The sequence below is a fragment of the Nicotiana tabacum genome, chromosome 22, assembly GCF_000715075.1.
Source record: "Nicotiana tabacum cultivar K326 chromosome 22, ASM71507v2, whole genome shotgun sequence".
In the NCBI taxonomy this organism is placed as follows: Eukaryota; Viridiplantae; Streptophyta; class Magnoliopsida; order Solanales; family Solanaceae; genus Nicotiana; species Nicotiana tabacum.
The window spans coordinates 154,629,178-154,701,266 of record NC_134101.1 but is presented as its reverse complement, the minus strand read 5'-3'; the positions used below and the strand labels follow the sequence as shown (position 1 = coordinate 154,701,266).

Here is a 72,089-nt window from a genome sequence, read left to right as displayed (position 1 = left end):
TAAGAATTACCAGACATAATTGCGAATTAGATCCTTATAGACATGATATCCAGGCGTATTATTGGTTTTAGGCAATTTGCAGTAACATGTGAAAAACTTACTGAATCGAAATTATATCCTATAGGCATGATATCTATATTTGAGTTGATTAAAAACATGTTGACTTGGAACCTAACGTGACAAATGCAGGATTTATGATCATGGTTTGTATCTAATGCAAGTGACATTAAAAGTGAAGTCCTTATAGGCATGATTTCTATTATGAAATCTGATTCAACAGGAATAAAAGATCCTATAGGCATGTTTTCTATTATGCAAAAGCAATCAGATTCAATAGGAATAAAACCCTATAGGCATGTCTTCTATCGAGTGAGGCATACAGATCAGAAAATAAGTCCTAAGGCAGGATTTCTACCCAAGTTACCCCACAAAGTATACATCTACCCACCCTTTCACTAAATACCCCAAATATCTATTTACAAATTATTACAGGACAACAAATGAATTACATAAGTGAAATGGAAAATTAAGAAGCTATTCTATAGAAAGCCGGCTATCAGGCCACAGTTATCCAAATCCTCCAATGGTCTTTCCAGCCTCATTTCCATAGACAAATCAAAGTCTAGGTGCATCGAAGTTCCCTAAGGGTCTCAAGGACCCCGTGCAATGCTTACACCTAGACTTAATAGCCAAGCATTGAACCAATACAGTGTGGAAAGCCAGCCTCAGTATGCCAGAGTTCCAAGGGTTCTCAAGAGGATCCCAATGCAGTACACATACTAAAGGGGGTAGAACTTATTAAGTAGGAGTAGAGTGAAAGTGTAGGACTCATGTTTAAAAGAAGTTTATTAAGGGATGGACTCAAAAGGTCTGTTTTGAAAGCAATTAGTAACAAAGATTGTTAAAAAGAAGTTGGACTGGTAAACAAAGTTCAGACACTTCAGGATAAGACCACATACAACAAGTGAATGAATTCAGTAATTACACAGGGGTTAAGGGGGTTTGGGGATACATAAACATTGACTGCAGACACATGACCCTAGTAGGAGTATTAGGACTGGTATGGACATGCTCAGAGATAGTTTGACATTGGCATAATCACAAACCAGTCATAAACACATAGAGGGAATAGGGGTTTGGGATTCACAAAATGGTAAGTACACAGTAGGTGAAAGAATACAATTGTCCAGGCATGCTTGCATTACACAAATGGGGTAGATGAATTCAAAAGAGGGAAGGGGGTCACATTAGCATGCTTAACTACAAACTTCACAACAAAACCATAAGTAAAAGCATGCTAGAAATAATAGAAAATGAAACAAGAAGAGAAACATGTTGTTGTTGAGACTTTAAATTAACTAGGACATACCAGTGAAGATAAAAGTAAGCACAATGAAAGAACCAGAGAGTATAAATGATTATCCTTGGCTTGCATCCGGTAGTAGAATAACATAGAATTTTTTTAAGTACGAGAGGGGTTTTTTAGAAATCCAAGTGTGTGTGTCCTTTGTGAAAGACTTAGAGTATTTATAGTTGAAAGTAGGTAGTAAAATAAGGTAAAAATCATAGTAGTGTACTAATTTAAGAACTCAGAATCAATCACTTCAGAGAATCAAGGAGGTAATTCCTTGAGTTAAAGGAGTCAGGGCCAAACGGGAAGATTCAGTACCATATAAGGGAGGAAGGGAAATCAGTGCATGATTAAATAAGGAAAGTGTCAAGATTCAGTAGGCATAAAGTAGTCAATTAGGACCAAATTCAAAAGGACCTAATTAAGGAAAGACTAAGTAAAATAAAGTATCATAGTAAATAAGGTAATGCAATCAGTTAATTCAAACAGACGAGTAGAATTCCACGACTTTGAAGGAAAATCTTTCAATTACCAAAAGTTAAGGAAAATCATAATCAATTATGGGGAGTCATGATTCTGCATACCTCAACATATAAATAGAGACGATTGAAATGAAGTAGCAAACAAACAAAGTCGATTGTATAGGAAGAAAGAAACAAAAGATGAGAAAACACAGTCATGTAGAGGTGATGTAAGTAGGCTAGAGATTCAACAGAACATATTCGAAGCATGGTGGCCACAAGAGATTAACAAGGACCAGGTAAACAGGCTAACACACAGAAACGAAGTAAAGGAGAGTCATGCTAACACATAGAAGTAGAGTAATGAAAATTAAGCTAACACACAGAGACAAGTAAAGAAAATCATGCTAACTCATAGAAACAAGTAAAGAAAATCTTTAAGAAATTAGGGCTTTTTAACAGAGTTGAGTTAAAAAGCAGTAAGAACTTAGAATCGGTCGAGATAAACAAGGAAAAAGGTTTAATCATAAAGAAATCAGTCGAAACATGTATAGAAAGAACTCTGAAAACCCTAGTTTTTTAAAAGGAGTAAAAATGGTCTAGAGTAGAAAATCTTTCAGAAGAAAGCTCGAGAATAAGCAAATCACAGAAGGAAATTGGCTTAAATCATAAATATAACACAGATGAGAGATTCAGAAGAGAGCCAGGGTTTCAAAAAGAAACCCAAGTAAAATAAAAAAGAAACTGTTGAAACTTCATCGATCTTTCAAAAAGAAACCCAAGTAAAATAAAAAAGAACCTATTGAAACTTCATCGATCGTGACATATAAGGTGTGATTTTTCCCAAAATCACACCGGAGAACCCATAAGTAACAAAAATAGAAACCCTAGGTCCAAATCGACATGACCTAGGATCCTTGAAAGCCTTTTAGATGATGAGCAGAGTGATGAGAGACCTATTGGAAGCTTGGGTTGAAAAGGATAGTCGCTGGAGATAACCGTAGACGGAGGGGAGTGGAGGAGTCTAGGGTTAGGTTTGAGAGAAGAGTGGAGATGAGAGAGCATCTGAAGGCGGCGCCTTTGGAGAAATGAATTAGGGTTGGGGGTCGTTTGAAAATTAAAAAGGAAAGGAATTATTTGGACCGTTGATTTGGGAGATCAACGGTTAGGATTAGAATAGGTAGGTGGGTTCCGGGTTTGGGCAATGGTTAATAGGGTGTGGGTCGGGTTTTTAATTGTAAAATTGAGCAGGGAATTGGGGTCCGATTTGGCTATAATTGAAAGCAATTTGGCTATAATTTAAATAGCCAGTTTTCCCTATTTTAATTTATAAAAATAATAGATAATTTCTGAAAAATAATTTAAGGTGCCAAAATGTTTTGAAATACATAATTAACAATAAAAATCCACTTTTATGCATATAAAACATAATTAAATCTTAAAATGGGCTAACATTGCAATTATATGCAATTTTGCTTTAAAAATACCAAATATAATTGTAAAAATACATAAAAATTACATTAGCAATGGCATAAATATAGAAATCAAGTAGATGAATTATCAAAACAATAATTTTGGAAATAATTTTGGGGGAGTTTATGGGCAAAAAGGAAGAAAATAAACCAATTTAAACCCTTAAAATTATGGGAAAATAATAAAGCCTTGTGCATGCTTATATATGTATATATATATATATATATATGCTATTTTGAAGGTATTTATGCTTATTTAAAATATATAGGGAAAAATTGGGTATCAACAACTGCCCCTCTTTACCCGGGAAGGATGAAAAAGTTTTCGGGTAAAGACATGATGGCCATTTTTGACCGGACGAGATGTTTTGAAAGACAGAGGCCAAGCTCCGATTTCCGAGTTGCCTATATATTCATGGTTTTATAGGAGTCAGGCCATGTGTAGTTCTAGACTCACATGCGGAGTATGCCGATGAAATTTTGTAAGAACGGACACGAGATGTGGAAGCGGCTACAATGAGCGTTTAAGGCTCGGGATGGTTGGAGGGAACTGGAGTGAGATCACTCTTGCTAGGATAGCGGTTGCTTACTGGTTACCTATAGATAAAAGATGCTACAATCGTATTTGCTAAAATTTAAACATGATGCAAATTCTCTTTGGACCATGAAGGTTGTCTTCGGACGGTTAAAGATGACGTCCTTACACCATAACGTCCTGGGCCATGAATTGTTTAATGAGGGATTCGCAGGTCATGAGATGATGTTCTCGGGCCATGAAAATGGTGCCTCCGAACCATGATGCCTTTGAATAATGGTATGCAAATTTGAGAGATCCTCAGGCCATGGCATGATGTCTTCAGGGTATAAAGATGGTGCCTTTAGACTATGACACCCTCAGACAGATTGGCGATGTTTCAGCCCATGATATGCAATAACATGATGTAACAAGACAAGGCTTAGTCATGCAAAATGGAGGACATAGCTTAGCCCGATTAAAAAGCATGTAAATAGTAGTAGAAAATAGAGCAACATTGGTGCAAAGAGGGACAATGTTTAGTCCCGCGCAAGTGGGGAAGGCAAGAGTTATTATGATGCAAATGAGGAGGCAAGGATTAGCCTCATACAAAAATGGAGTCAGGGATTAGACTCATGCAGGAATGGAGACAGAGCTTAGTCTCATGCAAAGAGAAGGCGAATATGGAGGTAGAGCTTAACCTTATGCAAAAATGGAGGCATGACTTAGCCTCATGCAAAATGCGGGACAAGGCTTAGTCCCCATGCAAATATGGACTCAAGGATTAGACTCAGGCAAATATAGAGTTAGGACTTAGACTTATGCAAATATGGAGTCAAGGGTTGGACTCATGCAAAATGTGGAGTCAGGGCTTAGACTCATGCAAATATGGAGTCAGAGATTAGACTCATGCAAATGTGGAGTTAAGGCTTAGACTCATGCAAGAAGAAGGAAAATATGGAGGTAGAGCTTAACCTCATGCAATATTGGGGACAAGGCTTAGTCCCATGCAAATATGGAGTCAGATATTAGACTCATACAAATTGTCACGACCCAAAATCCACTAAGGGTCGTGATGGCTCCCAACACCGTTATCAGGCAAGCCAACACAGAAGTATTAGTAAAATTCTTATTTTACTTACCAAAATCGGTTACAACATTTCTTAATTTGCAATTAAAATAGGTGATGATAAGCAATATTTAATAATAATTATACAATCCAAAAGAACTGTCTACTAATGTGTGTGCCAAGACTTGATGTCACAAGTAGTAGGCAACTAGTAGAATGGACAAAAGAATAATACTATCCTACTGTTCGGGATAGAATAGACATCAAAAGTAAAGAAAGACCCCATCAAGCTGCTGAACGACACCGGAAGGGAGCAACTTACCGTGGAAGTCTCGGTCTATGAATTAGGGGCACACACCAGTCTGATAGCCAGATATACCTGCCTCAGATCCTGTACAATTAAGTAGAGAAGTGTAGTATGAGTACATAAACAATATATACCCCGTAAGTATCCTGTATAATCTCAAAGAAGTAGAGACGAGAGGTCTACTTGATACTTACTACGATCAAATAATACAATGAAGTGTTACACTAAACATGGAAATCACAAATAATCAATAGTTTGTAGTAAGAGGTAATATGTCATGTTCTTAACAATTTTACAATTAGCCATTTACATTTCAAATATTTAGCCGATCAAGTCATGAATAAGATTTCACATAGATATCATGCGCACACTATGCCGAGGTCGACGACCCGATCCAATAGAAAATAAACTGTGCACTGCTAGAGGGTCGAATGGCGCGAACCATAGATGCATCTATTTCTACCGAAGCAATTGGCCCGATCCACAAATAACAATTAATATCAAGAAAACACATTAATGCGCATTTAATTCCAAGTAAATTCATACAAGTGTCCCACAAGTGTATACATTTGCTTATATTCCTTTCCAAGTCTCTAGCATGCCCTAAGTGGTCACATTAGCAAGAAAATATAGAGACATTCACAAATATAACATGATACGGGTCCTAGACTACCTGGAAAATTATCATAATAGTAGCTACGCACGAACTCTCGTCACCTAGTGCGTACGTAGCCCCCGCATTTAGCAGCAAATTACTCAATTATTGCACCTATGGGGACAATTCCCTCTTACAAGGTTAGAAAGGAGACTCACCTCGCTCCAAAGTGCACTTCCAATACCACGAATGATCCCAAACCCTCAATTCGGAGCCGGACGATCCAAAACTAGTTAAATGAGGTAGGAACTAGTCAATATAAGATCACAAGATCGAATTCTAGCTATTTAAGCCATTTTTCAACCATTAATACAAGTTTCCTAAAATCCGACCCCGGGCCCACGTGCCCGAATTCTGAAATTTCTCGAAGGAAGTTGTTCTCTATAACCTAAGGATCAATAATATATGATTTCTAATTCATTCCATAACAAATTTCGTGGTTAAATCTAACTTTTATTAAAACCCTAGGTTTTGCTCTAACCCCTTGTTTTTACCTAAATTCTAGTGTTTAATCTACCTAAGACACAAGTATTAAACTAAGAATTAGTGGGATAAACTTACCTCAAGATGCTAGGTGGAAGTCTTCTTTCAAAAGCTCCCAAAATTGCCAATGGAAGAGTAAAAAGTGGAAAAAATGACTTAGAACTCGTATTAAATGAAGCTCACTACTTCAGCGATTTCCGCATCTGTGGTCAGGGGAACGCATCTATGGTCTCGCTTCTGCGAGGAAGAGACCGCATCTGCGAAAATGGGCCAAGCGGGCTGGGACCGCTTCTGCGGTCTTGAAGCCGCTTCTGCGGCTTGGGAGCCGCTTCAGCGGTTCCTGGCCTGGCCTACCTTGGCCGCATCTGTGATAGAAGGACTGCTTCTGCGATCTTGCACCTGCAGTCAACCAACCGCATGTGCGGTTATGACAAAAGCATATGCTTCAGCACTTCTCAAAAATTCCAACTTCACTTGAGCCTCGTCGAATTGACGCTCGGGGATGCCGGGCCCCGTCCGAACATACCGACAAGTCTAAAATCATGAAACGGACCTACTCGAACCTTCAGAATGCCCGAAACAACGCTAAATCTAAGAATCACCCCTTAAAACCAATTGAATCAAAATTATGAACTTCAAGTTCTTAATTTTTCCTCCAACGAGCCGAAACGCCCTTAAATTATTTGGATTGACACCAAATTTTGCGGGCAAGTTTTAAATAACATATCAGACCTGTACCGGGCTTCGGAACCAATATACGACCCCGATACCCATGTAATCAATCATTAATTAGTTTTTTTAAATCTTTAAAACTTCAGATTAACAATTTCTAATAAAAATTCATTACTCGGGCTAGGGACCTTGGAATTCGATTCCGGGCATACTCCCAGGTGCCATATTTTCCTATGGACCCTCAGGGACCGTCAAATCATGAATCCGGGTCCGTTCGCTCACAATGTTTACCAAAGTCAAATTTAGCCTTTTAAGAAAATTCTAAGGAATCAAATGAACATATTTCACTCCAAACTCTTCCAAATCCCAAACCCACTATCCCCGCAAGTCGTAAATTAGTTAAAGAAAGCGTGGGAAGTTTTATTTAAGGGAACAGGGTTCTAAAAGGCAAAACGACCAGTCGAGTTGTTACACAAATATGGAGTCAAGGCTTAGACTCATGCAAATGTGGAGTCAAGGCTTAGACTCATGCAAGAAGAAGGCAAATATGGAGGTAGAGCTTAACCTCATGCAAGATTTGGGACAAGGCTTAGTCCCATGCAAATATGGAGTTAGAGATTAGATTCATGCAAATGTGGAGTCAAGGTTTAGACTCATGCAAGGATAAGGCAAATATGGAGGTAGAGCTTAACCTCATGCAAGATTCAGGACAAGGCTTAGTCCCATGCAAATATGGAGTCAAAGATTAGACTCATGCAAGGTGCGAGACAAGGCTTAGTCCCATGCAAAGGTGGAGTCAGAGATTAGACTCGTGCAAATATGGAGTTAAGGATTAGACTCATGCGAATGTGGAGTTAGAGATTAGACTCATGCAAAGAGAAAATAGCCGATAATGGTAGAGTATATCTTATCTGGGATAGGTTCAGCGTCTAACGACCAAATGGATGGTGAAAGTGCTTTGTGTACGGATGCTATCGTCAAAGGTGCCTGCGTTCAAAGAAAAATCATAAGTTTCATGGGGGGGGGTTGGTTCTTGCTTCGTCTGCCGGACTTGATCTACTCCGCTATGGAATCCCTCTTCGAGTTCCCCTAGGTAGCACCTGACTGTTATAAAAATAAAATTTTCGAAAAATATGCATTTTTTGATAAAAAGAAAATAAAATTGTTTTGGGAGCATATTGATATATTAAATAATTTTGATGAACTAGCGACTGTGACACATTCCAAAGGCATTGCAGGTTTCTCATATTGGAATTTTGAGGGTCCTCCTCAATATTCTGCCCCAGTTTGGTAGATGATTTTTAACTATTTGCGGATGGAGGACCTTGCTCAAAATTCTGCCCCAGTTCTTGACTAATGACTGACTTCCTGGCATGTGATGGCGTTGGCTGGACTTGCTCCGGAATTTTGAGGACCCTCCTCAAAATTCTGCACCAATTTCTGATCTTGGGGAAATAAAAATTTTATTATGATATGACTGAACCCATAAGGCTACCTACGTATCCCCTCTTAAACGGGAATCAGGTCAAGCGTAGTTCAATTACATCAGGAAAGAAGATGTGAAGTAATCTAGGCATAATATCTTTTGACTGCGTCTGAATTAATTGATTTTGGCCAGATCTCTCCATCCATATCTGCAAGTATGAGAGCTCCTCCTGTTAGCACTCTGTAAACCATATACGGACCTTGCCAGTTGGGAGAGAATTTTCCTTTGGCTTCATCTTGGTGTGGAAAAATCTTCTTCAATACCAGCTGTCCTGGTGCGAACTGTCTTGGTTTGACCCTTTTGTTGAAAGCTCTAGACATCCTGTTCTGATATAGTTGACTGTGGCATACTGTGTTTATTCTTTTTCCATCGATAAGGGCCAACTGTTCATAGTGGCTTTTTACCCACTCCGCAACGCTGAGTTCAGCTTCCTGTATGACTCTTAGAGAAGGAATCTCTACCTCGGCTGGGATGACAACCTCGGTACCATAAACCAACATGTAGGGGGTTTCCCCGGTTGACATACGAATTGTGGTGCGGTACCCTAAAAGAGCAAAGGGTAACTTTTCATGCCACTGCTTGTGATTTTCTACCATTTTCCTTAGTATCTTCTTAATATTTTTGTCGGCGGCTTCCACGGCTCCATTCATCTGAGGTCTGTAGGCGGTGGAATTTTTGTGCTTGATTTTGAAGGTTTCACATATAGCTTTCATCAAGTCACTATTGAGGTTGACGACATTGTCGGTGATAATAGACTCAGGAATCTCGAATCAACAGATGATACGATCCTTGATAAAATCTGTGACGACCTTCTTGGTTACAACTTTGTAGGATGCAGCTTCTACCCATTTTGTGAAGTAATCAATGGCTACCAGAATAAATCGGCATCCGTTCGAAGCAGTGGGATCGATCGGACCAATAACATCCATTCCCCAGACAGCGAATAGCTAAGGTGAGATTGTTGCATTGAGCTCATTTGGGGGCACTTTTATCATGTCAGCATGTACTTGACATTGAAATCATTTGCGGACATACTGAATACAATCCGTCTCTATGGTCATCTAAAAGTAATTTGCCCTAAGTATTTTCTTGGCCAGAACAAAGCCATTCATGTGCGGACTGCAGGTCCCAGCATGCACATCCTCAAGTAGCTTAGAAGCTTCCTTTGCGTCGATGCATCTTAGCAAACCCAAATCTAGGGTTCTTCTATATAAGTTCCCTCCACTGTGGAAGAAGTGATTTGACAATCTCTGGAGCGTGCATTTCTGAATGTGATTTGCATGCTCCGGGTATTTTCCTTTTGATAGGTACTCCTTGATGTCATGGAACCAAGGCTTTCTGTCTGCTTCCTCCCCGACATGAGCATAATATGCCGGCTGATTATGGATCCTCACTGGAATGGGATCAATATAGTTCTTATCTGGATGTTGTATCATTGATGACAAAGTGGCTAGTGTGTCGGCGAACTCATTCTGAATTCTGGGCACATGTCGGAATTCTATATTTGTAAACCTCCTTTTCAATTCCTGCACATGGTGCAGATATGGCAATATCTTGGAATTCTTAGTAGTCCATTCTCCTTTCACCTGGTGCACAAGTAAATCTGAATTGCCAATCACCAACAACTCCTGAATATTCATGTCGACTGCCATGTTGAGCCCTAGTATGCAATCCTCATATTTTGCCATGTTGTTGGTGTAGGAAAATCTAAGTTTGGTAGATATCGGATAGTGCTGACCCATTTCGGATACCAAAACTACTCCAATGCCTACTGCTTTGAAATTTGTGGCTCCGTCAAAGAACTTCCTCCAACCGTCATATGCTTCCGTAATGTCTTCTCCTACAAATGAGACTTCTTCGTCAGGAAAATATGTTTTCAAGGGTTCGTATTCTCCTCCCACTGGATTTTTAGCGAGTTGATATGCCAACGCTTGTCCCTTGACTGTTTTTGAGTTACATAGACGATGTCGAACTCACTCAGTAGTATCTTCCATTTAGCTAACTTCCCAGTAGGCATGGGCTTCTGAAATATGTACTTTAGAGGATCCATCCTGGATATGAGGTATGTAATGTAGGCACAGAAATAATGCCTCAACTTCTGGGCTGTCCAGGTCAAAGCACAGCAAGTGCGTTCGAGTAGGGAATACCGCGCTTCATAAAGTGTGAATTTCTTACTCAGGTAATATATGGCTTTCTCCTTTCTTCCTGTCTCATCATGTTGCCTCAAAACACATCCAAAGGCTCCATCTAACACAGATAGATAAAGCAGCAACGGTCGTCCTGGTTCTGGCAGGACTAGAACTGGCGGCGTGGACAGGTATTCCTTGATCTTGTCAAACGCATTCTGACAATCCTCGCTCCAACTTGTCTCGACATCTTTCCTCAGCATCTAGAAGATGGGTTCACATATGATTGTGGACTGTGCTATGAATCAGCTGATGTAGTTAACTCGCCCTAGGAAGCTCATCACGTCCTTCTTGCTTTTGGGTGGTGGTAATTCCTGAATAGCTTTGACTTTAGTCGCATCTAGCTCGATCCCTCGGCGACTGACAATGAATCCCAGTAATTTTCCTGCCGGAACCCCGAATGCACACTTTGCATGGTTCAACTTCAAATTGTACCTCCAAAGCCTGTCGAAGAATTTCCTCAAGTCTGATATGTGACCCGTGCCCCTTTTGGATTTGATAATGATGTCGTCCACATAAACCTCTATTTCTTTGTATATCATATCATGAAAAATGGTTGTCATGACCCTCATGTAAGTGGCCATTGCGTTCTTTAGACCGAATGACATCATCTTGTAACAGTATACACCCCAAGGCATAATAAAAACTGTCTTCTCGGCATCTTCTTCATCCATCCAGATCTGATGATAACCAGCGAAGAAATCTACAAAGGATTGGAGTTCATGCTTGGCACAATTATCGATCAGGATGTGTATATTTGGCAGTGAGAAATCGTCTTTGGGACTTGCTCTGTTTAAATCCCGATAATCGACACATACCCTAACCTTCCCGTCCTTCTTTAGAACTGACACAATATTAGCTAACCATGTTGGGTACTCAACCGCCCTGAGAATATTTGGCTTTGATCTGTTTGGTAACTTCCTCCTTGATCTTCAAACTCATGTCTGGTTTGAATTTTCTGAGTTTCTGCTTGACTAGTAGACACAGAGGATTGGTAGGCAACTTATGAGCTACTATGATGTGCTTAAACCAGACATGAGTTTAGAAAAAAGATGTACTCTTCCTTTTTTGTTGGTGACAAATGAATGCTGATGCGGGTCTCTTTGACGGCCTCGGCGTCTCCCAAATTTACCGCTTCTATTTCTTCCAAGTTGGATTTAGGCTTGTTCTCAAAATTCTCAACTTCCCTGACAATTTCCTTGGGTATCTCATCTTCTTCCTTTGAGTCACTATTCTCATGTTGCGTTGCCTGATTACATGTCACAGTCACTGGTTCATCAGGAAAAGTAATAATAACACTGTAGAAGGGAAAAGTATAAAATAGTAATGAATAATGATAAAGGATAAATGCATTTGATTAAAACTGAGAAAATTGTTCAAACAAAGCTTGGCTCGGTGGATCGAGCATTTATTTTGAAACAAAGAAATCTTAAACAAAATTGCTGAAAAATTTAAATGCCTAGAACAGATATAAATTCTGCCAAGCTACCTAGGGACTCGACGGACTTGAGATGGTGTAACGGTCCAGTTCCTGAGAACGACTCCCTTTGCAACAGTCTGAATGGAGAGGCCTTCTTCCTCCTCCTCCTCCTTAATTATGGCACTGCAGTCTATATCCTCATCTTCCAAGAGTAGGTCCTTCAGCCCATCTAGTGCTTCTTCTTCAGCGGTTCCCCATATTGTGTCTGCCTGGTGGAAAGCTTGTTCCAAACGAGGTATCGGTTGCTCAAGAGGGTAATACGGTCCACGCTATGGAGGCGACCGTTCCTGTACTCTTGCCATGTATACTGGTATCCGAGCTCAAAGGTAGTACCATGATTTTTCAGCCATATTGGCTTGGTGATACCTTGAAGGTTCTTTCCTAACCCTTTGTCGGGTTCATATCCGGACCATGCTAGTATGCTTTCTATTTTGTTACTCCGCCACTTATCCTTCTTGACGACATTAACCCATTCAATGTGATGATAGGTTTCCTTTACCAGCCTTCTTTTATGTCCAATGGCCGGAATGGTCTGACTGGTGTAGATGGGATTACTCCCATCTCCATGAATGATTACCTCCTGGTGGTTCCATTCAAATTTCACAACTTGGTGTAGTGTGGATGGCACGGCTCCAGCAGCATGGATCCATGGGTGGCCCAACAAAAGATTATATGAGGAGGGTATGTCAAGCACTTGGAATTCGATGTCGAACCAAGTTGGTCCCATCTGCAAGAAAAGGTTGATCTCCCCGATCGTGGCCCTCTGGGACCCATCGAAAGCCTTCACATTCATGCTTCTGGTCCGTATTTCATGGAAACCTTTGTCCAACCTTTTCAGGGTATCCAGTGGACAAATATTCAGACTCGAACCTCCATCAACCAGGACCCTGGCAATGAATTTATCTTCAAACTGTACCGTAATATGCAATGCTCGATTGTGATTCAGACCTTCAGGCGGTAGCTCATCTTCGTGAAAGATAATCTTGTGGCTCTCCAACACCTGTCCGACTATATTGGCCATTTCTCCACCAATGATATTACTGGGTACATAAGCTCGCTCAATACCTTCATCAGAGCGTTCTTGTGCGCCTCTGAATTTTGTAGCAGTGACCGGATAAATATCTGAGCAGGGACTTTGTTCAGATGATCAACAACAGAATACTCTTTCGCTTGTACTTTCCTCCACAAGTCATTCGGTCCGGTTTCAATGACAGGCTGCCTAGTAGTGGCATCCTTACTTGAACCTCCCAAGTGTTCAGGGGTGTAGACTCTTCCAGTTCTAGTTATCCCTTGTGCGGTATCAGATTCCTCTATCTTAGCCTTCCCGTTTCGCCAAGCCTCGGTGACATAATCCCAGGGTATTTCCATTGAGTTGAATAGGGGTGTGGTTGACGCCGTCACAATAAAAGGTGTGACCGTTTCTACTTCAAATAGAGTGGGGCTGGCTGCGGGCAGAGCCACTTCCACCTTGAATGGAACTGATGTTGTTACCTCAACGTCAATAGGTTCCTGAGTCTAAACCATAATGGGAGTAAGCGTAACTGCAACCTTTAAATCATCGCCTTCTCGGATAAGCCCGATTGACCCCTCAGGGTCCCATTCCTCATTTATTTCTATGACATGTACACTGTCACCTCTGTGACCAGGGAGGGGATTATTGCGAACATTAGTTGCGACTTCCTTCGCTTGTATGACTTTGTTGTCACTGAGTGTCTGAATCTTATCCTTCAATGTTCGGCACTCAGCAGTGGTGTGCCATTCCATACCGGAGTGGTATGCACAGGTTTTGTTTGGATTTACCCATTGGGATGGATTTTCTAGTGCCACATCAGGAATAGGAGTGACATAACCTGCGGCCTTTAACCTTTCATACAATTGGTCGATGGGCTCAGAAATGGCGGTGTATTGTCTGGGTGACTTGCGGTTGAAATTGGGTCTTGATCTTGGATAATTTTGGCGAGTTGGTGGTGATTTGAAGTGGGATGGTTGGGAATTATAGGTGTGATGAACAATGGCTGGTTGGGAATATCTGGGAGATGAATGTTGATATGTAGGTAGTGATGCTTGGTATGTGGGTGGAGGTGTTTGATAGGTGGGTGGAGGTGTTTGATATGTGGGCGGAGGTGTTTGATAGGTAGGTGGAGGTGTTTGATATGTGAGTGGAGTTTTTGGGCCCTGGGCCACCATTACTTCCCCGACATCTCTCTTCTTCGATATGCCGCCTGATTGGAGTGCCTTATTCGTGGCTTATAGTGCCTCAAAATTTGTTACCATCCCGCTCTTGATTCCTTCCTCGATTCTTTCCCCGAGCTTGATGATATCTGAGAATTTTTTATTTTTGATGACCATTAATCTTTCATAATATTGCGGATCCTGTGCTTTGACGAAGAACTTATTAATCTGTTCTTCATCCAAAGCAGGCTTGACCTTGGAGTCTTCTGACCTCCAACGAGTAGCATATTCACGGGAGGTCTTAGTGGGCTTCTTCTTGAGATTTTGGATGTAGAAGACATCAGGTGCATTTTCTGTGTTGAACCTAAACCGGTCCATGAAATCTGATGCCATGCTTACCCAACTAGACCATTTCTTGGGGTTCTGGCTAATATACCAAGACAATGCATCCCTAGTAAGACTCCTCATAAAGAGCTTCATTCGAATTTTTTCATATTTTCTGACCCCTACAAGCTTGTCACAATAAGTCCTTAAGTGAACCCTGGGATCACCCGTACCATCGAACATTTCAAACTTGGGAGGTTTGTACCCCTCTGGAAATTCCATATCGGGTTGTTTGCACAGACCTTCATAGTTTAAACCTTCTATTCCCCTATCGCCTTCGACACTTTGAACCCGGCTTGTTAATTTCTTGAGTTCTTCAGCCATGTTCTTAATGAGCAGGTCCTTTTCGGAGGGTTCCGTTGCACATGAGATTTGCTGGGTAGAGTGTGGTATAGTTTCCACGTATATGGGGTTGCTCTGATGGGTTCCAGGAACCTAGGTATAGTGATGGTCATTGGTGGAGTTTTGTGGATATGGAATGAGTGGTGGTGTATTTTGGGGAGTGTGGTAAGTGGTGGTTGGTGGGCATGGAATTGGTTGATGCTGTTGTGGTAGAGTTGATATCGGCAATGGATTGATATTTTATGGTGGAGTTGCATATTGATTTGGTATGGTAGGATTTTACGGCTGTTGGTTTTGTGTGTTTTGAGAAGGTGTTGGGTTCTTTGCGTTCTATTGGTGGATATCAGGGACATTGAGGGTGAGTGACAAGTTTGCCAAATTGCGGACCTGCTCAAGTTCTCTTTGCAGTTCTAGTATCTTTTTTTCTATTCTCAAAACTAGGTCATTCGGGGCTGGAGTACTATGACCATCAGAAGTTTCTGCGTTCTCAATGTTTTCCTTTCGAATTCCACTTAGGTCGTCCATCTTTGCTTTTCCTCTGATTTTGTCTTGCTTGGAGGAGGAGGAGGTGGAAGTCCTCTAGATCTGGTATGATATGATGACGAGGCCAGTATGGATGAACCAACCTAAGGGGATGAGAATAACAACAAGAAATAATCAAAAACAAAAGGTAACAAGTCAGTGAGGATTCTAAAATATTTGCAATATTTAAACACATAGTGCGAGATATAAACTCGTATCCTAATTTGGGAGCCTCGTTGTGCCCGAGGTAGGCCTAGCGACAAATATATTTGGAGAACTTTAAAAATGACAATAAATGCTTCATTTCATAATATAAAATAGACGAATCCAAAATGACACTAACATAATGAAAAAAAAAGACAAGTCACTACTAGCACTTGACCTTATTACATTTAAGGAAAACAAGTAAATCTGATCTATTTGGTCCCAGAAGGACCTTCCCCAAATTTTATCTTCCGGACTACATCAAACAGATCTCCCAGCTCGCGCAGTCCAAGCAGTAAGTAGGCTCGGGCAAGATGTCCTCCCTAGGCTCTTTTAGCATTCTGATAGTTTTCGATCCTTTTTATGACTTTGCCCTCCAGCTCCACTATTCCTCTCTCCAGGTATTCCAGCTTCCAGTTGGAAATGACTGCCATATCTTTCTGTTCCTCGATCAACCTCATATTCCTCTCATGTATCTCCCGATGCTCATTCTCAAAGTCGTGGACTCTCTTGCGCAACCTGTTGTATTTGACTTGGGCTTCAACTTCCTCGTCTATGATTCTGTTCCCTCGACCAGTACCCGATATCACCACTCCTTTCAGATTGTCGTCCAACCATGTAGGGTAGAGAGGATCGCACCCTACGCAATATCTGTCTGGATCAACCGTGTTTTTCTCCACAATGATTTTGCAGTGCCACAAGTGCTGAGCTTGACACTTGTAAGGTATGTCATCATCTTAGAAATCTACCCTGAAATGGCTTATCTTGACGACCCTTGGTACAACCTGCTTTCTACCTTCTTGACTTATAACTCGTATAGGAATATATGGATATATCCCTCTCAACCCAATCAACACCAAATGCGGAGCATCCCTAGACCTGATAATGAACTCGTCCGTTGGAAACCACTCAACCATCCACTGCACCTGTTCCTCGGTCAGATTGTCGAAGAACTCTACCCATTTGTTGGGACTTTCTGGCTGAGCAAATCTGTCCTGAATGTAGGTCATCTACTTAGGGTGGTGGAAAGCAATGTGGTCGCAGAAATTCTTGGCGATAGCAACCCTTTTGGAGATGCTTCAACAACCATAATTGCAGCAATAAGTTGCAGCCCTTGAAATGTTGGACCCCTCTCTGACAACATTCCACGACCCTATAGATATCAACTATGATCATGGGGACCATGGTATATGTTTGACCATTAATCCCTTCCATCAGAGTTTTGGTGACCATGGCCAACCTGGTGTGGATTCTTCCCTTTTTTCATTGGGAATACTATCATCCCCAGAAAGCACACGATGAACACGAACACTCTATGGTGGATGTGACCTAATGAAGTAAGGGCGATCTCATCATGATAAGTGCGAAAAGACTTGTTGTGGCCATACCACTCATAAAGATATTCGAAAGGTATGTAGGAGTCCTTCCGGCACACTAAGTCGACATTCTTTTTCAGCCCCATCATCTTCAAAAATCCCCTGCCTGTACGGTTTTCCGGCACCAAAAGCCCAGGCCTGTCCCAAGTCAACCCTGCAAGTCCTCCTATTTCCTCTAGGAGCGGTGTCATTTCTATGTCGCCAAAACGGAACACGACTCTTTCACTATCCCAAAATAGGGTGGCAGCCTCGATCAGTTTCTTGTTAGTTTCAATGTCTATCAGGGAGGGCAAGTTACCCAGGTACTTCTTCACATGTTTCTTGTCACTTGAGGAAAGATCTTCCAACCAATTTAGCAACAATGGAGGGATATTGCTAACCATACCGAATCTGGGGACTTCGTGCCTCATTTTCTGCAAAACAAAAAGGGTTAGACCTTACCCCCCACCAGACTCGACTATTTATACACTTATGTAATACATATCGATATTTAGTTCTCCAAATTAATACAATACAATCATACAGATTCAAGAAGAAGGAAATGAAGAATGGGGAACAAAACGAAATAAAGCATTTCTAGCTCTAGTTTCAGATGAGCTTCTCCCAATTACAACTGCTTCTTCTTGCTGCAAGGGCCTTAAAACCAAACCACCCGGGAAGCTCATTCTCGGTCGGGCTCGAAGTAGAAGGTAGAACATAATATCTCTTGTTGGTTCAGCTCATTAAGCTATTACAAAATAGTCCAGCGGAGACAAAGAAAGAAACCATTTTTACGGTATTTTTGCTTCCAGTCCGGATCCATCCTTTTTTGTTTATTGGGAGACTGAATGAAAAAGGCTTTGTCAAGCAGGCATGATTGTCACGTCAATCGACAGTTGAGAAATATTATCTCCGGGGCCCTCACTTTCCCCTTGGAGAGAAGAGGAGTCCTCTTATCTGATTTCTCTTTGCAAGAAGAGAACTAATGGTGATCCCCAAGGTTCAATGAAAGAATGAAGCTATTATCGTACCCGGATAGAGATGATGCTCTTTCTATGATGTCTCCATGCTGGCCATAATAGAATAGATAGGCAAAGCAGTCAATAGTAGTCTGGTCTTTCTTTGATCGGCCTTCCCAGACTAGAACTGAAAGGATATACCAACCCCCAAAGGATTATTGGGCATTCCTTCATGTCAGGAGGAGGTAGCGGTTAGAGGGACTGTAAGGAGAGGAGCTCTAAGTTAGAATTCAATAGCCTAAAAAATGGTCATTTGTGCATAACAGCTACTGGTGTCATCACCCTGCAAAGAGGTGAGGCAAAAAGTGGTGCGCCAACTGAACTTGCCTTGTTGTGATAGGGGTACCGCCTTTTCATTCCCACCTTTCTGATCTAACACTATAGGCGATGGCCGGGGATCATCCTCTCAATAGGACAGAAAGAAGGAATCTTCCTAGGAAGAACCTAGACGGTTTCTGGAAGCATCCTTTACTTTGTTGTTCACAGTAGCAGCTTGCCAAGTGGGAGAAAAACAGTCACACCAAAAGAAAGACTTAGGGGGAGCCTGCGGCAAGGGTCAGATTAACCCTAGGCTTAATTCCCCAACAAAGGGGAACCAGAGCAGCAAGCATCACAACTAGTGACATTCCCCGCCACAACAGTTCCACTTCAAGGTAGCTTGAGTAAGTCCAATTTCAGAGGTTCAGAAGCCAAAGGCAACTCTTAGACCATTTGAGTTTACAGACTCTTAAGATGTACGACGAAGATGAGACTACTTTCAAGCAGAATCTGAATAAAGAAAAAGGCAGGGTAAAACCCGATGGACTTTGGATAAGGCTTATCTTAATGGATCATTATGGGGACAACATAACTGATCCGACTAAGTTTGACCATGATGCATGCACAATTTAAACAGAGTAAGGTTTTTATGGGGTTTTAGACTGGTACCCTCAAGTAGACAACTTGAGGGGGAAGTCACGAAATTGTCGACTGCACTGCTGTCGACTGGCTTTACCGCAAATAAGCCTTTCCGAATTTAAGGGTAATAAATAGGAAGAGCGCAACCAATCATTAAAGCGTTGCTATAGGATTTGAGACGCACGAGTGGAATATGATGTGGAACATGATTTATGCAGCAGTTATAACATGTAGGCAAGTATTTTCACGTAGGAAAATAAATACAACATTTAAATAATTGAAAAGTCAGTTACAAGAAAAAGGAAAACAAAGAGACAAGTCAGTTTTCAAAGATAAAGAATCATAAATGCTTAAGAGAAATAAATAGTTAAATTCAAATAAGGGAGAAGGGCACGGGATAAGCATGCGTGTACTAATTTGTAAAAACAAGTTCGTTATGGTAAAAGCCTAAGGGGTTTCCCCAGCAGAGTCACCATGCTATCGCCCCTTTTTTTCCCATCCTCGCGGAGGGAGGTCCGGGTTTCGACATTCCATGGGGTGCAATGATTCATTTCCTTTTTGGGAATTGGGTATTTGAAGTGTCGCCACCTAACGGATTATGGTGCGTTAGGGCACCTAGAGTGATTAACTCTTGGGTTGGTCTGTATTACTAGAGATTAGGGTAAGGGCTCGAGGTAACCTCGAGGGAAAGGTGTTAGGCACCCCTCTTGGTCCATAACTATGGGTCCCAACCGAACTCATATTTAAAATTAGTCCATAGTTGACTCAAAGAAGTACAACATTTTTAAACAAGTCAAGTAGTGAAATAAAGGTTGAACAAATTATAAAGAAAGCTTTAAACAAGGAGAAGGTTTGGGGTAAAGAGGGGTCCTAGGTTGTTTATCCTATAGGATCGCCCCACACAATGTCCGGTAAACACTCCTCATCGAGGAACTACACTTGACATTAACACGTAGTCATCATATCCCATATATACTCTTCCCATTCCCTTATTGGTCATGCAAAATGAGTGTTGGTCACTGATTCCTATTGCGTGCTGCTACCCGTCCCTTCTTAATAGTACCGGAGGGAGTTAGGACCTCTACCTATAGGTAGTTCTAGACATACCCCTAAGGTTTTAAAGGCAAAAATCTAAGGCGACAGTGAAAGAAAAGCATTTAGGACTTTCACATAAATGGAGCAATTAAAGGCTCATAGTTTCCTCCACAAACGAGCATACATGCAACACGATTCAACCACAAGTAAGGTCTTTAGTAATCATAGTCCTAAGGCAGGATTTCTAAATAATTATGTAGGAATAAACCACTTTTAGATACAGAAGTCACAACCTATTAGTTGCCTAGGATCTCTTAAAAAAGGCTCATTAGAATTCAAAACGTTGAGTGACAGAAGCAGCTTCAGAGAAATGCAAGTTTTGAAAATGTCCTAAGGCTTGCCTATATGCAGAACTGATATTTATGTTAATGCAGAAACAAACAAGTTTTGAAATAGTCCCTTTTAATCCTATAGGCAGGATATCTAAAGAGATTAGAGCAATGTTGAAAGAACCATTTTCAGGAAATGTTGCTGCTTACCAAAAGCCAGTTTTGAGAAATAAACTAGGCGAGACACAATTGATCTATTAGGCTAATTAGAATTACCAGAAAAAATTGTGAATTAGATCCTTATATACATGATATCTAGGCATATTATTGGTTTTAGTCAATTTACAGTAACATGTGAAAAACTTACTGAATCGGAATTATATCCTATAGGTATGATATCTATATTTAAGTTGATTAAAAACACGTTGACTTGGAACCTAATGTGACAAATGCAAGATTTATGAACATGGTTTGTATCTAATGCAAGTGACATTAAAAGTGAAGTCCTTATTGACATGATTTCTATTATGAAATCTGATTCAACATGAATTAAAGGCCCTATAGGCATGTTTTCTATTATACAAAAGCAATCAGATTTAACAGGAATAAAACTCTATAGGCACGTCTTCTATTGAGTGAGACATGCAGATTTGAAAATAAGTCTTAAGGCAGGATTTCTACCCAAGTTACCCCACAAAGCATACATCTACTCACCCTTTCACTAAATACCCCAAATATCTGTTTACAAATTATTACAGGCCAACAAATGAATTACATAAGTGAAATGGAAAATTAAGAAGCTATTCTATACAGAGCCTGCTATCAGGCCACAGTTACCCAAAGCCTCTAATGGTCTTTCCAGCCTCATTTCCATATACAAATTAAAGTCTAGGTGCATTAAAGTTCCCTAAGGCCTCAAGGACCCCGGGCAATGGTTACACCTAGACTTAATAGTCAAGCATTGAACCAGGGCAGTGTGGAAAGCCAGCCTCAGTATGCTAGAGTTTCTAGGGATCTCAAGAGGATCCCAAGGCAGTACACATACTAGAGGGGGAAAAATTTATTAACTAGGAGTAGAGTGAAAGTGCAGGACTCATATTTAAAAGAAGTTTATTAAGGGATGAACTCAAAAGATCTGTTTTGAAAGCAATTAGAAACATAGATTGTTGAAAAGAAGTTGGATTGGTAAACAAAGTTCAAACACTTCAGGATAAGACCACACACAACAAGTGAATGAATTCAGTAATCACACAGGGGTTAAGGGGGTTTGGGGATACATAGACATTGACTACAGATACATGACCCCAGTAGGAGTATTAGGACTGGTATGGACATGCTCAGAGATAGTTTGACACTGGCATAATGACAAACCAGTCATGAACACATAGAGGGAATAAAGGTTTGGGATTCACAAAGTGGTAAGTGCACAATAGGTGAAAGAATACAATTTTCCAGGCGTGCTTGCATTACACAAAGGGGGTACATGAATTCAAAAGAGGGAAGGGGGTCATATTAGCATGCTACTACAAACTCACAACAAAACCATAAGTAAAAGCAAGTTACAAATAACAGAAACTGAAACAAGAAGTGAAACATGTTATTGTTGAGATTTTAAATTACCTAGGACTATATAAGCATGCACAAGACTTTATTATTTTTTCCATAATTTTAAGGGTTTAAATTGGTTTATTTTCTCCCTTTTTACCCATAAAATCCCCAAAAATTATTTCCAAAATTATTGTTTTGATAATTCATCTATTTGATTTCTTTATTTATGCCAAAATATGGCTAATGTAATTTTTATGTATTTTTACAATTACATTTGGTATTTTTAAGACTAACATTGCAATTAGCTAAATTGCATATAATTGCAATGTTAGCCCATTTTAAGATTTAATTATGTGTTATATGCATAAAATTGGATTTTGTATTTTTAGATTGTTAATTATGTATTTTAAATCATTTTGGCACCTTAAATTATTTTTTAAAAATTATCTATTATTTTTATAAATTAAAATAGGGAAAAACTAGCTATTTAAATTATAGCCAAATTGGCTTTCAATTATAGCCAAATTGAATCCCAATTCCCAACCCAATTTTACAATTAAAAACATGACCCACACCCTATTAACCCTTGCCCAAACTCGGAATCCACCTACCCGTTCTAATCCTAATCGTTGATCTCCCAGATCAACGGTCCAAATAATTCCTTTCCTTTTTAATGTCCAAACGACCCCTAACTCTAATTCATTTCTCCAAAGGCGTCGCCTTCAAATGCTCTCTCATCTCCACTCTTCTCTCAAACCTAACCCTAGACTCTTCCACTCCCCTCCGTCTCCGGTCATCTCCGACGACTATCCTTTTCAACCCAAGCCTCTAATGGGTCTCTCATCACTCTGTTCATCATCTCTAAGGCTTTCAAGGATCCTAGGCCATGTCGATTTGGACCTAGGGTTTCTATTTCTGTTACTTATAGGTCACGATCATTGAAGTTTCAACAGGGTCTTTTTGATTTTACTTGGGTTTCTTTTTGAAACCCTGACTCTCTTCTGAATCTCTCAAATCTGTGTTATTTTTATGCTTTAAGCTTATTTCCTTCTGTGATTTGCTTATTCTCGAGCTTTCTTCTGAAAGATCTTTTACTCTAAACCTTTTTTACTCCTTTTGAAAAACTAGGGTTTTCGGAGTTCTTTCTATACCTATTTTGACTGATTTCTTTATGATTAAACCTTTTTCCTTGTTTATCTCGACCGATTCTAAGTTCTTACTGCTTGTTAACTCAACTCTGTTAAAAAGCCCTAATTAGTTAGCCTGATTTTCTTTACTTGTTTTTGTGAGTTAGCCTGATTTTATTTACTTGTTTCTGTGTGTTAGCCTGATTTTCTTTACTTGTTTCTGTGAGTTAGCATGATTTTCTTTACTTGTCTATATGTGTTAGCTTGATTTTCTTGACTCTGCTTCTGTGTGTTAGCATGACTCTCCTTTACTCCGTTTCTGTTTGTTAGTCTATTTACCTGGTTCTTGTTAATCTCTTGTGGTCACCATGCTTCGAATACGTTCTGCTGAATCTCTAGACTACTTACATCACCTCTACATGACTGTGTTTGCTCATATTTTGCTTCTTTCTGCCTATATAATCGCCTTTGTTTGTTTGTTACTTCTGTTCAGATGTCTCTATTTATATGTTGAGGTATGCAGAATCATGACTCCCCATGATTGATTTTGATTTTCCATAACTTTTGGTAAATGAAAGATTTTCCTTCAAAGTCCTGGAATTCTACGCGTCTGTTTGAATTAACTGATTGCATTACCTTATTTACTATTGTACTTTGTTTTACTTAGTCTTTCCTTAATTAGGTCCTTTTGAATTTGGTCCTAATTGACTATTTTATGCCTACTAAATCTTGATACTTTCCTTATTAGATTTCCCTTCATCCCTTATATGGTACTGAATCTTCCCGTTTGGCCCTGACTCCCTTAACTCAAAGAAGTACTTCCTTGATTCTCTGAAGTGATTGATTCTGAGTTCTTAAATTAGTATACCACTATGATTTTTACCTTATTCCACTACCTACTTTCAACTATAAATACTCTAAGTCTTTCACAAAGGACACACACACTTGGCTTTCAAAAAACCCCTCTCTTACTTAAAAAATCTCTGTGTTATTCTACTACTATTATCCGGCTGTAAGCCAAGTCTAATCATCTATACTCTCTGGTTCTTTCATTCTACTTACTTTTATCCTCGGGTATCAACAGTATTGATATTGAAATTCCTAAAGTTAAGTGTCCTTAACTTCTATGATTGTAAGTCTAAGTTTAGGATCAAGTGTCCTTAACTTTTGAATTTGAAAATCAAAGTTAAGGACCAAGTGTCCTTAACTTTTCAACTTGGAATTCAAAGTTCAGGACCAAGTTTCCTCAACCTTTGAAGTTGAAAGTCTAAGTTCAGGACCATGTGTGAACTTGAAACTTGAAGTTAAAGCCTGTCCTTAACTTTTATACTTGTTAGTCTAAGTTAAGGACAAAGTGTCCTGAACTTTTGAACTTGTAAGTTGTTGGCCCAAGAACAGGTGAAGTTTTGAAGAATGACAAAAAGAACTCAGTCATGGACCAAGTCCATCTTGTGAAGCATAGTCATGATTAACCTATACATGTGAGATACACGTAAAGGAGATAAGTCCTACTGATCACGCAACAATGTCTCCTGATCTGATCGAAAAGGTTGCATATTGGATAAGGGGAGAAAGTTTCCTTATATAAAGAGAACACAATCTAGGATGAAGATAGTTGAGAGTTTGAGATCATCATGAACTCTTCTGCGATAGGAGAGAAACAATTGAGTTCTAATCAAACTCTAATTACTAACTTATTAAATGTCAGTGTTGTTCTCTTTTATAGGTAATGCACATACGTAGAAGTTAACTAAATTGAGAGCAAAAGAGCAAGGCGATTTTGCAAGCAATTTATGTGTGATTTTAGTGTGCACTCCTGAAGCTACTTGAACGAGATAGAAGAACCAATTCTATTGTGTCTATCTTTTATTCTAGTTCAATTGTAGTAGGCGGTTTTAAGTTGTACCTTTCAGCTTTCATAGAAACAATTGTATTAGGTACCTAGAGTGTTCAAGTTATAGCTAACTTGAAGTTGTTGCAACAGTTGAGGATGTGTGCCACAACGGGATTAGAGTTAATCCTTAGGTTTACAAAGAGTTTTTGTAAATGATGTTTGGGCTAAGTGATTTTAGTGGATGTTTGGGAAAATCCTACTAAGTAGTAGGTCGTGGTTTTTTAACCTTTTGAGCCAGGTGTTTTCCACGTAAAAATCTCTGTGTTCTTTATTTTCTATATTTTTATTCTGCAAACAGTAGTAGTTGGAATACCTAGAAGAACCAGGTTTTTCTATAGTTCAGTTAAGCGAAAATTTGGTACTACACAAATCACCCCCCCTCCCTTGTGTAGTATTGATGCTTAAAACATCCATTGGTATCAGAGCGGGTTATCCTTAAAAAGGCTAACACTTTAGGAAAAGATCAAAATGAGTGCACCACCTGGGAACTGGGAAGGGCAATCCACTGTTAGGCCTCCACTCTTTAATGGTCAGTACTATTCTTGGTGGAAGAACATGATGAGAGATCATATCATAAGAGAAGACTATGAACTTTGGGACATAGTTACAGATGGTCCTATGGCAATTACAAAGAAGAATGTTGAAGGAGTGGATGTGCCAAAGACAAGAGCTGACTGCACTGCTGAAGATTTGAAGAAATGGCAGAAGAATGCTAAGGCCAAGAAATGGCTTGTGTGTGGACTGGGTCCAGATGAGTACAACAGGATTCAAAGTTGTACTACTGCAAAGGAAATATGGGACACTTTACAAGTGGCTCATGAAGTAACTCCTCAAGTAAAGAGATCAAGAAGAACACTGCTATATTCTCAATATGAGAATTTTAGTATGAAGGAAGGAGAATCTATCTAGGAGATGTACACAAGGTTCACAATACTAACAAATGAACTTAAATCTCTTGGGAGAATTATCCTTGAAGAAGACAAGGTTGAGAAAATCTTGACAAGGGTTTTACCAGTGACTTGGGAAAGCAAAATCACTGTTATTCAGGAATTAAAGAATATTGCTAACCTAAAGCTGGGTGAACTAATTGCAAACCTCACTACCTATGAACTGAGAAGGCAAACCATGAAAATGGATGCACCCAAGAAGGAAAGAAGTCTGGCTCTCAGAATAGCTGAAGGTTCAGATCTGGAGGATGATGAAATGGCCATGACTACAAGAGATTTCAAAAAGTACCTGATGAGAGGAAATGGTTCTTCAAGAGGTACAACCTTCAACAAACCAAGGGTTCTTGAGAAATAGACCAACGAGGGTTGCTACAAATGTGGTAAGACTGACCACATGATCAAGAACTGTCCTCAATGGGAAATTGAGTGGAAGAAGGAAAGGGCGGAACGAAGGAACAGGTTCAACCAAAAAGGAACAAAGGATCAACAAAGGCTATGGTTGCTGCTTGGGGAGAAACATCAGATGAGGACTCAGAAGATAAATCTAGAGATGAACAAGCACTTATGGCCATCGGAGAATCAGATGATGAACAAAAGGTAAGTATCCTTCATCTCAAAGACAAGATTAAATTCTTGTCTAAAGAAAGGTTGTCTGAGCTATTGTTAGACTTCATTGATGAGTCTGAGATAATTAACAGTGAGAAGGAAGATTTGTCTAGGGAATGGGTGATCCTAAAAGCCAAGTGAAAAAATCTAGAGTCTAGGGCTAATGAGAGTGATAGTAAAAATGCTGAGTTGAAGAACTAGGTTCTTGAACTTGACACCAGTATCCTAGAACTTAGGTCCGAGAACTTAAAATTGAAACTAGGAATAGGTAAGAAGAAAGCTGTCCACACACATCTCACCCTAGAAGAAAACTTAGGAAAAATGAAGGATGAACAGATAAAAGTCTTAAAATAAGATCTAGGGAATGTAAAACATGAACTAGACAGAACTTAAAAATGGAACAAGGCTTTTGATGCACTTTCCTTGCTACAAGAACATCATAGTAGCAACAAAAGAGGACTTGGCTATGGGACTCAAGAACCTAAGTGAGATCCTAAAAGTAAGTACCTCACTCTCCCTGAGAACAAAATCTGCACACACTGTGGCAAGACTGACCATTACAAAAATAAATGTAATGTAAAAGAAAAGGCCAGTCAAAAGAACAAAGCTTTGGTTCAAGAGAAAAATAGGCTGCCTCGGTGGGCTAAAAGGAATTTGATTTATCCATTTGCCTATAGAAAGGGACCCAAACTAGTTTGGGTTCCCAAGAATAACCCTTGATTTCTTTTTGCAGGTCCAAGTGAAGGAAAGTAGCCAAATATGGTACATGGATAGTGGCTGCTCAAAACATATGACTGGAAGTAAGAACAAGTTCCTTTCACTTGAGGACTTAAAGGGAGGTAATGTCTCCTTTGGAAATGGGAAAAAATGTGAGATTATTGGGGTTGGAAAGGTAGGTAAGACAGACTCTCACTCCATTGGGAATGTCTACTTGATAGATGGCTTGAAATACAGCCTGATCAGTGTGCCACAACTGTGTGACAAAGGTAACCTTGTAGTATTCACCTCTACTAAATGCTTTGTGATTAACCTTACCACTGGCAAGATTGTTTTGTAGGGAAAAAGAGTTAATAATATTTACATTGTAGATTTGTCAACTCATTCATATGAACTCACCTACCTAAGTGTGTTGGATAATGATCCCCTCCTGTGGCACAAAAGACTTGGTCATGCTAGTCTGAATCAGCTAAACAAATTAGTCTCTAAGGACTTGGTGATAGGGTTACCTAACATGAAGTTCAAGGAAGACAAAGTTTGTGAGGCCTGTGCAGGGGGGAAGCAGGTAAGATCATCCTTCAAAAGCAAGAAAATGGTAGGCACAACCAAGATGTTGGAACTGGTCCATACAGATCTCTGTGGTCCAATGAGAACCATGAGTAGAGGTGGAAAAAAAATATGTAATGGTACTTGTTGATGATTATTCCAGATTTACCTGGGTACTATTTTTAATATCTAAAGATGAAGCATTTGACATGTTTGCTGCTTTTATTAGAAAAACTCAGAAACAATTATGTAATCAACTTGCATCCATTAGGTCTGATCATAGAACTGAATTTGAAAATGCTAAGTTTGCTAAATTCTGTGATGAGCATGGTATAGATCATAACTTCTCTGTCCCTAGGACTCCTCAACAAAATGGAGTAGTTGAAAGAAAGAACATGACTCTTGAAGACATGGCTAGGACTATGCTTCTTTCTAGTAAACTGCCCCACAGCTTTTGGGCAGAGGCTGTAAACATTGCATGTTACATTATCAATAGATGCATGACTAGACCTCTTGTAGAGAAGACTCCCTATGAGTTACTTAAAGGGAGAAAACCAAATATATTCCATCTTAGGGCATTTGGATGCAAGTGATTTGTGCACAATAATGGAAAGACTCCCTAGGTATGTTTGATCCCAGAAGTGATGAGGGAGTATTCTTGAGATATTCTTCACATAGCAAAGCATATAAAGTGTTCAATAAAAGAACTTTGTGTGTAAAAGAAAGTGTGCATGTAGTGTTTGATGAAACTAATGTTTTTTCTGAGAGACATGAATATGAAGATGAAGCCATTGGATTGGTAAAGGATTTAACTAAAGTCTCAGCACAAGTTAAAGTGGCACTAAAAGAAGGAACATGTAATGGAATAGGTCTTTCCATTCTGGGCAACCTGACAGGGGGAACTGATCAAAGAGGAATTGAAACAAATCCCCTAAAAGAACCTGTTCATGACCATGTTCCTCGACAACAGAACATGGGAGAAACATCTAACAAACATCAGTTGGTTGTAAAATCTCACAAGTATCAAAGTTCTCATCCTATTGAGAACATAATCACTGATCCAACATCTGGAGTCAAAAGTAGATCACAATTAAAGAATCTGTGTGCTTTTGATGCTTTCTTATCTCTTATTGAACCTAAAAATATTGTTGAGGCATTATAGGATGTAGATTGGGTGAATGCAATGCAAGGTGAACTCAATCAGTTCGAGAGAAGTCAAGTTTGACATCTAGTTCCAAGACCCAAGGACAGATAAGTTATTGGTACAAAATGGGTCTTCAGAAACAAACTTGATGAAGATGGAACAGTTACAAGAAACAAGGCAAGACTTGTGGTCCAAGGTTACGACTAAGAGCATGGTATAGATTATGATGAGACTTTTGCTCCAGTTGCAAGACTAGAGGCAATAAGACTCCTCATAGCCTTTGCTGCACATATGGAATTCACTCTCCATCAGATGGATGTCAAAAGTGCCTTCCTGAATGGCTACCTGAAATAAGAAGTGTTTGTGAAACAACCTCCAGGGTTTGAGAGCAAGGAATGTCCTGAGTATGTGTATAAATTAGACAAGGCTCTCTATGGACTCAAGCAGTCTCCTAGAACATGGTATGAATGACTGTCCAAATCTCTGCTTGAACATGGCTACAAAAGAGGTAAAATTGACAGTACCCTATTCTTAAGGGAAAAAGGTAAGGATCTCCTTGTGGTACAAATATATGTTGATGACATAATCTTTGGGCCACCACTGATAAACTAAGTAAGTATTTTGCCAAATTAAAGAGGAGTGAGTTTGAAATGAGTATGATGGGTGAGCTTAACTTTTTCTTAGGCTTACAGATCAAACAAAGCCCAAATGGAACCATGATCCATCAGCAGAAATATGCAAAAGTTCTGATCAAAAAGTTTAAAATGGATGAATCAAAAGAAATAGACACCCCCATTGCAACTGCCGCTAAATTAGACATAATGAAGCTGGTTCATCAGTTGATTAGAAGTTGTATACGGTATGATTGGTTCACTCTTGTATCTTACTGCCAGCAAACCTGACATAGTTTTCAGTGTAGGGCTTTGTGCTCGCTTTCAGGCCAATCCAAAAGAGTCTCACTTGACTACTGTCAAGAGGATACTAAGATATTTGAAAGGCACCACTGATATATGTCTTTGGTATCCTAAAGGTAGTAATTTCAATCTAGTAGGATATGATGCAGGTTTCCTTGTGGATAGGAAAAGAACCTCAGGTATGGCTCACTTTCTTGGCTCATGTCTTGTATCCTGGGCCACTAAAAAGCAAAATTCAGTGGCCTTATCCACTGCTGAGGCTGAATATGTTGTTGATGCTTCTTGTTGTGCTCAATTGTTATGGATAAAACAGTAGCTGGTAGATTTTGGCATTGAAGTTGGTTGCATTCCTACATTCTGTGATAACACTAGTTCTATAAGTATGACAAAGATCCCTATTCATCATAAGAGGACTAAGCACATAGATGTTAGACACCACTTCTTAAGAGATAACTATGAGAAAGGATTGATCTCCATAGAATTTTATGCTACTGATAAACAAATTGCTGACATCTTCACTAAAGCACTGAGTAGAGAAAACTTTGAGAGGAACAGGTTGGAGTTAGGGATGATTAAGATCACCTAATAGGACAATGCTCAACAAAAAAATTGAAAAAAAAAAGAAAAAAAAATTTTGGCTAGGAATTCTGAACTTGTGTAATTATCTAGATTAATTCTTACTCAGCTTCATACTTTAATTAGTATACTCCTGTGACATGTGTTTATATGACTCACTGATCTCTTACAAAATTTTCTCTATTATGGCATTGGAGGCATGTTCAAGAGACTTCTAAATGAAGAACCTGGTTCATCAGTATGGGTTCATATGAAAGCTAAGGTATCTTTTCTATACTCTGCACAATCAGAAAGATTAATAATTCAATCATGACAAGAAGTCCTATACTTGTTAAATTCCTAGAAAATTCTATCAGTTAGCATTGAACCAGTTCCGTTTGCCTAGAACTCTAAACCGAAAAGTTTGCCTAAATCCTAGGGAAGATAAACAGATCATTCAAAATTTGGAATTTCATGTTGATTAGACCTATATTTGACCACTGCAAAAGGTTGTCGTTACCTATTAAATGTGTATTTATCTTTAAATACACATCATTTCTCCTACCATCTTTATAATTCCAAACTGTCAAAAAAATTTCTTCACTTTCACTTGCCCTCTTCTCCAAAACTCTAAATTCCCAAATTCTCTCAAGAAACCAACAATCATGGCAAACCCACAAGACAATCCTGGAACTCCTCTACCACCATCTCCCTCAAATTCATCCACACCTTCTCCACCCAGTACATCGCCAAAACCTATACTGTGCAGGGTGAAAATGCTTGCTCGAAAGACTGTAGCGTGTGGGGCTCTAAGGAAGAAATTAAATGAAAAGTTGAAGGTAAGCCAAGCCCAAAACTCCAGCTCCAGCTCTGATTCTGAATCATATCAATCCTCTACTGAGGGGAAGGACCTGGTCTTCTGACTTTGAAAAGACTCAAGAATCTCCATCTAAGGTAATTTCTTCTGTGAATCTAGAATCTAGGTTTATTCTGGTTGGGTTTGCTAAGGATGTAGAAGTACTAGGGTTACAAAAGAGTGGAGGTAAAAAGAATTCTGAAAAAGAGAGAGAAGGTGCACGTGGTGATGAGAGGGGAAATGGGAAGGGAGTAGTTCTTGCTATCTGTGGGGTTGCACAAGAAAGGGTAGAATAGAGTGGCATGAAGTCAGGGGGAAGTGGTTCTGGGGAAGCTGCTGAGGGGTTGGTTCATCTAAGCACACAGAGAGATGAACCTGTTTCATCTACTGAAGAGACCCTAGTAGACCTACTGAAAAAGGTTGGGGCAAGCTATGACCCAAAGAAATGCAAAACTCCCACAACAAAGGCCCCCAATGTTCCTAAGACTTCCAAGAAAAGAAAGGCTTCATCCCCAACACCTACTGCCTCTTCACTGCCAAGGGTATATCCACAAGAAGTAGGGTGAAACAGAGTGAAGCTGATCTACAAAGGGCTTTAAAAGAGAGTAAGAAAAAGAAAATGGATAAAGGAAAGGGAAATATTGCAGAATCCTCAGAGGCTGTTGAGGAAAAGGAGATAGAACTGGTCCATCAAGAAAGGGGTACATCAGTGGAGGTTCCTACCTCCCAAGCCTAAAAAGCCCAAGACCTCCTCCAATAAGTCTTCATCTGTGTCTAAGGCTGTTGAACTTACACTAGCCAAGAGGACAAGATCTGCAATGAAAAACAAACAATCAAAAATTTCTGAAGATGATGACTGGAGTGGAGAAGAAGAAGAAGAAGAAGAAGAAAATGACTATGAGAAGGAACAGGATAAGCTTGCCATGTTTGGCAAAAGAAAGATTTTAAAGGGTAGACTACTGAAAGACCTGGTGGAACTAGGAATGATGAGATTGGTGGATGTTTTAGCTGCTCAGGGATGAAAGGACATGGTCCTTCAGATGGATGGTAGGCTAGCTAGAAAAGAGCTAATTGAATTTATGGCCAATGCTGCGGTTAAGGATGGCATTGTTAGTAGCCTGGTGAAAGGAGTCCAAGTGCAGTTTGAAAGAAACTGGGAGAGATCCTGGACATTCCCTCTGATGGGTTTGATGACTAAACAAGGCAAAGGTGGCCCTGCCTGGACTCCCTCCCTACTGCTCTTGCAATCACCAAGAGGTTATGTGATTCAGAATAGGTGAATGAAGCCAGGGTTGTGCAGAAAAGTGAACTGACGCCTGAGCACAGGGTCTTGTTTGAATTTGTCAACAGGTGTTTATTGCCTAGACAAGAGAGAAGGCACATTGCTAATTACATGGATCTAGCTCTTATGGAGTGCCTAGAGAGAGGAAAGCAAATCAACTGGCCTGCCTTCATTATCAAACTGCTAGACAGGGTCATAAATGGCTCCAAGGCCCATGCTACTCCCTATGGCTTTATTCTAACCACAATTCTGGATATGCTCAATGTGGCTCTGAAAAAATGGGAAATGGCCTCGAGTAAGGATCACTTTGGCATCAATACTCTTCTTGCTTGTGACTATGAAGTCACTGCCATCCCAAATGAGCCTGGTTCATCTTAGAAGGCACCTATCAACAGCAAATTTAGGACTCTGGTTCAGGAATGTGCAGCCAAGGATGCTGAAATAGCTAGGCTCAAGGCTCATCTGATTGAAGTGGAAACTGAGAGGGATGGTCTCAAAACTGAGCTTGCCAAAGAAAAGGAGAAGAATGATGGAATTCTTCATAACATGCTGAGTCTTCTCCAAACACAAACCCAACCGTCTAGTTCCTCCAAGCCTTAGGACTTCTGAACTTGTTTAGTACCTCAGTGACCCAAATTAGGGATGTTTCTATCTTTTGTTTTTGCTCATGGTTTGAATGTTTTTATTTAGTTTTGTGGATTGTTGGTAGCAACATATCTCTGTCAATGATAACTACTGTTTTGCTCTTGTTCAATGATTAATTTGTCCTTGATATTTTAAATATGTTTGCTTGATTACTGATGATTGCACCATGATTGCACTTGCAGTTGCCCCAGTGGCCATGAGTACTTATTAAAATATGGGTATCACACTTTGTATGCAACTTTTCGATGATGCCAAAAGGGGGAAGAGACATTGTGCTTTACACATTCTGAAAATAAGTGATATTTATAACCAAATTAACCTGGTCCTTGATGATAAGTGAATTTTCTAAGTTTAGTATTGATGGTTAAGTTGAGTTCTTACAGGTTCCAAATTAGTAAAAAGCACAGAGTTTGTCATCATTAAAAAGAGGGAATTTGTTGGCCCAAGAATAGGTGAAGTTTTAAAGAATGACAAAAAGAACTCAGTCATGGACCAAGTCCATCTTGTGCAGCATAGTCATGATCAACCTATACATGTAAGATGCACGTGAAGGAGATAAGTCCTACTAATCAAGCAGTAATATCTCCTGATTTGATCGAAAAGTTTGCATATTAGATAAGAGGAGAAAGTCTCCTTATATGAAGAGAACACAATCTAGGATGAAGATAGTGTTAGAGTTTGAGGTCATCATGAACTCATCTACGATAGGAGAGCAGCAATTAAGTTATAATCAAACTCTGATTACTAACCTATTAAATATCAATGTTGTTCTCTTTTATAGGTAATGCACATAAGCAGAAGTTAACTAAATTGAGATCAAAAGAGTAAAGCGATTTTGCAAGCAATTTATGTGTGATTTGAGTGTGCACTCCTAAAGCTACTTGAACGAGATAGAAGAACCAGTTCCATTGTGTCTATATTTTATTCTAGTTCAATTGTAGTAGGTGGTTTAAAGTTGTACCTTTCAGCTTTCATAGAATCAATTGTATTAGGTACCTAGAGTGTTCAAGTTATAGCTAACTTGAAGTTGTCGCAACAATTGAAGCTGTGTGCCACAACGAGATTAGAGTTAATCCTTAAGTTTACAAAGAGTTTTTGTAAATGTTATTTTGGCTCTCTGATTTTAGTAGAAGTTTGGGAAAATCCTACTGAGTAGTAGGTCGTGGTTTTTTCACCTTTTGAGCCAAGTGTTTTCAACGTAAAAATCTCTATGTTCTTTATTTTCTGTATTTTTATTTCGCAAATAGTAGTAGTTGGAACACCTAGAAGAACCAGGTTCTTCTATAGTTCAGTTAAGCGAAAATTAGGTACTACACAAATCACCTCCTCCCTCTTGTGTAGTATTGACGCTTAAAACATCATAAGTCTAAGTTCAGGACCATGTGTCCTTAACTTTTGAACTTGAAACTCAAACTTCAGGACCAAATGTCCTTAACTTTTCAACTTGAAACTCAAACTTCAGGACCAAGTGTCCTTAACTTTTCAACTTGAAAGGCTATGTTCAGGACTAACTTCTAACTTTGATATTTTCAAATTTTTCATGGGATAAACTGATATATATGCTGATGATAATGGTGTGAAAAAGAATCCATACAAATTGTATCATCAAAAAATCAGTAGCAAAATGTTCTTCCTTGAGCTTTTAGATAGTCGCTTTGTACTTGATGATAAGGTTTGATAATTCGCAAGACATTTATTTTCTTTATTCTTATTTTATTATTTTTTAATTATTTTATGACTGATGGATTTGTTTTATTTTTTGCCTTTTTATGAAGCATATTGACATTGCCCTATATTATCTGAGAAAGAAGGAATGCTACCACCCTCGCGACCATCCTTTTCATTGAACAACTACAGATATACTTTTTAATAACTACATGGTGCTTGTGTATAAGGATTTCAATAAAGATGCTGCAGAAGAGTTTTGGTGTGGTGATAATCAATTGTTTCTGACACTATATGTATGTGGTGACAATCATAGATGTGGAATTTCTTGGACAGAGGTTGACAAAATCTTTTATCTATGTCGGCTTCCTTCAGAAGATGATAATGCTGTGACACATTTACTTTTGGGGGTATTGGACTTGAATGAGAAAAAGATTGATGTGTACGATTCCATATATAGTGAGTCATATGAGGTAGGAATGAATCACATTGAAATGTATGCACACATAATCCCCCACTTGCTAAAGTTCTCACAGTTTGACAAACATCACAAGTCTTTTGGAAATGCATTCAACAAATTTGATATTCAGTGGCAAAGATCACCACACCAAATAGGATCGTACGTGTTTTTATTTGTTATATAATTTATATGTACTTTAGATTTATTGATTAATTGGCTCCATATCTTACATTTTTCTTAGGCCTGATTGTAGTGCATTCCTAATCAAGTATGTGGAGTTGTTGATGATTGGAAAGGATGTGGAGAAATTCCAACCTAAAGACATAAAAGACTTTAGAAAAGAACTTGGCGCAAATATTTGGGCAAATGGTGAGTGGAAAAGAAATTTTGGTTACGATACACCACCAGAAAATGTTGGTAATGACTATGATAGTGAAAATGAAACTTGTTGTCTGAAGGAGCTGTAATTTAGTTGTAAAGAAAGTTAGTTGTGGTTGATTTTTTGTATAAAATTGTTGTAAAGAATCCATATGAATTCTGAAATATCCTGTAAATTCCTCAAAAGGCACTTTTATTTTGTTTGCATAGCATAATATTTTGTCACAACTATGCAAAATTTTCAGAAGTAATATGAAGGCATCGTGTTATTAATTTCTTTGTTTCTGTCAAGTATTGATTTGTCCATTGAGCTTGTTAGTATTAGTTCATGACCAAGTGTAATTGAAATTCAAAGTCAAAGTTCAGGAGAATGTGTCCTTAACTTTTGAACTTGAAACTGAAACTTCAGAACCAAGTGTCCTTAACTTTTGTACTTGAAACTCAAACTTCAGGACCAAGTGTCCTTAACTTTTGAACTTGAAAGTCTATGTTCAGGACCATGTGTCCTTAACTTTTGAAATTGAATCCTTAACTTTTGAACTTGGAACTCAAACTTCAGGACTAAATGTCCTTATTTTTTCTACTTGGAACTGTAAGTTAAGGACCAAGTGTCCTTCACTTTTCAACTTGTAACTCAAAATTAAGGACTACATATCCTTAACTTTGTAACCTGTAATTCAAACTTAAGGACTGCATGTCCTTAACTTTTGAACCTGCAAGTCAAACTTAAGGACTCATGTCCTTAACTTTTGAACTTGAAACTCAAAGTTAAGGACTGTCTGTCTTTAACTTTTGAACTTGTAAGTCAAGTTAAGGACATACAGTCCTTAACTTTTGAACTTTGAACTCAAAATTAAGGACTGCATGTCCTTAACTTTTGAACCTGTAATTCAAACTTAAGGACTGGTTGTTCTTAACTTTTGAACCTGCAAGTCAAACTTAAGGACTCATGTCCTTAACTTTTAAACTTTGAACTCAAAAAAAAACAAAAAGAACGTAAGCAGAATATTTTTTTGAAAATTCAGACATCTGCTCAAATAAGAATAATCTAAATGAATCCAATTTATAGCTTTGAGTTTCAAGTTCAAAAGTTTAGGACAGACATTCCTTAACTTTTGAACTTTGAACTCAAAGTTAAGGACTGCATGTCCTTAACTTTTGAACCTATAAGTCAAACTTAAGGACTGCATGTCCTTAACTTTTTAACCTGTAAGTCAAACTTAAGGACTGTCTGTCCTTAACTTTTGAACTTTGAACTCAAAAGAAATAAAAAGAACATAAGCAGAAAGAAATTTATTAAATTAAGACATCTCCTCAAATAAGAATAATCTAAATGAATTCAATTTATAGCAAAAACTTAAAAGAGTCGACAAACATAAGTGGATATATCTACTATTCTCTATGATTTCTTGAAAATGGATGAACTCCCGGAGAATATACACAAGTTGTTCTATTATAACCAATTCTTCTGCAACGACCACATTTGAATGTTATTTTTGATGACTCGGTACTGGAATATGCCTTTTCTTCTTCCTTCTACCTGGTGGCACTTTGAAATCTAGAGGTTTAACAATTTATGACTTACCACTCTCTGGTACAATCCAAGAATCAGTATGTCCTATAGGATGTTTTTGTCTTTCATATATTTTCAACCAAGATTCCTTTAAGTACCAGTGCAAGCAAAAGTTAAACTTCTTGATGTTTCTCTTCTCGATAGCTGCAATTGCATGTATGCATGGTAATTTATCAAATTGAAACTGAAAACAATCACATATTCTTTTGTTTAAGTCCACCAAGAAAGTTATTCCTTCTTCTTCAACTCTAGAACGCCATGAATCAACAGGGAATACCTTCAATATTGAAAAATTATAAGTTAATACACTATGTTAATTTATATTAAAATTATTACCTAAACATAGAACATAATACTTACATTTAAACTAAATGCTAAATCTATCTTTTTATTCAATTCCTCCTCTACCCAACAAGAAATATCATAAAAAGTTCCTTCTGCTTCATTTCTTCTTTCATAAAACCAACGTTGTAGCTTCACTTGAATGAAATCCATCATTCTTAATATAGGCAGCTCCCTTGCTTCTAATAGGACAGAATTCATTGACTCAACTATGTTTGTTGTGAGCATTTCATATCTTCATCGTGGACTATAAGAACGTGCCCACCTTTCCGGTGGTTTTTCCATCAAGTAGTCAAAAATCTTCTTATCAACTTTTGCTATATCTGATATGTATAGATCAAATTCTTTGCGCCTGTATACTCTTGCAGCACTTTAGAAAAGTTTTATGACCTAACTTTTCACTTTTCTTCGCTTTAGGTTCTGCTCCAAATGATAGATACAAATCTCATGATGGCTTTCAGGATATACCTTTGCAATGCCGTATGCAATAGCTTGATGCCTGTCTGATAAAAAAATTAAATTCTCACAGCTCCCAATTGCATTGCGAAGCTGACTAAAATACCACTCATAGGAATTCTTATTTTTCAGATTCTGCTATTCCAAAGGCTAGTGGGAAAATTTGGTTATTTGCATCCTTTGAAACTGAAATCATTAAAACACAACGAAATTTTGACTCCAAAAAAGTTGCATCAACATCAATCACTGGTTTACAATGATTCCAACCAGATATTGATGATCCATATGCATAAAAAATATAAAGAAACCTAAAAATACAGTATAAAACAAGGTTAACAGAAGTTAAGGACAGGTAGTCCTGAACTTCAGGTTACAAGGCCAAAACTTAAGGACAGGTAGTCCTGTAGTTAGACTAACAAGGTCAAAAGTTAAGGACATGTAGTCTTTAACTTAGAGTTACAAGTTATAAAGTTAAGGACATGCAGTCCTTAACTTTGAGTTCGAAGTTCAAAGTTAAGGACAACCAGTCCTGAACTTCTGGTTACGAGCTTAAAAGTTAACTGGTTAAAGACAACATGTCCTAAATTTTATAAAACGGACTAATAAACTTTTTTTTTGATTGTTTACCTGTTGTTGTCGTCTATTTTTATGTTAGTATATGCTCCCGGGTTTTTACTTCTCATTATATACAAGTATGAAGACAATAATTCATAATTTTCTTCAGGAGTTCCTCTTATTAAAGCGGAAGCAAGTTGAATAGCACGCCACACCTTGTGATATCCAATGTCTAGTCCATGCAATTTTTGCATTTCTTCCATGACAAAAGCTGGTGTAACTTCAAACCTTGGGTCTCAAAGATTGTCGATAATGTAACCACTAATCAACTTTAAAGTTGAATGCCTTTGATCAACTTTCATAGTGTTAACAGAGCAGTCATGATTTTTCTTAATCTTTACTATCTTGAATAGTGTTGAATCTTTAATTCTGAAAGCACATACACACCACCCACACCTATTATCATTGCATTTCAATAAATATCTTGTTGAGCTTGATCTAACAACCTTAAATTCAAAATGTTTTTTAATTGCTATATTCGAAAAACAGTTAATTATACTCTTCTTTTTGTCAAATACTGATCCCACTTTTATTTCATCCAACGAAGCATTTTCTCTTAATATCGTAGTTGGGGATTCTTTTTGTTTCAAATTTGACCTTCGTCTAGTTAGTTGAGTAGAGGTTTTTTCAGCAACTTATTCGATTACCGGTGCACTCTCCAAGACTTGAATACCCAAAGCTTGTTCGTTGTCAATCTCTATAATACTTTGTCCTTCTACTTGAATAGAATCAAATATTTGAAGCACCTCTTCAGTTATTGGTTGAGCTTCAACCATATCTATTTCCATTATCTGTTGGCATTTGTTTTGATTGTCATGTTGAGTTTCTCTATTGACATGTGTTTGAAGCACCTCCTCAGTTATTGGTTGAGCTTCAACCATATCTATTTCCATTATCTGTTGGCATTTGTTTTGACTGTCATATAAAGTTTCTCTGTTGACATGTTCAAAGGTGCTTGTTGATCCAAAAACTCTTTCCGAAATATCAACAATGAAACGACAACTCTTGAAGAGTGAATGAGTTTTTAGTAACTCTATACATATGTGAAGATATAAATCTTTGGATATAAGCATTCCCTTGCTTGTTACAAGGTTGATATCAAAGCATATCACTGCTTCAAACTTGTCTCTATCCAATTCAATAATTTCAAAGATCTGTTTAATGAAATCTTCAAACCGAATTGCCTCAGGTACTAGAACAAGCTTTGTTTGATGATCAAGATATTTATTGTCTTCAGTCCATCTACCATTAAAAGCAACTATAATGCATATTGTTTCCATCCTGCAAGTCAAGAGAGTGGGAAACTCAGGACATATTTTATAGAGCAATCCTTATATAATTAAGAACAAGTATTGTAAGTTCAAGATCAAGTTAAGGACCAAATGTCCTTAACTTTTAAACTTTGAATTCAAATTTCAGGACCAAGTGTCCTTAACTTATGAACTTGTAACTTAAAGTTCAGGACCAAGTGTCCGTAAGTTATGAACTTGGAACTGTAAGTAAAGGAACAAGTGTTCTTAACTTTTGAACTTGAAATTCAAAGTTAAGAACCAAGTGGCCTTAACTTTTGAATTTGAAACTTGAAGTTAAGGACTCCCCCTCCTTAACTTCTTAACTTGGAACTCTAAGTTAAGGACCAAGTGTCCTTAACTATTCAACATGCAAGTCAAAGTTCAGGACGAAGTGTCCTTAACTATTGAACTTGAAACTTGAAGTTAAGGCTACATGTCCTTAACTATTGAACATGTAAGTCTAAGTTCAGGACCAAGTGTTATTAACTTTTGAACTTGAAACTTGAAGTTAAGGACTGTCAGTCCTTAACCTTTTTTACTTATAACTCTAAGTTGAGGACCAATGTCCTTAACTATTGAACATGTAAGTCAAAGTTCACGACCAAGTGTCCTGTACTTTTCAACTTGAAACTCAAATTTCAGGACCAAGTGTCCTTAACTTTTTCAAAACAATTTGCAAAACTATGACAGTATGTACTTAATATACAGAAGAACAACAAAAAAGTTAAGGACATTGTGTCCTTAACTTTTTCAATTCAATTTGCAAAATCATGACACTATGTCCTTAATATTATGTGCTCAATTTTTATAGAATTATCACAGAACACGATGTCCTTAACCTTATCAATCCAAAATTCAAAAAAAAAAAATTAAATTTCTACTTACTGTATAAAAATCAATAAAAATCGGAAAAAGTATAACTATGTCGAAATAAAAATTAATAGAAACACACAAAAGTATAACTTACTGTAAATTTATATCGATTTTTGGACGAGAAAGTTGAATTCCATAGTTTGAAATCGGAAGAGAAGCTTCTGCAATTCTATACTTTGAAATTCGACGATCACAGTGAAGTTAGTTACGTGCGCTGCTGCTGCTGATCGTTAATAGAAGCGTATGTATAAGTTATAGCATAAGGGTACTTTCGTCCAGTCAGGTATAAGTTTATTAAATCAATGGCTAAAGACTAAAGACATTTAAAACACTGGCTTTAAAATAAAGACAGATGCTCTTAATGGCTATTTGTGCACATCGCCCATTTCTATTCTGTTTCCTTCTCGGTTTCATGTTTTTCTAGGTTTAAGCTAAAGCCATGTATCTGTATTGACCTTTGTAAATTGGAGAGGAATAATACAAACCAAAAAATATTCTTGAATACCATTATCCTTAATACTCACAACCAACACCAAACGCCCCCCCCCCCCCTCTTCCCCTCTCGAACTTTGTCTCCTTCCTGATCCTATCTTTTAAGAGTTGTTTGGTACGATGATTAAGTAAAAATAATTCTAAAATAAATATTTAACATTGTTTTATTCTTGTTTGGTTACTAATCTTGGGATAAGTTGTCCTAAGATTAAAAATAATATTAGGATAACTTATACCTATCAGAGGGTGGAATAATAATCACAGGATAAATTATCCTAAGATAAGACAGTAAAATTGACAAACTCAGGAGTAATACAATATACCAAATTACAGTCAATAAGAAATAATACCAGGATAATTAATCTCAGCATAACTAATTTCAGCATACCATGTATTCAAACCAAACGACCCCTTAAAGTTTTTATGGAAATACATACTATATCTATTTTCTTGCTTTAGATATTCGCTATTCGAAATTCACTTATGCGGCTAATTTATATTCGCATGAGTAAGACGCAAATGTATCATTCATTACTTAGAAGTTAATCAGTAAATTTTGGTTAAAAGGTCATAATGGGAATGTAGTGATACAAGTTCTTAGTGGCTCGTTGGCCACTAATATCTTGTTTGGTTTCTCCTTTTCCTTGTTAACGATTTTTGAAGGAAAAGAAATTTGAAGTCCAGCTACAGTTTCTATCTTAAGAAAACTTGTTTTTTAATTGATGTTTGTCATGTATAGTTAGGTAATGTTTGGTCTAATTTCATGCGCTCTATAATTAGAAGAAGTGCTAGTGACAACTGTTATAGTGATTACGAATCATAATGTAACTACCTAATTTATGAAAGCTTTGTCTTTCTTAGACATCGCTAATTGCGTGTGACCAAATTTTACTACGACGCATATATATTGGGGACTGCATAATTACATTAATATTTTTGTTTCTTCACAATCAAGTATGTACATAAAAAACAATTCAGTTTTTTTTTTTTCATTTTTCAAAGAGTACCTTTTATTCCGTAAATTATGGTCTATAAAGATTCCTAGGATGAACAAGTTTCGTGGTGAAATTTGGATAAGAAATTAGGACGCATGCTTTACTTCAAGTATTGCTTAACTATTAATCATATATCATGTAACATTTCACTTTAATTGCGTAACAAATCCTCAAATTTCATAAAGCAAATGCATGTTGTTGACGTCATCAAATTAGCAATCATCAATTATAGTAAAGGATATATATAACCTAGCAAGAAAAAAAAAAGAAGTTTTATAAGAAGAATTAACTCTTACATACTTGATAGACTTGATGAAAAAGGAGCTATTAATTATCAAACGTATTCAGTTTTCTATAAGAAAGCAATGCCAATTTATTATGTCTCTAGTTATAGGTGGATATCATTTTTGATCGCTCAACAACGCGGTTATTATAAATAGGACTTTTTATCTCATATAGCAAATGTTTTATTTTAAATAAATACCCTTTTAAAAAATTATATTATATAGTTATTTTTTTATTTTTATAATCAAATATCTATTTATGGTTATCTCCTATCTTTAACCCATAAAATACTTTTTGTATTATTTTTCTCTCTCATTCTTTCAGATTTTTCTTCATCCTCTCTTAACGCTAGTCTTTCTCCATGAATACAACCATTAACAACGCAACAACACAGAAAAAGAGAATTAAGATAATACGTGTTGTCTGGGAAAAGCGAACCAGAAATCACAGGGGTATTTTCTTTTCCAAGGTGTCCACGAATGTGCTTTCGAGTATCAGATTGAAGGAGGCCATCATACTCCTTTTGCACAGTATCATCAAGCCCACAGTACATCTCAACCCACTTTTTCCTCTGTTCTTCGATTCCAACAAACCTCAAATTTTCCAACCTTTAGTCTGTTACCTTAATAGTTTGTTATCTTTTTTTCCATTATATTTCAATGTATCTCGCTGTATTTTATGTATTTTATTGTATTTATTGTCCTTTTTATTGAATTTCAATATATCCCGTTATATTTCATGTATTTCATTGTATTCACTGTCTCGCTATATTCCATGAATGTATCTATATGTTTTTTTTAATTAATATAATTTATGTATTCAGATGTATATATGTGTTAAATGTATCTGCAGTATGTATTCATATGTTTTCGCACTATAAATGACATGCTATACTTCATGTATTCAATATATTTTATGTATCTAACTATATTCAATGTAATTATATAATTTATCTGAAGATTGCTATGTCTTTGGAGTGTTTTTAGATTGAGAATTTTTTTTATAACTGGAAATACAAATTTTGTGTGTTATAATTGAGTTTGAGTTATATTAGAAGTCTATTATGTTAATTGATTCACTTTCCGTTTAAAAACAGCTGAATAGACCATGAATTGCGCTATTTACGTTACTGTATTCACAAATACATATCGTAAATACAGTCGAATACAATAATCTGTCTAGCTTTAATCCCCTATTGAACACAGTCGAACAAAATAATTTGTCTAGCTGTAATCCCCCGTTTCACGCCTAGAAATGCTATTGTATTCATGAATATAGTATCTTAAATACATTAAATATACTCTAAAAAACTTAAAAACATAGCTATAGGAAGTAATAGTAAATGGTAGCTACAACTAGCCAGTTGTTTGTAAAAATTTCTCTTATAAATACTCTTTCAAGAACTTTTTAAATCAGAAAGTGAAGACAATAGAGCTCAAAGTCATTAGCCTCATCAATATTAAATCAAAGGATAAAATCTTAACTGCTAAGTATGATTTTCGTTTAAATTATCTCAAATTGTCTGAAAAAGCACTTTGCGATTCATAGTATTTTATATTAAAAATACCCACTTACTGGAAAAATCAATGTAATTGGACCTACATTCGCTGAAAATAATAAATTTTTTAACTTTTACTTTAATAGCGTCCAAACTAATTGGCGCACTTTAATTGGATGCAGGGGTAACAATAAAGAGAATGATCTTTAAATTAAGGTGAAAACCTGGAATATTTTTAGTATAGTGTCTTCAATTCTCAACTCTCTTTGTACGTGTACAAGCTTTTCCTTATGCTCATCAAGTACGCGGAGCTGACCGACTGATCACGCCCAACTATGCCTTATAAAAGGACACGCGGACGTTGCAAATATAATCTGAGTATTTAACCCAGAGTCGAACCCACAAGGAATTAACCTATCAATTACTTTTGTTAGACTTACTAAATTCTACGGAATCAACTTCCCAAACGTTATAACTAACAATTGAGTGTATTTCTACTAACTAAGAATGAAAGTAAATAAGCAACTGAAAACTACTATGATTAAGGTGTAATCAATTAAGAGAAGATTCTAAGGTAATGATTTCCGCTATTGATGGAATCCCTTCCGGTTATGTTTCACATAGATTCACCCAAGTATTCTCTATCAATCATGAGCACTCTTATTACCGTAAATCTCTCTCGAGTAATCACGATAATTTACTAGACGCACTCTCCCGAGTTACGCTAGCTAGCTTTATTTATTACAACTCACTTTAGATTATACCCAAGGCTTCGTTATCTCTAATCTCACCTTTAAACCCTCAATTATTGATCCCTCATACACTTTGGGAGTGGTATTGTTCAACGATTACCTAAATACGCACTGTCTCCCGAGTTATGCACACTAAATAGTCACAGCTAATTGAGGATCCTATCAATTAACTACAACAAGCACATAGTTGAACAAATAAAGATTAAACTGGGCAAACTATATTCACAAAATAAGAAGTTCATCCTCCAATAGGTTCCATCAAAACCCTAGACTAGGGAATTAACTACTCATGACAAAACAAGATAAAACTACTAAATTATTCATAATGGGTAATTGCAAAAAAATAAAAAGAGATAGAAAAACTCTAATGTTTGGTTGATCTTCTCACACTTGTTCTTGCCTCCAAAGTAGTCTAAAAACAAGGTTAAAAAAATATCTTGGGCGAGCTTCTAAAGTTTATAAGGGTTTGGGACAAGTCTTCCCCGAGTTATACTTTGGTCCCCAAATTTCTGACGCGTGAACAGTTCACCGCGGTCGCGGAAAGACCGCGGCTCGACCACGGTGAATGCTGAACATTCTGCCTCGAGTGCTTGATCTGCCGCGGTTCCACTGCAGTAGCGGTGGAATTCACTCAGCCAATTTTTGCTTCTTTGTGCTTGGGTACTTCTTGGTTGGGCGTTTTCTTCACATTATTGACTCCAAAACACTCTATTGTGCTTCCTTACTTAGATTATTTCCTGCGAAGCAAAGGAACACCATTTAGAGCATTTTGTTATCAATTCGCCTATAAATCATCAATAAAGTATGGTAATATTAAGGTGTAAATATCATCTATATAGCCTAATATTAACACCCCACACTTAAATTATTGCTAATCCTTGAGCAATCCACTACACTCTATCAAAATTCCTTCCCTAAGCTTTTCCCTTAACGAATCACACCTCGAACAATTTACCAAAGTTGCACATAGTAGTGAACAACCTTTGCCTCAACAGTCGAATCTCTCGTACCATGCAACATTCGCACTTACTCCAACTACCCTATACAAGAGTCAAGACTTACCTTTCCTTCGTGAATCACATTCCCTCGCATCACACAAGAGAGTTGTTCCACATATAATGATATTTAGACCAATTAGGAACTTAGATAGACAAAATTCGGTCACTCTCAAAAAGAACATTCACATGCCACAAATATGCATCATAGGCACCCATAGTGTACTACTCTATTAATCGAGCCCACTCAGTCTAAGATCAATAGGACTTCACTTGGTTGTAATGTAGGTTAAGGGACGGGTAGGATATATTTAGATATAGTGACTAACCTCCCTAAGCACTTTTAATACAAAACACATTAACATTCTATATCATTCTTATGTAAACCAGACATTTCCCACAATTTATTTATAACATCCCATTCCTTTAGGTGCATTTGCATCAAGCTACCACTTATCAACCATTATATTTATTTACAAAATTTTGTTTTTTTCGTGGTGCTTCTTCTTTTATTCTTCAAAACTCTGCACCTTTTCTCTATTTCAATGGTTCCACTCAAAAACCAAACCACCACCCTACACTTTTGCTTTTGCATAATTTCAATACCAGTCAATTGCTTATGGGAGGTAGAAGGGTTCAAACAGAACACTATTCAAATAATTGGGTAAGATTCGCAACGTGGTTCCCAAAGAAACAGGCTTATAAGCTCAACGGGGTTAGCTAAGATGTATTACATTCAGGTGGGTTTACGTTATATATATCTGGCTTAACAAAGAAATGCCTATATCACTTCTAAGACTGAATGAAGCTACTATTTCTCTATGCAAACACACTGGGAAAGTTCTAGGCATCAAATGTAAAGCATAGAATACAGTATAGCTCACACACACATGGCACATGACTCACTCCGGATTGATTCATCAAGACATCCTCTTTTGAGTGTTCAAGTTAGCTACAAACATACAACTTTAAGGCATTTTAGCAAGATTCAACCATTGAGACTAGGCGTTACCCTTTAGTGTCGATTATGTTCAGGTGTACCAACGCCAAGGGATTCTCTTACTATTTCAGCTCTTAGCCCATCGATGCTAACTAAAACAAACAAACAAAATAAACAAAAAATACCTACACCCGGTTCAAGCTAAACCCTTGGAAAAGAACCGTGTCCCAAAGAAAAACTAAGGGGGAGTTACTACACTACCTAAAAATAATAATAAAAAAATCTTTTTGGTTTTTTCTCTAGACTTACTTCCCTCAAGAAAATTGTCTAAAGGATCATTCACGAGGAAGAGTCTCCATATTCCCTTTTTTTGTTCTTTTCTCTTTTTTTTCTTGACTTAGTACCTCAAGAACCCCGTTGAAAGAGATCCGTCGTCGGGACAAGTCACTTACCTACTTTAACTTACCTACTGAGACTATTACTCAAAACACCAAAAATAATTAAAGCAAAACACAAAAAGAATTCAAACAGCCAAATTGTTACAAATATATACATACATTGAAGTATCTCCCACCCCACACTTAAAATGTATACATGTCCTCATGGCATAAAAAATTAAAGAACAGTGAGATAAAGGAACTTCCCTGAAAGATCACTCCTGATCGGAGACGGTGTCTGGGTTCATATTGCAAGCACAACCCAAAACTCTCAGCCAACCTAAGAATTTCTTCTCCGACTTCACTTGTCGGTCAGCCACCGCGTATATGCGAGCACCTAAATCAGTGACTGAGGTATGCGATCCAGCCATCTCCTACTCCAAAGCTGTCATGCGGGTACTCCGGCGGGGCTGTGAAGGGCCCGCCTCATCAACTCTTGTATGTGGTGGGATATCAGCTGCCTTAGCATCATCATCATCAGATTCATCATCCGATTCATCAACATTCACCACCGGCTCTATCCCAATTCTGATTTTTCGTGCCAGGAACGGGGCTTTCAGTGGCAATTTCCCATCAACTCTAGGGTCTTTAGGGACTCTAGCAAGACGGCACAGCCTGGTGACTAGAGAAGGGAAGTAGAAGCCTTTGAGCAACTCAGGTGATATAATGAGCATCTCGTCATGGAGGAGCTTGGCCACATCAAAATCCCTATGGGCTATGAAACAGTAGATCACTGACGCCTGTGGTAGATTGACATCGGTCGTATTGATGGAGGGAAACATCCGACTGTTTATAATGGTGAGCCAACACTTAGCCTCCCAATTGAGAGACTGGGAGTTAAGTGTGATTCTGGGCTTTATCCATATGTATTTCATGTCTGGCACACAGATAGTCTCAAGAAGAGTTGCTTATAAGGCACTTGATCGGCTAAAGGTACGATAAGCATCAACTTCCCCCCTAAACACTGGCAGCCGGTACACCTTGCGGATAGCCTCAATTGATGCATTTACCCGAGTATTGCGCACAGTAACAACCCCATTCTCATGTTCCGGGCAGTTGGCATAGAACTCCCTTACCATATGAATATTGGCCTCCTCCGGTACCTCAAAGAAGATGTCCAGCTGACACCTCCTCAACTCATTGAAGATATTCGGGCATTCCACCTCTAAAGCTTGTCGGTCAATATGCACCTTATGTAGCAATTTCTTAGCTGTATTTGCATTGTACTTGTCCTCCACTATTTGGAGACAAACCTCGTGTTGTCAAACTGTGGTGCATTGGCTTGACCCTAGCTCTGGAGGAGCTTCCCAGTCCACTAGCGGAGGACCCGGTATTGCGTCTCCTCCTAGATAGATTCATTGTACCTGTCAAACAAAGAAACGCCTATCAGTGAGTGTGAAATGTGTGACCATGGATAGTTATTCAGACTTCACCACAACCATGTCACATTATCCCTTATAACTCCATTGGGCGAATTCCCAAACACCTTGTGGGCAAAACAATTTCTTTATACACTTAGCCCATATGGATACATCAAAGGTTCCCCCAAATCAATGATTCTACTACATCACACCCCACACTTAAACTGTGCAATCACCCACAAACCTCCGCCTTTCCACCACATTATACACACAGCCCCTTCACCAATAAATCTAAAAACAAATTTCAAAAGAAAACAAGAAGAAAACTAACAACAATCTACCAAAATATTACTACACAATTACACATATTAAACTACATAACAACTAAAATAAAATACAAAATATGAGGGAAGGGATAAGAGACATATCTTGGCGGAGGAGAGAATTAGAGGAGTAAGGATGGGGGAGGTATGAGGAGTGAAGAAGAAGAAGAAGATATGAGGGATTTGGGGTGTTAGGGTTTAGAGAGAGAGGAAAATTAGAAAATAAAGAAGGGGGGGGGGATGTGGGTGTTTTATTAAGGGGGTTTTTAAGAAAATATATAAAATAGAAGAGGAAGAAACGAAAGAAAAAGAAAAAATAAAGCAAACAAAATTTTGTAAATAAATATAATGGTTGATAAGTGGTAGCTTGATGCAAATGCACTTAAAGGAATGAGATGTTATAAATAAATTGTGGAAAATGTCTGGTTGACATAAGAATGATATGGAATGTTAATGTGTTTTGTATTAAAAGTGCTTAGGAAGGTTAGTCACTATATCCAAATATATCCTACTCGTCCCTTAGCCTACATTACAACCAAGTGAAGTCCTATTGATCTTAGACTGAGTGGGCTCAATTAATAGAGTAGTACATTACGGGCAAGCCTATGGTGCATCTTTGTGGCATGTGAATGTTCTTTTTGAGAGTGAGCGAATTTTGTCTATCTAAGTTCCTAATTGGTCTAAATATCATTATACGTGTAACAACTTTCTTGTGTGATGTGAGGGCATGTGATTCACGAAGGAAAGGTAAGTCTTGACTCTTGTATAGAGTAGTTAGAGTAAGTGTGAATGTTGCATAGTACGAGAGATTCGACTGTTGAGGCAATGGTTGTTCACTACTAGGTGAAACTTTGGTGAATTGTTTGAGGTGTGATTCGTTAAGGGAAAATCTTAGGGAAAGAATTTTGATAGAGTGTGGTGGATTGCTCAAGGACTAGCAATGATTTAAGTGTCGGGTGTTTATATTAGGCTATATAGATTATATTTACACCTTAATATTACCATACTTTATTGTTGATTTATAGGCGAATTGATAACGAAATGCTCTAAATGGTGTTCCTTTGCTTCGCAGGGAATAATCTAAGTAAGGAAGCACAACAGAGTGTTTTGGAGTAAATAATGTGAAGAAAACGGCCAATCAAAAAGTATCCGAGCACAAAGAATCAAAAATGGGCTGAGTGAATTCCACCTCTACCGCAGCAGATCAAGCACTCGAGGCAGAATGTTCAGCGTTCACCGCGGTCAAGCCGCGGTCTTGCCGCGACCGCGGTGAACTGTTCACGTGCCAGAAATTTGGGGACCAAAGTATAACTCGGGGAAGACTTGTCCCAAACCCTTATAAACTTTAGAAGTTCGCCCAAGATATTTTTTAAGCTTGTTTTTAGACTACTTTGGAGGCAAGAACAAGTGTGAGAAGATCAACCAAACATTAGAGTTTTTTTATCTCCTTTTATTTTTTTGCAATTACCCATTATGAATAATTTAGTAGTTTTATCTTGTTTTGTCATGAGTAGCTAATTCCCAAGTCTAGGGTTTTGATGGAACCTATTGGAGGATGAACTTCTTGTTTTGTGAATATAGTTTGCTCAGTTTAATCTCTATTTGTTCAACTATTTGCTTGTTGTAGTTAATTGATAGGATCCTCAATTAGCTGTGCCTATTTAGTGTGCATAACTCGGGAGAGAGTGCATATTTAAGTTATTGTTGAACAACACCACTCCCAAAGTATAAGAGGGATCTATAATTGCGGGTTTAAAGGTGGTATTAGGGATAACGAAGCCTTGAGTGCAATCTAAAGTGAACTGTAATAAATAAAGCTAGCTAGCGTAACTTGGCAGAGTGCGTCTAGTAAATTGTCGTGATTACTTAGGAGAGATTTACAGTAATAAGAGTGCTCATGATTGATAGAGATTATTGGGTGAACCTATGTGAAACATAAGTGGAAGGGATTCCATCAATAGGGGAAATCATAACCTTAGAATCTTCTCTTAATTGTTTACACCATAATCATAGTAGTTTTCAGTTGCTTATTTACTTTCATTCTTAGTTAGTAGAAATACACTCAATTGTTATTTACAACATTTGGGAAGTTGATTCCGTAGAATTTAGTAAGTTTAACAAAAGTAATTGATAGATTAATTTCTTGTGGGTTCGACTCTGGGCTAAATACTCAGATTATATTTGCAACATCCGCGTGTCCTTTTGGCGTGATCAAATTTTGAGAGGAAGAAAAGAAAGAAAAATAAAAAATAAAAAAAAATATACCTGGTGTCCACCGCGGTCTTACCGCGACCGCGGTGGATGAAATAGTTCGAGGCAGAATGTTTACGTTGCACTGCGATTCTACCGCGGTCCCACCACAGTCGCGGTGGGTTGGACGATGCGAGGCAGAATGTTTGCCTCTCACCACGGTCTTGCCGCGGTTCTACCATGGTTGCGGTGCTGTCTATTTTTTTTTTCAAAGTTACATACGAAAATATTAACAACAACATTCGTGGGTTGCCTCCCATGCAGCGCCTGATTTAACATCACGGCACGACGCATACAAGTGCATTTAAGGCTCGTTTGACCCCTGAGGTTCCGTCAGGTGGATCTCTGACACTTCCTTTGGCTCTTTCATGCCTATGTATAGCTTCAATCTCTGCCCATGGACTCTAAATATGTGAGAGTCTTTCTCTGAGGCAATATCTACAGCCCCTGAAGGGAATACTTCGACCACTCGAAATGGACCAGACCATCGTGACTTAAGTTTACCAGGGAACAACTGTAATCTTGAGTTATAGAGCAGTACCATGTCCCCGGGTTTGAAATGTCGCTCAACAATGTTTTGGTCATGCAACCTCTTCATTCTTTCCTTGTACAACCTCGTGCTCTCAAAGTCCAGATATCTAAACTCGTCGAGCTCATGCAATTCAGTGATTTTCGTTGTACCCGCAGCCTCATGTTTCAATGCCCACCAAGCTTTGTGTTCAAGTTTCACTGGCAAGTGGCAAGCCTTCTCGAACACCAACTTATATGGTGTCATACCAATTGGTGTTTTAAAAGCAGTTCTATAAGCCTAGAGTGCATCATCTAACTTTTTCGCCCAATCAGTTCTTGTGGCGTTTACAGTCTTGGTCAATACACTCTTTATCTCTCTATTAGACACTTCCACCTGTCCACTAGTCTGCGGATGATAAGGGGTAACCACCTTGTGGCATACATCATACTTTGCTAGCAACTTCTCGAAGGCTCTATTACATAAGTGGGTGCCTCCGTCACTGATAATCGCTCTCGGGGTCCCAAAACGGGTGAATATATTCTTCTTCAAAAATCCCACCACCACTCGTGCATCATTAGTGGGCAACACTGTAGCTTCTACCCATTTGGACACGTAATCCACAGCAACAAGTATGTACTTATTGCCAAAGGAGCTGACGAAGGGTCCCATGAAGTCAATCCCCCAGACATCAAACACTTCCACTTCTTGAATTGGGTTCATGGGCATCTCATGGCGACGGGAAATGTTCCCGGTTCACTGACATTCGTTGCAGCCCTTCACCCATTGGTGCACATCTTTAAACACTGTTGGCCAAAAGAACCCGGCCTCTAGCACTTTCGCAGTTGTCCTGACTCCTCCAAAATGCCCTTCATACGCCGATGCATGACATGCCTGCAAAATAGAAGATTGTTCTATCTCGGGGACGCACCTACGGATCATATTGTCAACACATATTTGAAATATAAGGTTCGTCCCAAAAATACATGCGGCAGTCATGATAAAACTTTTTCTTTTGTACAGAGGAAAGGTCATAGGGAACTATACCGCTGGCCAGGTAATTTGCAAAGTCTACATACCATGGCACTTCTTCAAGACTAGTAGCGAGCAACTACTCGTCTGGAAAGGTTTCCAGAATATCCTCAACCTCAACTGATTTTTCATCTCCCTCAAGTCATGATAGATGGTCAGCGACTTGGTTTTCTGTGCCCTTACGGTCACAAATTGTGAGGTCGAATTCTTGCAGTAGCAACACCCAATGAATCAGGCACGGCTTAGACTCCTTTTTCTCAATCAAGCACCTGAGAGCTGCATGATCAGTGTATACAATTACCTTTGAGCCAATCAGGTATGATCTGAATTTGTCAAAAGCAAACACCACAACCAACATCTCCTTCTCAGTCACAATGTAGTTCAACTGGGCTCCACTCAGGATTCTACTGGCATAGTAGATTGGATGTATTAGCTTATCTTTCCGCTGTCCTAGCACTGCCCCCACTGCATAGTCACTGGCATCACACATGAGTTCAAATGGTTTCTCCCAGTCGGGGGAAACAATGATGGGTGTTGTGACTAGCCTCTTTTTCAACTCCTCGAATGTTACCCTACAATCATCAGAAAACAAGAAAGGGTGATCTTTTTCTAACAACTTACAGAGAGGGTTGACAATTTTTGAGAAGTCTCTTATGAATCTCCGGTAGAAACCGGCATGCCCGAGGAAGCTCCTGACTGCCTTGACTGAAGTTGGAGGGGGAAGCTTTGCTATCACATCCACTTTAGCACGATCCACCTCAATTCCTTTACTTGACACCCGGTGCCCTAAGACTATGCCCTCTTGTACCATGAAATGACACTTCTCCTAATTAAGAACCAGGTTAGTCTCAATACACCATTTCAACACACGTGTCAGATTTATTAGGCACTCATCAAATGAGTTTACCACCACTGAGAAATCATCCATGAATACCTCCATTATGTCCTCTACCATGTCAGTGAATATGGCTATCATGCACTTTTGGAATGTGGTGGGTGCATTGCATAGGCCAAATGGCATCCTCCGAAGGCATAAATGCCATATGGCAAGTGAAAGAGGTCTTCTCTCTGTCCTCTAGTGCAATAGAGATTTGATTGTACCCTGAGTACCCATCCAAAAAACAGAAGTGTGACCTCCCTGCCAATCTGTCTAACATCTGATCAATGAAGGGGAGTGGGAAGTGGTCTTTCCGGGTGGCTACATTTAACTTTCTGTAATCCATGCAAATTCTCCATCCCGTGACAGTTCTTGTTGAAATCAGTTCATTGTTATCATTTTTGATCACCGTCATGCCACTCTTCTTAGGCACACATTGCACTAGGCTAATCCAACTGCTGTCAGAGATTGGGAAAATGATTCCCGCATCTAACCACTTTATCACTTCTTTCTTCATCACTTCCTTCATATTTGGGTTCAACCTTCTTTGGTGTTCCCTGGAAGGTTTGTGTCCCTCTTCTAGTAGAATTTTATGCATACAATAGGTGGGGATGATCCCCTTAATGTCTGCCATAGTCCACCCAATGGCAGTCTTACACTTCTTGAGTACCTGCAAGAGTTGTTGTGCCTGCACATCTAACAAACTAGATGAGATAATAACAGGTAATGTGGAGTTATGTCCAAGGAACTCATACCTGAGATGGGCGGGCACTGGCTTCAACTCCATCTTTGGTGGTTCTTCGATGGATGTCTTGGCTAGAGGAGTTTCTCTATTTTCTAAGTGCAAGGGCTCAAATTCAAGAGTTCTATCCCAGAACCCTCTGCCCTCTAACGCCAACACCCATTCTTCCAGTTCTTCTTCATTCACCTCATCTAAATTCATCAAACATGTAGCAAAAGGGTCCTCAATAGTCAGCATCTCATCATCAGTTTCTACGATTACATCCACAACATCCATAAGAGAGTAATTGGCGAATTCACTTGGTCTCCTCATAGATTTCTGCATATCGAATGTTATCTCTTCGTCGGTTAATCTCATTTTGAGCTCCCCAGTCTCACAATTAATGAGAGCTCTCCCAGTGGCCAGGAACGACCTTCCCAAAATTATGGGAATTTCTTCATCCACCTTGCAGTCTAAGATCACAAAATCTGCAGGGAACACAAATTTCCCCACCTGAATCAACACATCATCCAGGATACCAGAGGGTCTTTTTACAGTCTTGTCAGCCAGCTACAACAATATAGAGGTGGGTCTAGCTCTTCCAATCCCCAGCCTCTTATAAATTGCCAGGGGCATAAGATTTATGCTGGCCCCTAGATCACAAAGTGCCTTAGCAAAAGCAAAATTACCAATAATGCAGGGAATTGTAAAGCTCCGTAGGTCAGATAGCTTCTCTACAATTGGTCTAGTCACCACTGCACTGCAGGTCTGAGTAAGAGTCACCGTGGCCAAGTCTTGAAAATTGAATTTTTGGGACATTAAGTCCTTCATCATTTTTGCATACCTAGGTATCTCTTTCAAAGCATCTATCAATGGAATATTTACCTGGATTGTTTTAGCATCTCCAAGAATTTCTTGTATTGCTCTTCTTTTTGGTACTTAGCCAGCCTCTGAGGGAATGGTGTGGGAGGTCTCTTCTTCCTAATGATTTGGGACTGCTCTTTATCAGTTTCCACCTTAACTACTTGTTCCTGGGTTGTCTTAGCTTCTTTCTCAGTCTCAATCTGAATGTTATGTTCTTCCTGGGCCGGCTGGACTGTCACCTCTGTCAATTTCGTTGACTCATCTAGCTCAATGGGCAGGGGTATGAGTGTCTCAGCTTGCCTGCTTTCTCGAGCCCTCTCTTTCTCCACGTCTAAATCTTTTCCATTCCGTAGACACACTGCCATCAACTGCTTCGGGCCATGATCTTTTGGGTTTATTTGAGTGTCTGCAGGTAATGTCCCATGAGGACGATCGTTTAGAGACATCGAAATTTGGCCCATCTGCACTTCAATATTCTTGATAGCTGAATCATGAGCATCTATTTTTTCACTAATTTTTGTATTAGACCCAATAATTTGCTGCATCATTGCCTCAAGTCTAGCAAACCCATCTTCCTGCCTTCCACCATGCTGCTGCTGAGGAGGGTGATACCCCTGCTATTGATTTTGATTGTTATATCCCTATATGGCCTTGGGTAAGGTGCCATATTGTTAGGAGGTCTCATACCTCCCATGTTCCCATTGTTGAACTGTGGCTGGACTGACCTGTATGGCTGATTTTGCTGGCCCCAATTCTAACCACCCTGTCTCTGGCCTCCATAATTAGACACATAGTTCATGTCTTCAGGGTAGTAATGATGATCATGTTCTGCATTCCACTGGTTACCAATTGACTGACTAATGCAAGATGTGCACAAGCCCCCATTGGTAGTATCTACAATGTGTACCTGCTGCTTCTGCCCTGACTCTTCCACATTTTTGGTTAGGATACTCATCTGTGTCAATAAGGTGGCCATATTTTCAGCCATAGAGTTGGATGGATCTAAAGGCACTAAGTGCACCATTGGAGTGATAGGTGCATTCCTGGTTGTCCATCCTGAATTCTGTGCCATCTTGTCAAGCAGACTCTGGCCTTCTCTCCATGTTTTGCTAAAAAATGCTCCACTAGTTAAAGCATCAACAATGTTTTTCATGCTATCTGACAATCCCATATAAAATCACTGTCCCAATATCAGATCTGGAATACCATGGTGCGGGCATATAACCAGAATCCCTTTGAATCGTTCCCAGGTTTCATGAGTATCTCCATTGGTCTCTGTTTGAAACTCAAAATTTCATCAATTTGTTGAGCAGTCTTGTTGGGTGGGTGAAACTTGTTCACGAATTTCTTGACTAACTCCTCCCAAGTTGTTATGGAATTAATGGGGAGTGAGTTTAGCCAGGTCTGGGCAGCTTCTGTCACTGAGAACGGAAACAATAACAACTTGATTGCTTCCGGAGTTACGTTGGGTTGCCTTTGGGTTTTGCAGATTGAAAGGAAATTCATCATGTGTTGTTGAGGATCTTTGACTTGTATCCCCTAAAATAGTCCCTTGTTTTGCAACAAATGTAGCATGTTGTTCGTGATTTGGAATGATTCAGCCTGTATCTGTAGGACTAAAATCGTTGTGGCCAGATTTTTAGCTGTAGGTTGTGCCCAGTCATAGAGAACAGCCTCTGGTACAAGAGGTGCCACTGGCGCTATTGGTACAACTGGGTCTACTTCGTGATCCCTCATGTCTGGTTCAAATTGTTCATTTGTTTGTTGTTGTTTATTTTTTTGGTTGGCCCGATTCAAGGCCTTGAAAACTCTCTCGAGATCTGATAATGCTTCAAATACTTCACCAGTTCTTGATGAGTTTCTAGGCATGCACCTATACAACCAAGTCAACAAACGTTAAAATTTCAATGTAAAGATTGGGTATAGAGAAAACTGACTACACTAAGAATTTTTGTACTTCTTTCAATTGTAATTGATAACACCGTTAATTCCCCGGCAATGACGCGACAATTTTATCACGCCCAACTATGCCTTATAAAAAGGACATGCGGACGTTGCAAATATAATCTGAGTATTTAGCCCAGAGTCGAACCCACAAGGAATTAACTTATCAATTACTTTTGTTAGACTTACTAAATCCTTCGGAATCAACTTTCCAAACATTGTAAATAACAATTGAGTGTATTTCTACTAACTAAGAATGAAAGTAAATAAGCAATTGAAAACTACTATGATTAAGGTGTAAACAATTAAGAGAAGATTCTAAGGTTATGATTTCCCCTATTGATGGAATCCCTTCCGATTATGTTTCACATAGATTTACCCAATAATCTCTATCAATCATGAGCACTCTTATTTCCGTAAATCTCTCCCGAGTAATCACGACAATTTACTAGACGCACTCTCCTGAGTTATGCTAGCTAGCTTTATTTATTACAGCTCACTTTAGATTACACCCAAGGCTTCGTTATCCCTAATCCCACCTTTAAACCCTCAATTATTGATCCCTCATATACTTTGGGAGTGGTATTGTTCAACGATTACCTAAATATGCACTCTCTCCCGAGTTATGCATACTATATAGGCACAACTAATTGAGGATCCTATCAATTAACTACAACAAGTACATAGTTGAACAAATAGAGATTAAACTGGGAAAACTATATTCACAAAACAAGAAGTTCATCCTGCAATAGGTTCCATCAAAACCCTAGACTAGGGAATTAGCTACTCATGACAAAACAAGATAAAACTACTAAATTATTCATAATGGGAAATTGCAAGAAAATAAAAGGAGATAGCAAAACTCTAATGTTTGGTTGATCTTCTCACACTTGTTCTTGCCTCCAAAGTAGTCTAAAAACAAGCTTAAAAAATATCTTGGGTGAGCTTCTAAAGTTTATAAGGGTTTGGGACAAGTCTTCCCCGAGTTACACTTTGGTCCCCAAATATCTGGCGCGTAAACAGTTCACCGCGGTCGCGGCTCGACCGCGGTGAACGCTAAACATTCTGCCTCGAGTGCTTGATTTGCCGCGATTTCACCGTGGTAGCGGTGGAATTCACTCAGCCCATTTTTGCTTCTTTGTGCTCGGGTACTTCTTGTTGGGCGTTTTCTTCACATTATTGACTCCAAAACACTTCGTTGTGCTTCCTTACTTAGATTATTCCCTGTGAAGTGAAGGAACACCATTTAGAGCATTTTGTTATCAATTTGCCTATAAATGAATAATAAAGTATGGTAATATTAAAGTATAAATATCATCTATGTAGCCTAATATCTAGCTCTTAGCAGCCTAGCTAGTTCAGAAAAAATATGACTTTGGATTAAATTTGTATTTACGCTCGGAAACGGATAACAATTAAATTTGTGAGTGATTTTAAGGATACGTGGATTAATTAAAAACAAATGATAATTTGCGTTTGATTAAATAAATAAAGATGTAATAAACTCAAACCACGTGAAGAAGATGATCCTAGCTTCGATGAATATACACCCTAATCCGGGCTCACAAAGACTAGCACTGATGAACAAGAATAAGAACTTTTGAGAACAGAAAAAATAATGTTATATTGCCTTGGTATGCGTGTTACAATGTCCTCAATGAATTATCAGGCCCCTTTTTATATTGTAAGGGAGTCCTACTCTAGGTATAATTCCATAAAAGGTAAAACAATCTTCTGTTTAATTGATTGTCTGTTCTTTATCTATACGCGCCAAGATCCACGCCATGATATCCGGATGATAGCGGATATTGCAGCCTTCTATTGGTCATGCTTGACTGTCTGATAATGTTCTCCGAAGTATTTCAAGGTTAGGACCGATCCTGGAATATGACCCTGATATTCTCGAGAGTAGGCGTCATGCCCCCAGACTTTGACTCGATGAGACCCTTGCCTCGATTTCAGTCCCTCGTCATCATGTCTTGAGATTGGTTTATTTTATCTGAGACTCGGGTATACCATGAGCCCGGTTTTACCCGTATACAGATCATTGTGGGGCTTCATGATGTCTTCTATGTCCTCATTGTTGAAAGACAAGGTTCCTTCTAGCACGTAATCTCGAGTCCATTTCTCTCTTGTGATGGATACTTTGATGCGCTTTAACATTGGCCCCTGGGGACATCGACCCCACCGATGATCATGTTAATGATGTGCTGAGGTTCCTCCTGAATGATATGCTTATTAGAATCTCTATTCCTAAAATAGTTTTTGGCTCGATCGCTCAGGAACTCTTGGAGGTGTTTGTGAGTGCCATGATATTTACACATTAGGTTGGGATCCCTTTGGGCTGGTTTGGATTGTAGAGGTCGATGCCTCTTGGTGTCTTTGATGCATCCGATGGTGGATACAACCACATCAGCATCGACATTGAAGTTGTACTCCCATAACCTTGGCGCTTCCTTAGGCCCGATGGGCCCTGTCGAAATCCTTTTTGCTCATGAGTCCCGACTATTTTGACCTCGATCGCTTCTCCTTTCACTCCTCGCAGGGTTTCACCCAGACCCATTACCTTGGTTCACGATCAATGTCTCTCTTGACTATGTCGATAGTTTTAACTGGATAAATGGACACGGAAGAGGCCCCAAAATGATTATCTTCAACCCTAAATTTTTATTAATACCGGTTATGTACGTCGGCCCAAGTTACAGCCGGATATTCTATCAAATTTTCCTTCAACTTCTGTGAAGACAACGAGCTTCGAGCATTGAATCCTTAGGTGAAGGCCTGAACAGGCCAATCGTACGTGACCGGAGGCAGGTCCATCCGTTCTATTTGAAACCGGGACACAAATTCTTTGTGCATCTCATTATCTCTATGTTTCACTTTGAAAAGGTCCGACTTCTCGGTCTCAACCTTGATGGCCCCGGCATGTGCTTTCACGAAGGATTCTACAAGCATAGCAAACGGGTCAATATAATTAGGGGTAGGTTGTGATACCATATCGTAGCTCCCTTTGACAAAGTTTTCCCGAACTTTTTCAGTAGGACAAACTCGATCTCATCATCCTCATAGTCATTCCCTTTGATGGCGCACGTGTACGTGGTCACCTGCTAATTTGGGTCAGTTGTTCCGTTGTACTTAGTAATCTCGGGCATGCAAAAATTCTTTGGGATGGGCTTCGGAGCTGCGCTCAGAGGTAAAGGTTTTCGAACAAGCTTCTTGGAATCCAGGCCCTTCAATATCGGTGGTGCTCCTAGGATTTGGTCGACCCTGGAATTGTAGGTTTCTACATTTTTGTCATTGGCTTCGATTTTCTTTTCTCCCGATTCTACCTATTTTATTAGCTCCTTTTGCATCTTTACGATCCTGGGGTTAGTCCCGAGTTCAGTTTCACTCGGCCTATCCGTGACCGGTTCGTTTATGCGGGTGATTTTCCGGGATGACTCGGGCTCAATCTTGCTGGGGGTCGCATCTTTGGTTTTACAGCTGGGCTATCGCTTCTTGTTAGGCCTATAATATTCGAATATCACCCGCAAGTTTATCCCATCACATTCACTATCATGCGTATTTTGGGCAATCGATCGGACTCTCTCGCGTACGCTGTTCTTAGGATCGATAGGCAAATTTGCATTGATGTCCATATGTGAGTTAGTGTCGATTGGGTCCGCGGCTGGAACTTTGTTAAGATCGACAGGGGGCACCTCATTACCGGGTTCTATATTGTTGTTCTTTCCATGGTGATCGGACTCAACGTCCACGTTCAGAGGGGAAGAATGAGTGTTCGACATTTTAGACTTTGACCTGAAATGAAAGACACTCCAAATAACAAGTGTAAAATAGGGTGTGTTACGAAAATTTGTATCACATTCCCACTATTATCCTTAGCCCTACGGTGGGCACCAAACTATTTACCCTCAGAGATGGATAACAATTAAATTTGTAAGTGGTTTTAAGGATACGCAGATTAATTCTATACAAATGATAACTTGCGTTAGATTAAATAAATAAAGATGTAATAAACTCAAACCACGCGAAGAAGATGATCCTAGCCTCGATGAAATATCCACCCCGATCTGGGCTCACAAAGACTAGCACTGATGAACAAGAATAAGAACATTTTTAGAACAGAGAAAATAATATTATTTTGCATTGGTATACGCGTTACAATGTCCCTAATGAATTATCAGGCCCCCTTTATATAGTAGGGGAGTCCTACTCTAGGTATAATTCCATAAAAGGTAAAAAATCTTTTGTTTAACTGATTTCCGGTTCTTCATCGATACGTGTCGAGATCTATGCCATGATATCCGACCGGTCACGGATATTGCGGCCTTCTATTGGTCGTGCTTGATTGCTTGGAAATATTCTCTGAAGTCTTTCAGGGTTAGGACCGATCCCGGATCATGACCCTAATACATTGTAGGGTGGGCGTCATGTCCCCGGACTCTGACTCGATGAGACCCTTGCCTCGATTTCGGTCCCTCATCATCATATCTCGAGCTTGGTTTATCTTATCGAAGATCGGGGTATACCATGATCCCAGGTTTATCCATATACAATTTGCATCTTCGGTTTGTCTAGCAGGAGAGAAATCAAGAATGCCACGCAAGGAACTTATATTATATAATTCGAACAATTACAAATTTACCTGTGACAGTTAGAATGATTTCTGGTAAATGAGATGCATATTACTGTGTCTCTTTACCACAGTTAATATGACACCGTGAAATAGCCAACTAATTTACCTATTAAGAGACCACTAATTCCTAATTTGTGACGCCGTTGTTGTTTTGAATTATCTTAACTTAGAAATTGATACTTGAGTTAAACTTGATGCATTCAACTTTTAAAATTATAGTAACACGTAACTCATTATAATTTTGAAATTATTGATTGAAAATTAAATATTTGTTAAGTTGGTAAGAGGGGTTGCTATCTATATATATACATTTATATTATAAAAGCACGAATAATTTGGACTAAATGTTGAACGTGTAATGACCCGGCTGGTCATTTTGAGAATTAATGCCCCGATCCCCTATTAACTGCTTCCTCCGTGTCTTTTTCTGCTATTGTGATTTGCCGGGATGATTCATTTTGCGTTTCGGAGTGTTTTGGGACACTTAGTCCCTAAATGAGAGCTTAAGTCTTAGAGTTTGGACCGTACTCAGAACAATGCGAAGACGGCTCCGAAATGGAATTTCGTCGATTCCGTTAGCTCTATTGGGTGATTTTGGGCTTAGGGGTGTGTGCGGATTGTATTTTTGAGGTATGTAGTTCATTTAGGCTTGAAATGGCGAAAGTTGAATTTTTGGAGTTTCGGGCTGATAGTGGAATTTTTTATATCGGGGTCAGAATCCGACATCAGAAATTGGAGTAGGTCCGTAGTGTTGAATATGATCTGTGTGCAAAATCTGGGATCCATCGGATGTGGTTTGGTCGGTTTCGACATCGGTTGTAGAATTTTGAAATTTCAAATTCATTAAGTTTGGATTGGAGGGTGATTCATGGTTTTGGCATTCTTTGATGTGATTTGAGGTCTCGACTAAGTTCGTATGGCGTTTTAGGATTGGTTGGATTGAGGACCCGGAAGCCTCGGGTGAGTTTCGGATGGTTAGCAAATTGGTTTGAGACTTATGCATATGGCTGAAGTAGCTGCACCTGGTATTCTCGCACCTACGCATTTTGGACCGCAGATGCGGAGTCGCAGATGTGGATTTTTGGCCTTGTCAACTGGGATTGCAAGTGCGGTTGGAGACCGCAGGAGCAGGCTCGCAGATGCGGCCCAACGCTCGCACATGAGGCCCCGGCCTAGTTAAGTGGATTTCGCACCTGTGATAGTTCTTCTGCAGGTGCTGTCCTAGGAGCGCAGAAGCGGGAATCGCTGGGTAGAAAAGGGGATTTCGTGGGTTCTAAATTTCATATCACAAAATTCAATTTGGAGCTCGGTGGAAGACGATTTTTTGAGGGATTTTGAAGGAGAGGGTGATTTCGGATTGATTTGATCCTCGTTCGAGATAAGTGGCTTGCCTAACCTTGTGTGAGGAAATCCCCCTTAAGAATTGGTACTGTTTGATATATTAATGCCGTGTACGTGAGGTAACAAGTGCGTACACGGGCTATTTTTGAAAAACCCCATTTTCATTAAGCAAATATCTATATTTCCTTTAATTGAGCAATACTAGTATATGTAACTATCCTGTTTAGCCTAGGAAAGCATGCCTACGTGCCTTAACTGTCTTAACTGCCTTAATTGCCTACTATGCAGCATGTTTGGTGCAAAATTACCTGTCTTCTTTGATATGAATTTGATCTAAACTGTAGAATTCCTGGTTGAATCTGTTGTTTATGTTGATTGTGTTGTATATTTATTTTGGGACTATGCAACGGTATTTCGGAAAATCCCCCTACACATTTATGTTTGGGACTAAGGGCCGGTATCTTGGGAGATCTCCCTGTATTGGATATTACTTTGGGACTACGAAACGGTATTCCGGGAGATCCTCTTACACATTTACATTTGGGATTACAGGATTGTATCCCAGGAGATCCCCTGTACATTTACGTTTGGGACTACGAGACGGTATCCCAGGAGATCCCCTGTTGCTCCCTTTATGTACTGAGTTGTTGTTTTCCGGTGATTTCATTTTTGTTAACTATTAGTATTCATGTTTACTGTGATATGTCATACTGTTTTGTCTTATTATACATATATACTAATAGGGCCCTGACCTGATCTCGTCACTACTCGACCGAGGTTAGGCTTGGCACTTACTGGGTACCGCTATGGTATACTCATGCCCTTTCCTGCACATGTTTTCGCGTGCAGATCCAGGTACCTCTTCCCAGCCATATTTCCAGTAAGGAGAGACGATCTTAGAGACTTCAAGGTATATCTTTCGCGTCCGCAGACCTAGAAGTCCCTCTCTACTCTTCCTTAAGTTAAAGACTTCTTTTATTTTTATTCGTTGATAGTTTTCTGGAGTTTAGAAGCACTATATACTTCTGTAGCTTGTGACTCATGATATTTTGGGTTTTTGGAGCATTTACGTTCAGTTCGAGAGTGTTTATTGTATATGCCGAGCAACATCTAAACTTCTTAATTAAATTTGCCTGTTAAATTGTTAGTTTTCATGTTTTTATTTCATTTCCGCAAAATGTTAGACTTACCTAGTCGTAGAGACTAGGTGTCGTCACGACGGTTCACGAAAGGAAAACATAGGTTGTGATAAGTTGGTATTAGAGCTCTAGGTTCATAGGAGTCGTGAGTCAAAATCCGGTTTGCTAGAGTCTCGCGGATATATGGAGACGTCTGTACTTATCTTCGAGAGGCTATGGAACTTTTAGTAAAATTCCCCTTCATTTGATTCCTTGTCGTGCATGATTATTGACTTAGAAATTCTAAAATTCTGTCTTCTATTCTCTCACATATGGTGAGGATACATGCTACCGAAGATGACCAAACACCCGCACCCCCTACTAGAGCCACTAGAGGCCGGGGCCGAGGTAGAGCCTGGGGTCGAGGTAGATGCCGAGGATGCGCACGTGGTGCAGCCAGAGCACCTGCTTGAGCTGCTATAGAGGAGCTACCAGCAGCTCTAGCCGGAGCCCAGGTGCCTGATACCCTACTACTGCTACTACTCCAGATCTTCAGGAGATGCTTGCATAGTTTATGAGCACGTAAAGCACTCTAGCTCAAGCAGAGTTGATTCCCCTTGCTGCAGCCATATCTTAGGCTGGGGTATGAGCATAGACTCCCACCGCCCTCCCCCTAGAGTGGGTTCAGGTTGATCAGATCCTAGAGGTTATACCGGTACCGCATGTTGCCCCAGCTCAACCCGAGGGTAGGGCAGCAGTTTTAGAGGAGAAGTAGCGGAGGCTTGAGAGGTACAAAAAGTACGACCCTCCTACATTCAGTGGTCTAACATCAGAGGATGCTCAAGGATTTCTCTAGGAGTGCCACCGTATCCTCCGCACTGTGGGCATAGCAGAGTCGAGTGGGGTTTCCTTCACTACCTTCAGCTTTGAGGGGCAGCCTATCAGTAGTGGCGTACTTTTGGGTTAGAAATTCCGACTGAGGCAGCTTCCTTACATGGACCCAGTTCTCGGATACATTTTTGAGGGAGTATGTCCCTCAGAGCCTCAAGGACGCATAGCGTGCGAAGTTTGAGTATTTGCACTAGGGTACTATAACTGTTCGGAGTATGCTGTCCATTTCAGTGACTTGGCTAGACATGCATTGGCCTTGGTTTCTATAGTTCGAGAGAGAGTTCGCCGGTTTATTGAGGGGCTCATTCCCAGCATCAGGTCTAGCATGGCCCGGAAGTTAGAGATAGATATCACCTATCAGCAGGTGGTGAGTATTGCTAGAAGAGTAGAGGTCATGCTTGCTCGGGATAGGGAGGAGAGAGAGGCCAAGAGGTCTCGAGAGTCAGGCCATTATTCTGGTGCTCGTGCCCCAGCTGCAGTTCATCATAGTAGGGGTTATGTGAGTTTCCCCATTCATTCAGCTCTTCCAGCAGCTAGTGGTATTCCAGCTCCTCCTAGACCTCAGGAGCCCTATTATGCACCTCTAGTATCTAGTGCACCTCCTGCATGGGGTGCTTTCAATGGTCAGTCCAGCAGACTTGGCCCAAGCCAGTCACAGCTGCCACACCCTCCCATAGCTTGTTTTAAGTGTGGCAACACTCACCATATGGTGAGGGATTGCTCTAGGCTTAGGAGGGGTGCACCTCCACAGACTTCTTAGCCACAGCGTGCTCCACAGGGTTCCCAGGCTATGATCACAGCCCCAACTGCCACCCTACCTGCTCATCCATCTAGAGGCGGAGGTCGAGGAGGTAAAGGTCGCCCTAGAGGGGAAGTCCAATCCAGATGCTATGCCCTTCCTGCCCGTACAGAGGCTGTTACATCTAATTCTGTCATTACAGGTATTGTTCTGCTCTATCATAGAGATGTATCTATTCTATTCGATCCATGATCCACTCATTCTTATGTGTCCTCTTATTTTGCCTCGCATTTGGGCGCATCTCGGGATTCTTTGAGTTCCCCAATTTATGATTCTGCTCATGTGGAAGATTATGTTATTGTGGATCGTGTTTATCGATTGTGTTTGATTGCTCTTAGTTGTTTTGAGACCATATCCAATTTATTATTGCTCAGCATGGTAGATTTTGATGTTATCTTGGGCATGGATTGGTTGTCACCTCATTATGCTATTCTTGATTGTCGTGCCAAGACCGTGACACTGGCTATGCAAGGTTTATCGTGATTAGAGTGGAGGACTACTTTGGATTACACTACTAGTAGAGTTATTTCATTTCTTAAAGCTTAGAAAATGGTTGAGAAGGGGTGTGACACATATCTAGCTTATGTGAGAGATATCATTATTAATACCCCTATAGTTGATTCAGCCCCAGTAGTGTGGGACTTCCTTGATGTGTTTCCAGCTGATCTTCCGGGCATGCCGCCCAGCAGAGATATTGATTTTGGCATTGATTTGTTGTTGGGCACTCAGCCCATCTCTATTCCTCCTTATCATATGGCTCCTCTTGAGTTGAAGGAGTTGAAGTAACAATTACTGGAATTGCATGATAAGGGCTTTATCCGGCCTAGTATGTCACCTTGGGGTGCTCCTATCTTGTTTATGAAGAAAAAAAATGGTTCTATGCATATGTGCATTGATTATCGCCAGTTGAACAAAGTTACAGTGAAGAACCTGTATCCTTTGCCTTGTATTGATGACCTATTTGATCAGTTACAGAGTGCTTGAGTGTTTTCCAAGATTGACTTACGTTCAGGTTATTATCAGTTGAAGATTCAGGTGTCGGATATCCCGAAGACTACTTTTAGTACTCGGTATGGTCATTCTGAGTTCCTTGTTATGTCATTTGGGTTGACCAATGCCCCAGGTGCATTTATACGTTTGATGCATAGTGTATTTTGGCCATATCTTGACTCATTCGTCATTGTCTTTATTGATGACATTCTAGTGTACTCCCGGAGTCGGGAAGATTATGAGCAGCACCTGAGGATAATGTTCAGACCTTGAGAGAAAATAAATTATATGCTAAGTTCTCAAAATTTGAGTTCTATTTGGATTCCATGGCATTTTTGGGTCACGTAGTGTTGAGTGAAGGGATCAAGGTGGATCTAAAGAAAGTTGTAGTAGTGCAAAGTTGGCCCAGACCATCCTCATCTATAGAGATCCGTAGTTTTCTTGGTTTGGCAGGTTGTTAACATCGATTTGTTAAAGGATTCTCATCTATTGCAGCACCTATGATCAGGCTGACCTTGAAGGGTGCTCCGTTCAGGTGGATGGAAAAGTGTGAGGAGAGATTTTAAAAGCTCAAGACAGCTTTAACTACCGCCCTAATACTGATATTGCCTACAGGTTTGAGGTTTTATTCAGTCTATTGTGATGCGTCGCGAGTTGGCCTCGGTGCGGTGTTGATGCAGGAGCGTAGGGCGATTACCTGTGCATCCAGACAGTTGAAGGTGCATGAAAATAACTATCTTGTCCACGACCTTGAGTTAGCTGCTATTGTTCATGCCTTGAAGATTTGGAGGCACTATTTGTACGGTGTCCCTTATGAGATCTATACTAATCACCGAAGTTTGTAGCATCTGCTCAAGCAGAAGTATCTTAATTTGCGTCAAAGGAGGTGGTTAGAGTTGCTTAAGGATTATGATATCACTATTCTGTACCACCCGGGGAAGGCCAATGTGGTGGCCGATATTTTGAGTCGTGGGGCAGAGAGTTTGGGGGGTTTGGCTTATCTACCAACAGCAGATAGGCCCATGACAATGGATGTCCAGGCCTTAGCTAGACAGTTTGTGAGATTGGATATTTCTAAATTGAGTCAAGTGTTGGCTTGTATTGTCTCTCAATCTTCTCTTTATGATCGTATCAGGGAGCGTTAGTATGATGACCCCCATCTGCTTGTCCTTAAGAACACGGTTCAACACGGTGATGCTAAAGAGGTCACTATTGGGGATGATGATGCTTTGAGGATACAGGGCACGCTATGTGTGCTTAATATGGATGGCTTGCATGAGTTGATTCTTTAGGAGGCTCACATCTCACGATACTCTATTCATCCAGGTGCCGCAAAGATGTATCAGGACTTGAGACAACATTATTGGTGGCGTAGAATAAAGAAGGGTATAGTGGAGTATGTTGTTTGGTATCTAAATTGCCATCAGCTGAAGTATGAGCATAAGCGGCCGAGTGGGTTGCTTCAGAAGTTAGAGATTCCATAGTGGAAATGGGAGCGGATCACTATGGATTTCGTTGTTGGACTCCCACGAACTCAGCAGAAGTTTGATGCAGTTTGAGTGATTACAGATAGGCTGACCATGTCGGCTCATTACCTTCCTGTGACGACCACCTATTCTTTGAAGTAGCTAGCTTGAGTTTATATCCGTGAGATTGTCAGACTTCATGGCACGCCTGTATCTATAATCTCTAATATGGGCACGCAGTTTACATCACGATTCTGGGGAGCCGTACAACATGAGTTGGGTACTCGGGTGGAGTTGAGCACAACATTTCACCCCCAGACAGACGGATAGTCCGAGCGCACTATTCAAATTCTTGAGGATATGCTCCGTGCATGTGTGATGGAGTTTGGAGGTTCTTGGGATCGGTTCTTTCCATTTGGGGAGTTTGCCTACAACAACAGTTATCAGTCTAGCATTCAGATGGCACCGTTTGAGGCTCTATATGGCAGGCGGTGTAGATCCCCGGTGGGTTGGTTCGAACGGGGCAAGGCTATATTATTGGGTACAAACTTGGTTTAGGACGCTTTGGAGAAGGTTAAGGTGATTCATGATAGACTTCGCATAGCCCAATCTAGACAAAAGAGTTATGCGGACCAAAAGGTTCGTGATGTTTCATTTATGGTTGTAGAGCGGGTCTTGCTTCGGGTTTTGCCTATGAAGGGCGTTATGAGATTTAAAAATAGGGGCAAGTTGAGCCCAATGTTTATTGGCCCCTTTAAGGTGTTGCGGCGTGTTGGGGAGGTTGCTTATGAGCTTGTCTTACCTCCCATCTTGGCAGGAGTCCATCCGGTATTTCATGTTTCGATGCTCCGGAGGTATCATGGTGATCTGCCTCATGTGTTGGATTTTAGTTCGGTCCAGTTGGACAAGGATCTCAATCTTATGTTGAGGAGCCAGTGGATATATTGGACAGGCAGGTTCGAAAGCTGAGGTCAAAGAGCATGCATCAGTAAAGGTTTAGTGGCGGGGTCAGCCGATCGAGGAGGCAACTTGGGAGACCGAGCAGGATATGCACAGTTGTTATCCTCATCTTTTCACCACTTCAGGTATGTCTTTATGCTCGTTAGAGGACGAATGAATGTTTTAAGAGGGGGAGGATGTAACGATCCTGCCAGCCATTTTGAGAATTAACACCCTGATCCCCTATTAACTGCTTTCCCCGTGTCTTTTTCTACTATTGAGATTTGTCGGGATGATTCATTTTGAGTTTCGGAGTGTTTTGGGACACTTAGTCCTTAAATGAGAGCTTAAGTACTAGAATTTGGACCTAGTCTGAACAGTATGAACACAGCTTCGGAATGGAATTCCATCAATTCTGTTAGCTCCATTGGGTGAATTTGGGCTTAGGGGAGTGTCCGGATTGTGTTTTTGAGGTCTGTAACTCATTTAGGCTAGAACTAGCGAAAGTTAAATTTTTAGAGTTTCGGGCCGATAGTGGAATTTTTGATATACGGGTCGGAATCTGATTCTGAAAGTTAGAGTAGGTTTGTAGTGTTGAATAAGACATGTTTGCGAAATTTGGGGTCAATCGGACATGGTTTGGTCGATTTCGGCATCGGTTGTAGAATTTTGAAATTTCAAGTTCATTAAGATTGGATTGGGGGGTGATTTGTGATTTTAGCATTGTTTGATGTGATTTGTGGGCTCGACTAAGTTTGTATGGCATTTTAGGATTGGTTGGCACATTTGGATGAGGTCCCCGGGGCCTCGGGTGAGTTTCGAGTGCTTAACGGATTGGTTTGAGACTTATGCAAATGGCTGAAGTTGTTCCACCTAGTATTTTCGCACCTGCGTATTTTGGATCTCAAATGCGGATTTGGGCCTTGCCAGCTGGGACCGCAGGTGTGGTTGGGGACTGTAGGAGCAGGCTCGAAGATGCGGCCCCAGCCTAGTTAAGTGGATTTTGCACCTGCGATGGTTCTTCCACAGGTGCGGGACCGCAGAAGCAGGAATCGCTGGGCAGAAAAGGGGATTTCAAGGGTTAGAAATTTCATATCACAAAATTCAATTTGGAGCTCGGTGCAAGGCAATTTTTCGAGGGATTTTGAAGGAGAGCTATTGGATTTGGGCCACCCGGAGTTGGATACTCGTGGAAAGAGCATGATTTTGAATTGATTTGAGCTTGGTTCGAGGTAAATGGCTTGCCTAGACTTGTGGGGAGGGGAGGGTCTCCCCTTAGGATTTGGTACTATTTGATATATGAATGTTGTGTACGTGATGTGACGAGTGCATACACGGGCTATTTGTTGAAAAACCCCATCTTCATTAAGCAAATATCTGCTTTTCCTTTAATTGAGCAATACTAGTATATGTAACTATCCTATTTAGCCTAGGAAAGCATGCCTACATGCCTTAACGGTCTTAACTACCTACCTGAACACTTGCATCATGTTTAATACAAAATTACCTCTCTTCTTTGGTATGAATTTGATCTAAATTGTAGAATTCCTTGTTGAAACTATTGTTTATATTAATTGTACTATATATTTACTTTGGTACTACAGAACGGTATCCCAAGAGGTCCCCCTACGCATTTATGTTTGGGACTACGGGACAATATCTCGAGAGATCCCCCTATATTAGATATTAGTTTGGGACTACGAGACGGTATTTCGGGAGATCCCCCTGCACATTTACGTTTGGGACTACGGGATGGTATCTCGGGAGAGAACATGTACATTTACGTTTGGGACTACAGGACGGTATCTCGAGAGATCCCCTGTTGCTATCTCTGTGTATTAAGTTGTTGTTTTTCTGTTATTTCATTTTAGTTGACTATTAATATTTATCTTTACTGTGATATTTCATACTGTTATCTTGTTATACATATATACCAGTAGAGCCCTGACCTAATATCGTCACTACTTGACCGAGGTTAGGCTTGGCATTTACTGTGTACCGTTGCGGTGTACTCATACCCTTTTCTTGAACATGTTTTTGTGTGCAGATCCAGGTACCTCTTCCCAGCCATATTTACAGTGAGACGGGGAAATCATAGAAACTGCGAGGTATATCTACTGCGTTTGCAGACCTAGAAGTCCCTCTCTACTCTTCCTTAAGTTAAAAACTTCTTATGTTTTTCTTCGTTGATAGTTTTCTGAAGTTTAGAAGCACTATTTACTCTTGTAGCTTGTGACTCATGGATATTCCGAGTTTTGGGAGTATTTATGTTTAGTTCGAGAGTGTTTATTGTATATGCCGAGCGGCATCAAAACTTCTTAATTAAATTTACCTGTTAAATTTTTAGTTTTCATGTTTTTGTTTTTTTTTCGCAATATGTTAGGCTTACCTAGTCGTAGAGACTAGGTGCCGTCATGATGGTTCACGGAGGGAGAAATTGGGTCGTGACAGAATGACTGATATATCCCTGAAATATTGTTCGACTTTTATAACTTTAAATATTGATATAATTTAAGGATATAATTGTAAATCACCCAAGACTATAATTCTTTTCCGATTTAAACTACACATGCGGAGCAAAAAGGGAAATGTGTGAAGGTGGAATACTCCAATCCAGATTAACTTTGGATTTATCCTTCCGCACTAACCCGCTACTACCCCCTTCTTCGCATAGATGCTTATTTATCTTTTAATTATCTAAAGAAAATAGAGAGTGAGCTGATAATAACTGGAATAATAAAATAATCAAAAAAGGATTCAATATTACTAGAAATTACAGTGAACTTAGAATTGTTCCTAACTAAG

General features: G+C 39.4%; 2 protein-coding genes and 1 non-coding gene across 3 annotated transcripts; 1 reads left to right on the top strand and 2 right to left on the bottom strand.

Annotated features, from left to right (window-relative positions):
• Positions 1-37,253: 37,253 nt before the first annotated feature.
• LOC142176119 (uncharacterized) lies at positions 37,254-37,795 on the bottom strand. Its single transcript, XM_075243189.1, has 2 exons — positions 37,613-37,795; positions 37,254-37,529 (listed from the first exon to the last, which is right to left on the bottom strand). The coding sequence occupies exons 1-2, from the start codon at positions 37,793-37,795 to the stop codon at positions 37,254-37,256; spliced, it is 459 nt and encodes a 152-aa protein (XP_075099290.1).
• A 13,667-nt stretch (positions 37,796-51,462) lies between these two features.
• LOC107778568 (uncharacterized) lies at positions 51,463-51,933 on the bottom strand. The gene has a single exon (XM_016598859.1). It carries the CDS (start codon positions 51,931-51,933, stop codon positions 51,463-51,465), a length of 471 nt encoding a protein of 156 aa, XP_016454345.1.
• Positions 51,934-56,362: 4,429 nt separating this feature from the next.
• Positions 56,363-56,468, top strand: LOC142176834 (small nucleolar RNA R71). Its single transcript, XR_012705641.1, has one exon. It is a non-coding gene; the product is annotated as a small nucleolar RNA R71 (small nucleolar RNA).
• Positions 56,469-72,089: the final 15,621 nt, after the last annotated feature.

Excerpts from the sequence above, each read along its gene's own strand:
- LOC142176119 (XM_075243189.1), bottom strand. The coding sequence starts at position 37,795 with ATGAATTCTGTCCTATTAGAAGCAAGGGAGCTGCCTATATTAAGAATG. Across the intron at positions 37,530-37,612 it reads ATTTAGCATTTAGTTTAAAT|GTATTCCCTGTTGATTCATG; the intron begins GTAAGTATTATG and ends TCAATATTGAAG.
- LOC107778568 (XM_016598859.1), bottom strand. The coding sequence starts at position 51,933 with ATGACACCATATAAGTTGGTGTTCGAGAAGGCTTGCCACTTGCCAGTG.